Source organism: Orbicella faveolata, unplaced genomic scaffold (genome assembly GCF_042242905.1).
Source record: "Orbicella faveolata isolate gen_17 unplaced genomic scaffold, um_ofav_v1 contig_2, whole genome shotgun sequence".
Classification (NCBI taxonomy): domain Eukaryota; kingdom Metazoa; phylum Cnidaria; class Anthozoa; order Scleractinia; family Merulinidae; genus Orbicella; species Orbicella faveolata.
This window is the reverse complement of record NW_028301547.1, coordinates 3,762,280-3,832,500: the sequence shown is the minus strand read 5'-3', so window position 1 is coordinate 3,832,500 and position 70,221 is coordinate 3,762,280. Positions and strand designations below refer to the sequence as shown.

Genomic DNA, 70,221 nt, shown 5'->3' with positions numbered 1-70,221 from the left:
TTTCTGTCGTGGATAAGTCGTTTGTAAGGCGCCGGTAGTTGTTGAGATCTGTTAAGAGGCGTTTGTTCTAGGTTAGTGTACCAGCTTTCCAGAGTCAGTCGTTGAAAATAGTTTGTACTGTAGGTTAAGCACTGAGCAGAGTCCCAGTCAATGTTGTGGTTTGTCAGTTGATGATGTACAGCAATGTGATTGTTGGCGTCACCATTTCTCGTGGCTCGTTTGTGTTCAGTCAGTCTCGTGTTAAGGTTTCTGCCAGTCTCACCAATGTAGGAAGTCTGGCAGTCGGAGCATTTGATCTTGTAAACTGCTCCCTGTCTGTCGTTAGGTTCGTCTCTGTCTTTCACGTTGGTCAGTAAGTGTCGTAACGTAGTTGTAGGTTTGTGGGCTACACGAATGTTGTAGGGCTGTAGGATCCGCGAGATGGTCTCAGAAGTGCCCTTAATGTAAGGTATAGTCACTGTAGTAACAGGCGTAGGGTTCCTGTTCGTAGCGTCAGCTTCAGTAGGTCGGTAAATGTTTCGTCTAATAAAGTCAGCGTTGTAGTTGTTTTTGTGAAAAACACGTTCAAGGTATCTGTTTTCGTCACGTAAGCTGTCCGGTGTGTCACAAACTAGTTGCGCTCGTCTCGTCAAAGTCTTTATAGTCGTGGCTTTGTGTGAAGTCGGGTTGTAGGATGATTCGTCAAGTAATCTGTCGGTATGCGTCGGTTTTCTGTACACTGTCGTTCGTAGTTCGTTGTTGTCGCGGCTTACCAAACAGTCTAGAAAAGGAAGTTTTCCATTTTCTTCGATCTCTTTAGTAAACTGGATGTCGGCGTTCTGTTCGTTTAGGTGGTCGTGAAAATCGTCAATTTCGTCTTTGTGAACGGCGGTAAAGGTGTCGTCAACGTAACGTAACCAAAGCGGTATCGTTTGTCGGCAAGTTGCAAGGGCGCGTTCCTCCACGTGTTGCATCACAATTTCTGCGACAACAACAGAAACAGGCGGCCCCATTGCTGTTCCATGCAATTGTTTGTAGTGTTTACCGTTGTACTGAAAGTAAGTCGATGTAAGGCAAAGGTTCAGTAAGTCCATGATGTCTTCTGTAGGTAACGGCAGTTCAACAGTAGATTGTTGTATAGCGGTCTCGGTACACTGTAATGCCAATTGAAGTGGAATACTGGTGAACAGTGATTTCACATCAAAAGACACAAGTTTGTAGTCGTCAGGTATCTGTACTGTCTTAATAGCGTCAATAAAGTTCTCCGTAGATTGTAGTTTGCGTCTTGATTTGTCAGTAAGGGGTTGCAGTATGGTCGTCAAGTACTTAGATAGTTGATACGTAGGGGACCCACAGAATGACACTATAGGTCGCATCGGTATACCAGGTTTGTGCAGTTTCGGTAGTCCGTAAAGTTTCGGTGGTTGAGGTACTGAGCACCTCAGTCGATAGTAGCGTTGAGTGTCAATAGCGTCAGTCAGAAACCTTAACACGAGACTGACTAAACACAAACGAGCCACGAGAAATGGTGACGCCAACAATCACATTGCTGTACATCATCAACTGACAAACCACAACATTGACTGGGACTCTGCTCAGTGCTTAACCTACAGTACAAACTATTTTCAACGACTGACTCTGGAAAGCTGGTACACTAACCTAGAACAAACGCCTCTTAACAGATCTCAACAACTACCGGCGCCTTACAAACGACTTATCCACGACAGAAACGAAACCGACAAACGGACTTCTAACAGACCGACTTAACAATACACGGACCAAAACCGACCTACTTGACTAACAATAGACGGATCGAAACCCACCAATGACTGATGACAAACTTTACACGAGTCTTTCAGCCAATACCATCATGGCTATACTGACCAACCACGTTCAACGGACCAGACTTATAAGATCATCGACTGACAAACACTATTCACTTGACTCTGAAGATGACTTCCGCTCAGGTTGTCGAAACGTCAGTCACCAACAACAGTTCTTTTCAGAACTACACTGACCCGGACGATCACACTATACGAACTACTGATACTCCTGGGTTCAAACCATTTACTGTGTTACAACTATCTAGCTTATATATACCTAATATTTACATTAATGTTTTGCGCAGGACATTCTTAAAGTCTCTTAAAGTAAAACTGAAATTGAGTAAAGAGTCAGCTCCTTCCAATGAGGAGCAGCTAATAGCTAGGATATTTTTTTTTTGCGAGCCGTGTAGTTGTTCTTAGTAGCCAGGTTATATGTCTACCAAGCATCAAATTTTTTTTAGGAGGTTTTCATAGTTAGCGCTTTTTTATCTGAGAAGTTTTTACCCTTATTCGTGTAAAGAATACAATGACAAGCTTATGTTTTTCAGGTTTTTGCGAGTTTTTAGGAGTTCTTGATAGCCAGGTGATATATCTTACAAGAAGCGAAACGTTTTTTAGGTGTTTTTGATAGTTTATCGATCATGTAAAAAAGAGATATACTTCGAGATGAAAAATTAAGCGTTTAAAGTTTTAATCGATATGTGCCTATTAACGGCTGAAACATGTCTCAGTTTCCTTTCCCCTGACAGTGAAATCCTCATTTGTGTGGCGAAGTCGGCCCAACCAGCTCTCTAACGAGAACACTTCGAAAAAATCAGTGTGAAGGGAGAGGAATTACCCGTACCTCTCTCCCTTCCCCTTCTCTCTCTTACGTACGTTCGCGTGAAAATTTTTTAGTCGACAGATTTTTTAAAAAAATTTAGTGTAGTCAGACAATGAGTTACTTGTGTCAGAAATGCAAGAAATATTGGGGTCACCGACTTCGTTTCAGAGATAAGCGTGTGGAAAACTACCCTGATTTTGAAAAATTGGCGCGCGTAATTCAGCATGGTCTACTGGGGTTTACAGTTAAAAACATGAAAAGTGAATCAACGGAGGCAAACAATCTTAGTCATATTTTGTAGAAGTGGGTCTGTTGCGTAAATAATCCCAAATGTTGTCAACGTTTTCACAAAACGTAACCGTTCAAGAGGCATTTGAAACCTCCGCACAGATAAACAAAGTGCTAAAAAGAACGGAATTCGATGGTGTATTTTGCAAAAAATTCAAACTTCTGATCGATAGATTTTCTTCATTTTTTCGCTATAAAGTAGAAAATCGGTAGAGAAAATGATCCATCAAAAGGAAAATAGGGGTCACCGAACGTCCAGGATGGTTGAATCCAGGCAAAGCTATAGCAATGGCCATCTGCCCTATAGCGCGCGCTCGATGAATGACGTGGCGTGTGAATTTGTGTGCGCAGCAAGGATCCGCAGAAATACTTAGGGCGAACGTCCTTAAGACACGTTATCTTTATCCTCCAGTTTGAGTTAAGCAGATACAACTTTGTGAGTTTTCGGCTCCCGAATAAACGCAAGGTAGAGCTATAAATTTGTATTTTTTGTGCTATAAAGTGCTTGTCAAAAGACTGTCATAAAACCAAAACCAAAGAAATCACTCTAGTCAATCACAAAGGACACAGACAATAAAATAGACCAATTGATACTTGCATGAGGTAAATACGCTAAGCGCGGGAAAGCGATTGCAAGCGAATCGTCATTGGTTTTGGTTGTACTTCTAATTGGATGAAAAAGTGGGGCGAGAGTTTTTAAGCCAATCGTGTAACGTATTAATGCAAAAGCAATTACTCTTCGACACTGAAGTAAAAACCTTTCTGATAAGGTTAAGCTATAATACCACGATACATAATTCACAAGAATAGTTAATAAGCATCCTTCCTTAAACTGGGGTCTCATTAAACAAAAGATCAATAAACACCGGAGGTAGAGTCAAGTCATCTTTATTTAGGCAGGGTAGCTCCATCAGCCATAGGCTGGTATCAAAAGGGGCCTTGCGTAAAATTAAGACTACATGATAAAAAAAATTCAGTATTTCGTTGGGTATTTAAACGAGATGATATGGTCACGATTCTTTCGGTCGTGGTCTTGAAGGAAGTTGTCAAAAGTTGGTGTTGTATAAGAGCAATAATAGGATAAAGGGAAGACTTCCCACTCGGTCCATCTGTTAACTTGTGACGCATTCCTCCGCCATGTGACATCACGCATTCCTGCCTCACTTGACGTCACGCATTCCTCAGTCGCGTGACCTTAGTCGCACGGTATCCGGAGTGGAGAAAGAGGAGGATTTGAAAACCCCGAAAAATTACATTAATTAAACAAATCAGCCTATTTTTGCTCACATCATTTACTAAATAAATACATGTACTTACACCTTTACAATACAATGTTTACTATGTTGACATTTCTCAGTGAATTAGTTTCTTTTAACATAAATATAAATAGCTACTGAACATATTTTTACAATATAAGTTGCCCGGGATAAGTTGATAATAAGCGCGCTTCATAAATGTAAATTATGGCAGTCATTTAATTCTGATCCTGGTCAGAGTCGGCAAATCCACAGGCTTTGGGCGATCAAAACAAAGGAATAAATACCAATTTTCTCTTTGCTACATAACACAGTAAAAGATACCACTCAGACAGCTTGTTAAAAATGTTGTTCTTTTCTACGCTTATCAGTGCTATGTGAGGTAGTGTAGCAGAGAGATTGACGAGCAAATATAAGTTTTCTTCGTTACTCTTATCGACCCCTTTCTGCGTGTTCATGAATATAAAGTTAACAAAGTTATTTTGCCATTCATGGGTTGCCTTAGTAGTTACAATGCCCTTAAAGGACAACAAACATCACTCAGTGATGATCAGTATGAACCAAGAAGCGCGATGACGTCACGCTGCGCACGAACAGCCCGTAACCACTGGACAGCCTCCCCTTTCACCAAAGATGATCTTAATGTGTTTCTTGCACTTTGGTGGAATATTGTCACGTGATAAACAGGTCACACTTAGTCTTCGGCAGTGAATTTCAGGGAAGCGTCTTCCGAGGCAATGGTTCCACTTAATTCTTTTTCGCTGCACGCAGGCATTTGACCTGCGTTTAAGACGCAGGAGAAATGAATTTAGATTGCTGTCATTCTCAGCGGCAACGTCTTGCAATGATTCAGTAGGCAAAGCGCCGCTGTGAACTTCCTCTAAGTCATTTTCATCCGGAACGTCGGTTAAGACTTCATGAAACGTTGGTCTTCGGGGTAATTGATCGATCTGGACGAACCTTGAAAAAACCGCCGAGAAAACGTAACTCTGTACCAAGACATAAACAGCGAACTGAAAGAAAATAACAGAAGGTCAACGTCAGAATTCCCCACTGTTCTGCAAACATTTTTCAAAATAATTTCGTTTAGACGAATATTTGGTTTCAAGTGATACATCTTAAGGAATGAGCAGATTCTTCAGTGCTACTATCTGTCATGTTTATATTACAAAAAGCCCAATTAATTAATTAATTAATTAACTAATCAATTATCACAAAAATATTTCTAAAACAGGGTTTTCAGGGGTCACGAGTTCACAGCCGTCTGTAGACAAAGTACCAGTCTCAAATCACTAATTGAGTTTTTACAATTAAGTGTTGACAGGTCGTCGGCCGGTTTCTGCCAACACTGTGTGCCTTATAGGCGCGATTACCAGCCGCTGTTTCGGGAAATGGGCCCGCGCTCACCCACCGAAACAGTTACATCATCCGGCGAAATGTTCTGCGGGATTAAAAAAATATTTATCTTCATAAGAGCAGGTTACGGAATTTCCTGTCATCGTGTACTTATTTTGCCGATTAAACAAAATGCTCTGGTTTTCACTTTCAATTGCATTTAAGGTAGTCCAGCGAAACTATTTTTGAAAAAGATGAGACCCTTAACAACATAGATGGTTTGAAGTGACTAAATCAGCTCTGGGGCCCGTTTGTCGAAAGCCCCAGAAACTTTACGGGTCCGAAAAGCCATTTTTAGTTGGTCGGTATTTAAAGACAGAGAGGTGTATACGCCTGAAACTTCTTGTACCGAATGGAACCTCTGTTTATGTTTATAATATGTGAATAAAACAGCTCTGTAATCATTAGGTTTGAGATTTTGCTACGGTTTTCCGCGTGCGAAAACTTTTCGGGACCGTCGGGAAACGGGTCCCTGATCCGTATTCTCATAGTTTCCTCTCGTTTTCTGTACAAAGTTCTGTGCAAAATTCTGTACAAATTTCTGCACAAACGACAAATGCATCATTGCACATTCTCAAATAAGCCAACTTAACACTCTGATATATCTAAAACCGTGTTAAAATCACCAAAAAAGTAAAGGGACCTACCTTGAAGAAGATGTTTTCCATACTTCTGTCTTCTGAGGTCGAGAAGTTCGGGTTTTCTTCTCTTTGTCAGCTGTGATCTTCACCGTGGTCCATGGCCTTACGAACAGAAGTCAACGTTTTTATAACGGACTCAAAAGCGGGGCGATTACAACATCGATCTAATTTTAGATTTCTTGTAACTTGTTAATTCCTTTCGCTGCTAACAACGCCCATTTTGGGACTGAAACCGCAAAATGAGTCCTGGAACAGTTCAACACGCTTTTTTCTTAATTTCCTGGTAACACTCGTTTTATTTAGATTTAATTTTAATGATACTGTTGTGCCGTTGAGGAGGTGAAAATTAACTCATATCTGAAAAATCGATTATACTATCGATTCATTTGTTTACTTAAAAAAAAATTTAAGCACGCTGCAAGAACGTGACGCACTTCCGGTGTAACCCTGCAACAACAACAACAACAACAACAACAAAAATCATATTGACTGAGTAAGCACAGGGAATTTTTATCGGGAGCTAGACTTATCGAACGTAAAATTACAGGCGGAAAGAAACTAAAGTAGTTACAGGGAAACTTTTCTTTCGTTTCAATTTGCGAAAGATTCGAGTTTACCAGGGTTCGAGCTATTCGGATTTCACTCGGTTCATGTATATAGACTAACACCCTGAGAATTTTTTTTAATATCAAAGCCACTCGGCGTGACACAAACCAACTGCTAGCGAATTATTTGCTCTTAGTAGAGTGTGCGAAACCATTCCTTGGACAAATGGGGATTTTCTCGTTTTATTTCGTTCATTAATGTTTCACAGTCACGTCTAATATGTGATGCTGTGAATATAAAAATTGATTTATTACTGAAACTCCACTTGTGAATGGAAAAGGGGATTCCTCTAGTTGCGGCGCTCATTACCAATCATGTATGCATGACGTAACACGGAAAATAGTTGTGCTTTCAATTACAGGAAACCGGAAAATGGCATTATTCCAGTATTTTGTTGATTTTTTTTTACACAAAACGTAAGTGATCTCGGCAGTAGCTCTGGTTCCAGAAAATTTGTTTTCAAATCAACTCGTTTCAAAAAGAATTCTGATCTTTCCCTTCTTATCTTCGCGTTTGAGAAATGTTTACGTTCTCGTCCTGATTAACTAAGCGTTATTCCATGTTCAGTAAAGTTGATATTTTAAAACAAACTCTTGACACTGAAAACATGACATGAAGGAAAAAAGATGATAACTAAAATGCGAAATGTGAACACGAGATCCCAGCCCCTTGTAGAAATTTCGTTCAAGTGAGGCCCTTTTTCTCTCGTTATGTCTAAACCCTGGCATTTTGGTAAGGTTACGACGTTACGTTACGTTTCCGTACAATGCATCACGGCTATCAATAAACACACACGTCCTTAACTAAGCATTTCCTTTCCATCAAATTCATTTCCTGTACATTTTCTATGAATGCTTAGACGATCTTAAATCAGGTCAGAGTGTAGATCTCATATTCACATTGCCGTTTTTTATTTACGAACTCTTTCTCCTTCCTTTCCGGTGATTAATTGCCTTACTCTAGCGGCTTTTAATTCCTCCCGTTTTTTCTCTGAATGCTTAGAAAACTGAGAGATTAAAGAAAAGGAGCTCATAACTAAAATGAGGGAATGTGAACATGAGATCTTCGCTCTTCTAAGTTCACGGTAACTCTTATTTGGCGTAATTTTCTTGGCCTTGTGCCGAGACAGTTTTCTAATTCATCTAGTGCACTGCGCCTCCGGCCATGACTGCTTTGGTCGAACACTTTTCCTTGAACCCTGGGGGTTCCATTCGAATGCAGTGGGCAGTCCTAGTGATGTTGTTCCTTGGTTCACGGGCAATGAGTCCAATTCACTTCCTTTACCACCTTGATGGTGTCCCATACGCGGCTTTGACAAGTTCTCTGATCTCCCAGAGCTTTCCGCTTGAGATGATGTTTGACGAAACCAGATATTGATGGAGGACCTCAGCTTTTTTAGTCAATGACTTCGTGACTTACATCGTGTCATTTCGGCAGCTAACTATCCAGCAATTTCCAATTGTCTCATACAGGGTTCGCGCGTCTCACTGTCTTGACTAAGTTAATTTAGGATTTTGGAGAGAACAGTTTCATCCGCGAGCCTGCTTCATTCGCGTTCTTCCCATGTGATTATGGTCCAGGTTTCAGAGCTATGCTTTGATCAGTCTCCTGCGATGGAGATCCGGCCGAAGTTTCCACGCGTTTGGTTTCCCAATCCATTTCCCAGGACGTTGGCCTTGGAAGCTTCATAAGAGCTCCTTAACCCTTTGACGCCCAAGTAGCCATATACGGCGACTTACTGGTCGTGCTCTTTGTACGACTTGTGACGTCATCAATTCAAATGTCACCAGTTATTATTGATAGGCAGATGGTAGGACTAGGCTAGGCCTTTCCGTACAATGTTCGAAAAACAACGTTGTCAGTTTTGGTGCAAAAGCGGTGGTAAAACGGTCCACTATGCCTATGATTCATTAAGACTTCTAGGCTTCGCCCATAATTAACATCCAACTTTTCACGGCAGCCAGAAAGAACATGCAACGCAAAAGGTAGCCAGAGCACAAGGGCCGAGAAAGAAAAAGAAAGGAAAGGGGCAACAAACAAAATTGAGAACGGTTAAATGCAAAAAAAAAAAAAAAAAAAAAAAAAAAAAAAAAAATGGTTTATGCGCATGCCCATAATTGTATTATTGCTCAATTTTGTACGTAATCCTCGAAAAATCTCTCCTTTTGGTAACAAAAAAAAGCTTTCTTAGCAAAGCTTAGGCTTATATAACATCACGGCAGCCAAAAAACCTGACTAAACGGTTAAAAACGGTATTTCTTGGCGAAAGTTTGGTATTCAAAGGGTTAACTCAGAGTCAATACCTCAAAAATTATTATCCCAGCTTGTACTCATAGGAAGACATTCTAAAGGCAGTTTCAATAGCCTTCATTGTCCCATTAACTTGTTTGTTTGTCAGGCCAAATTTACAAATCTTTCGACCTCAAATTGAAGACTGAATTTCGAGACGTAACAAAGTTGTTCGACTTCATTAAACACACTGTAAACAGCATGGTACGAAAGGGAGATGCCAGTGAATTGAGGCCTAATCTTTCTATGCAGGCCGATTGCAGAACAACACCCCTCAGATGAGAAAAAAAACACCAAACAACTGTCTAATGACGAACAAAGCGAATTCCTTCCCTTGAAAATCCTCGCTGCAACGGAATAAGACGCTATCCAGATAATGTAGAACATGCCCACAAAATTTCTCTTTAGCCATCCATCTTTAGGCCGGAGTCCATGCTTTTAATAATCACTCCCTGTGAATGTGCGCTATATCTCTGCACATGTCTATTTAAGCCCCCAGCTAGGCCCCATTCCAAAAATTGTAAGCAAGAGAATCTATGAGCCAGAAGACAAATTTTTAAGTAACCATTTCTTTTCTTCAATACAATTTTAATTTCCAAATTCAAGCCTCTGTCATCAGCGTGTCGTAGATAGCTAAATTTTAATATTACATACTTTATCTGTATAAAGTAAATCAAAATAACGTATTTACCTTGCGTCAGAGAATATATTTCTAATTACTGGAATTGATAAACTGCAAAAAAAGTTGACAAAAATTGATACGCATCGACTTTATAAATACCTTCATATACGAACAACAAATATATAAATAACAATTTTACTTAACATAGCAATAAGTAGACTTTCCATATTAAAGAAATAAATATTTAATTATTATAATAAATTCGTGTTTGTCGTATGAGTTGCTAAAGAAAAAAAAATTGGTTCTAATTTTTCCCTTTTCCTATGTATCAAAACAGCTTCACAGGTGCAAAACTGTTCATTTGAAAATAAAATCCTACATTTATAAACAATTTTCCAGTGAAGGTTATACCGGTCATACCGGCTTACTTCAACAGAGATAAAAGAGAGTAAGAATATACCTGTTTTTCACTGACATAATGAAATGACAACTGTACACATAAATATATAAATATATTGATATAATATACTGATAGATGCTCAGCTAAGAACAAAACTTATATATTATATGAAAACATGATATATTTACCTGTAAAACCTATACTATACTGGTAAAATACTAAATATATCTTGAGTCCAATAATTTACTTCAATTTTTTTTACAATAGTTCAGGGCATCTGAAAATTACTTCACTATAAACTGAATCCTTCGAGGACTACGTGCATCACACAGTGATGAAAAGTTATAAGCTAATACATAGCGGGAAGGAGTTCCGACTGCCAAGAACAAGATGACGTCACGCAGCGCATGATCATTGGGTAGGATGACGTCACGCCGCGCAGGTGCAGCTCGTAAGTATTTGGCAGTAACCGTTCTTTCCAAGGATGGCATGGTAATTTTTCTTGCACTTTGGTGGAACATTGTTAGGTGATAAACATGCCACACTAAGTCTTCTGCAGTGAATCTCAATGAAGTGTCTTCCAAGGCAGTCGTTCCACTTTCGTATTCTTTTTACCTCGCAGGGCCTTGAATGCCTTGAGTGGCGTTTGAGGCGAAAGAGAAAAGCGTCTACACTACCATGGGTCTGAGAAGGAAGTGTAGCAGATGATGCGCTGAAGGGTTTTTCTAACTCACTGTCATCCATCTGGCCTGGTAAAGCCTGACCCTCAATTATCTGGCTTTCTGGCAACTGCTGATTCACTTTAACAGGACTGGAACATACTTCATAAAAAAGCCAGCTTTGTATCAGAAAATAGGCTGCCGTGATCTGCAAGAAAAATCAGCATGGTTTCAGTTTTACGATAGGGACGAAATGATGGTAAATTTGAAACTCGTTGAGAAAAAATGATAAGATATTAATCAAGTATTGCACAAGCGTGGAACAATCGGAAACACTTTTCGTCAAGCGACACATTTCTTTGATTCATATCCTCAGAGCGAATGATTATTAAAATAATTGTATCAACTAATCTATTACTTTTTGAGCTTATCTTTAATCTAAAGCAATTCAGGCCCCTCCCACACTACGCCGGAGAAATTCGAAAACGCAGCTTTATTTCAGTCTATGGTTAGGCCTACCGTCCACACTAATCCGTCACGAAAACGGAGTTTTTCGAAAACGCTCTTCAAACCGGAGGATTTTGAAAACGCGTCTTTCGGTTTCGGGTGAACGGAAATGATTTTGAACACGGAGCTTTTCGAAACAGGTAACATCACGATAATCATATGATTTTCCTGACCGAGTTTTACTCAAACACAAATCCAGAATTACCCGTGATTGTTGCGTTTTCACATTTCTCCGGCTTAGCGTGGACGGAAAACGTTTGATGCGTTTTCAGGGCGAAAGAGCCGTTTTCAAATTTCTTAGGCGTAGTGAGGACGGCGCCTCATTGGGCAGCGAAACTGAGCTACCCTTGTCATCTGACAACATGATTTGCTGTAAAAAGAAATCAATGTTGATGAAGACGACTTCCAAGCAACGCTTACCTTTAAGACAGTGTTAAACATAGCTTCCTCTCGTCTCGTTGTTCGTTGCTTTTAACTTCTTCGTTCTTTTCTTCTGAATTCGGGCAGTGCTTGTTGCAGTATGTGTTCTTGCAGAGAATTAAACACTCTTTCTAAGTTTAAAACACATATTTTAAAGCATTTTATGGATCAAGACCGTATCAATCATGTATGTACCGTAAATTAGGTTCAATTTTTTGCTTGTTTGTTTGTTGTTGTTGCTCTTCTTTTTAAATGCTTGTTTTTACATAATCTCCAGAATGGCTGTAATTTTTAATGTAAATGTTTAGTATTTAAAGTACAATTTTATGAACAGCTGTATTTTATATGTAAATGCTGATCGCCAGTTAATACCAGTGATCCAGTGATCACTGATTGGCCTTTCAGGTTAAATAAAGTCTTTTATTTTATTTATTTATTTATTTTAAAAGGATTTTGAATTTGACCTTGTGTCATTTTTATTGCAGCTCGCTGTTTACCTTTTCGTACAGAGTTACGTTTTCTCGGTGGTTCATTCAAGATTCGTTCAAATCCAGCAATCCGCACCACAAAGTGCTACGAGCCATGATGTTGCAACTGACTTTCTAGATGAAAACGAATTGGACGAACTCCACGAGACTTCATTGTCAAAATCTCTACAAGACGAAGCCAAAAACGGAAACAATCTAAAGTCAGTTGGCCTGCGCTTCAAACGGAGGTCGAGTCCTTGCGTGTTGGGAAAAACAATACGATGGAACGACTGCCTTGGAAGGTACTTTATTGAACTTCACTGCAGATCACAAAGTGTGGTTTGTTTATCGGCTAACAATGTTCCACCAAAGTGCAAGAAAAATTATGGTTCCGTCCTTGGACAGAAAGGTTACTGCCGGATTCTGAACAGCTGCACGTGCGCGGCGTGACTTCGTTCTACTGCAAGTTCAGGAACTTTGACTGTGTTCAATGTGTCATCCGTTAACCATCGCTTTGTGATGTTTGTTTTCCTTTAAGGACATTGTAGCTGTAACATTCTCAACGTGAATGGCAAAATGATCCTATTTGCTTTTTCTTTAAATCCTCTTAGCTGGGTATCTTTGATTATGATAACAGGAGATAATGGGCCTTTTCGGCGATGCGGCGGCCACTTTGAATTCTCTTGTCTCAAATAGGTATCATGGGACGCTCTGGGAACAAATTAGTATGTATTTGCCTCCTGAGCATCTCATAATAGCTACTTGAAATAATACTGAATCATAGTTCAAAATGGCCGCCGTATCGCCGAAAAGGTCCATTGATTTGTAAGTTATATTTTATGACTGAAGGCATGTATCATGCCGTTGTAATTTTCCAAGAGGTCTAGAGCTCTTGGTCCTCTTAATAGTGGAGTAACCAGTTTCCTTTGCCTGGATCTGATTAACGTCCGTTTATGTAAATACGTAAAGATCTTTTACGTAACATTTAGTTAAATTTTGTCGTATTTAAACATATTTAATATTTATTGTATCCTGATCAATGAATTGTTGACAAGGGTTATTCAATAAAGAAATAAATACAGAGTCAAGTGTTCAGTTTTATATTCCTAGAGACACTTTAGTAACGTAAGTTAGTCACGTAACAAAAGTATTCCGTAAAGAGCGGTAACAGTCTGTTTAATTTATTTAGAACAATTGTTGAATGCTTTACCAGCCTTGCAGATTCCTGGTGATCCTGCAGGTTGAGTCAGAATACAAATGACAAGCCAAAATACACACACTGGAAGAACTCCACTCAACTGTAAAAGTCGATCATTTTTATCCAATGTTTTAACTGTGTTTTGTGTTGCGCACGCGAGGGAGCACTAAAAGGTGTAACCTGTTAAACAGGTTTGCTGTAGCACAAATGCCGTGGGATGTTTGTACTCGTTTCGCGAATTATGAGCGTGAATTCTTCAGAGTGTAGTTGGATAATAAATCTCTGCTTATTACTTTCTAGCCGAATCCAACAGGTAGAGTGGTCTTTACTTGACCCAAAAGTAACACGATTTGATTGATTTGGTTTTGCGTTTAACATTCACACAAAATGGTCTGACCCACAAGGCAAGTACGCATTTTTTTTTTTTTTTTTACCGGCCACTGATCTGTAAAAATGTTCATTTTTAAAATAGTAGGCAGTCGTGGGACATGGTCCAGGAGTCGGCGCGAAGGTTGCGAACATTTTCTATGGTGAACGTCTAACTCAGTCCTTTGTTTAAAATAACAACCCAATGTTTGAAATAAGCAGTTATTAATTGGTATAAAATATCTTAATCTGTTACAAATACTTTTGGCCCGTAGAGGCGAGGGCCACCAAAACGCCAAAAGCATGACAATGAAAATTATGCTACCCCAATGTTTTGGATTCGCGAATTTTCCCGTGCATTGTACAGGTTACATAATGGTTGGTTCACTCTAAATTCTTGATAACTGTCCGTATGGGGAAACAGTGAGTTTTGTTTCCCCGATATCCTTAATGGTACTCGAGGCGAATCTGCTAAAACTAAGAATTGGAAACTCACTTTTTGGTACGTCACGTAATCTTTCTTTCTCATTTTCAGGGAGGAAAACGTGACAAACCCATAGAACATCTGTGAAGAAGGCCATACAGAAGTTGACTGGAAACGCAGAGAAAAGGCCTGATTTCTCCTACTCTAGTAAAAGCAAGACATTGAAAAGACTCCAGTGAAATATTAAATGAGTTTTCGAAATGTCTCTGAAAGAAAAAAAATTCAATAGATTGTATGGGGGATCTCAGATGGGCATTTCCGTGAGTCTATTGTACGACTAGCAGTTAGCGTGATTTGATAAATTTAGAAACGGAAAGTACTCGAATATTTTATTGTAATATATATATCGATTAGAAAGTTTCTAATGCCAGCGAATTAAAAGGAAAACATTGAAGTCCGTTTAGCAAGAACTCGTGAGTATCACGCGTAGGGAAAATCTTTTGTTTCGCCAAGTCGGGAAACTCTCGTAAGGTATGTATTTAAAAATAGGAAGACGTCAGTCTGTAGCTATAAAAGAGCCGTGAGCAGATGGGTTGAAGAGGAATTCAGGTATAATCTGTAAAGGGCAAAAGAGGGAACGAAATCAGTTAATTCCAAGCTGAAAAGAAAGGAAGATGTGCAATTACTTGAAGGTACTTAGAGGCAATCAAGTGTATAGCAATTCAATTGGTAAACTTAAATCATTTTCACCTATGCGGATTTATGTTAACAAGCGTGGTTTTGTTTGGGTCCGCAATTTTGAGAAGTATTCAAATTGCGTCAGTTTGCTCTGGTTCTTTATGTTGTGGCGAAAAGCTTAAATTAGCTTAAAATTTCAGTCAACTCTACGAGTCTAAAATTAAATTTCCGTTCAGTGAAGTGCTTTACTTGGAGGCCGTATTTTTTCTGCTGTGAGGGTTAGCTTGGAATCCCGCGTTTGCTACTGAAAGCGAGAATTATGCTGATACAAGAAGCCAAACGACAAACGTAACAAATTGCAGGCATCTAAAATGTCCTTTCTTAGAAGAGAGTTTTACAGTGTCTGCATTCAGGACAAGAAAACGGACAAAATTACTGATGCTGCGAAGGTGCTTGAGTCGATGACAGATTAATGCTTAAAAAATGGATTTCAGTTCTCTTCTAGACCTTCTAATATCAATCCTCGTTTCTTTGGCCTTGTCGATCAGTCGCGATCAGTCCCTACCTACAATTATACACTTGTTTTAATGTTAGATCTACGAATCTTTTGCGGTGTCAAGAATCTTCGGCATCCTTTTGCGTACATTTGTTTTATGATCGATTTTAATTTTTGCTCATTTCTCTCTTTGTCCTGTAATGGATGTTTTACAGGGGTAGTGAAGTGTTGATCGCTAAATGGTCGGTTAAAATCATATCTTTTACCATTACTATAGCTAGTAAAACGGTGTTTGTGCAACTGTCATTTTAAAATGAAACTGAAAAAAGGATTCCTCGTCCTCCAACATAGAGAAGTGCTATTGTTTAGAGAGGCTTTCAGAACATGATCTCGCGTACGATTTATCCTAACAAAGTGATTTATATCTTGTATTAAAGCTATGGGCAGCGCTTTTTCATTGAGGTTAATTGGTGAATTGGTATCGCAAAACTCGTGACTTTGATCGCTAATAGTTCCGTATGGTAACCCTGGGGGAACTCCCAAATGAAAAGGTCGGAAAAGCTTGCCGGAAAATTTGAATTAAGACCCTAAAATCCTAAACGGAGACCAACCTGGGCGCGGCTAAAAGATACCACGTAAAACGGAATTGGCTTGATTACCAGAAAAGGAGCCCGCGCTAGTAGACCGCACTCAGGAGACCTGTGGAACTCGAGCGTAAAAACGGAAATAAGAGCGTTTCTTTTATCATTAATTCTTCGAGTGCACCCTAAAAGATATTTTGACAGCTAAGAATAGTGGCGTTTCGTCATGAACATGCTAAGTGAGACCAGAATTTTTGATAAAAAAACTTAAGCGAGATGTCGAGCAACCCCATCCTTTTCATATGGGAGTTTACCCTCCCCCCCCCCCCCCCGGGGGTGGTAACATAAACTGGAGAAATATGAAAAACAAAAGAAAACAACAACAACAAAAAAAGACAACAAGAGAAAAACAACCAGCTGGAACGTGACCAAAACATGCTCTCTTTTTCTCTCATTGTAGCTAACAGCGTTTGTCTTGGTCCAAAGCTGGTTGCTCTTGGTAGTTTCTTCAAGATTCGTTGAACGCGACCACAGACAGGCATTGGTGAATGACCTGGGAAGAAACCTGTTGAACAAGAACAACACTTCACCAACTATACTGATGTCACAAATCTACAGCGACGAAGACATTGATAATCATTCAGTAGTCAAACGTTCGACACGTTCCTGCGAGTTACGAAGAATACGAAAGTGGAACCACTGCCTTGGAAGGCACTTCACTGAGGTTCACTGCAGAAGACTAAGTGTGGCCTGTTTATCATTTCATAATATCCCACCACGGTGCAAAAAGAACTATCAAATTGTCTTCCGTCAGAACGGGGCTTGTAGAGTGGTTAAGAGTTGCACATGCGCAGCGTGACGTCATCGTGCTCCACATACGGGAAAGTTTAATTAGTGTACAATTTTGTTCATCACTTTGTGATATTTGCAGTCTTTGACGCTTTCAAGTTGTAATTCAGATATTTATCTAAACTATTAAATGGAAGTATATAGGTATTTTTTCTATTTCTAACGCGTTATAAGGTCTTGGTACAGATTTCAATAAAGCGCACTACAAACAAAAACAACAAAAACAACAACAACGTATAAACAAATGTAGTAAACAAAGTCACGTTACTCCCTGCCGCAGTGCACTGAGTGCTTCTCAGGCCCCAAAGGTACAAACTAAATATGATTTCTCTCCGGTGTTAGCACTCTTGCCTCCATTTGCCGCGCAATCCTTTCGGTCAGCGCCTGATGCTTGGATCTTTAGGAACAACGGTAGTTAAGCGTGTTGGTGATGTGACCTGTACGCATGCGCAAAATGACGTCACTAAATATTTTGTTGTTACTGACTGACTGAGAAGGAGGTCCACACTCAAGAACTGATAGCATGCCTTTCGAGCGTTCAAAGGACAAGGGCGAAGCGCGCTTATAGTTTTCCCCTGTTCTTCACAAAATTATCTCTGCTAAACTCAAGAGAGCATGAACGCTAAGAGTCTCAAGAGAGTTTAAAATCCCTTAACTTAAACATCATTTCATGAATGGAAATGTGATAAAAGACCAAAAGCAAGTTGCGGAAGTACTAGTAAAGCATTTTGCTACGTTAGCAGAAGGAATAGGAGGTGCGGCAGTTGAGCGTAATTCAATGGAAGATTTCAAAGATCACCCTAGTGTTCAAAAGATCCAACGGGAGTACGGAAACTCGACGCAGACAATCGAAATCAAACCTGGTACGCAAGGGCAGGTTCTCGCTGTTCTTGAATCGCTGAACATAAACAAAGCTACTGGCAGTGACGGTATTCCATCTAAAGCCCTGAAAATAGGAGCGCAACAGTTGTCCAAACCACTCACGACCCTTTTCAACTCGTGTCTAAGTAATAGTGTGTGGCCCAGTGCTTGGAAGAAGGGGGACTGGACCCCGGTGTACAAAAAAGAGGACAAGCTTTCTAAAGAGAACTACAGGCCAATTACCATCCTCCCATGTGTAAACAAAGTTCTGGAAAAACTGGTGGGTCAACAGATAGCCGCAGATTTTGACTCCCGCATGTATGAAAACTCGACTGCATATCGTAAACATCACAGTTGTGAAACTACCTTGATTACCCTGGTTGAGGCATGGAAGAAGGCAAGGGACGAGAGTCTTGTTGTGAACATTCTTTCCACTGACATGTCAAAGGCGTTTGACTCCCTGCACCCACCATTGCTGTTGAGTAAGCTTAAAGCATACGGTTTCAAGGCCGGACTTATACAACTCCTGAAAAGCTACCTTAGTGACAGATACAATCGTGTCAAAATGGGCGACCAAGTCAGTTCGTACAGGTTTGTGAACCGAGGCTGTCCCCAGGGCTCTGCCCTGGGGCCGTTACTATGGAACATTTTTCAGAACGACCTCCCCTTGTGCATAGCAACCAGACCATCGATGTACGCTAACGATCGCCAAATCTACCACAGTCGTCATGATCTAGTGGAGGTTACTTCCAAGCTTAGTGAAAGTGCGGATCAGGCAAAAAAGTGTTACGAGTCCAACTTGCTGGCCGGAAACTTAAAGAAATATCAGACGTTGAACATCGGCTGCGGCAAGACAACTGACTCACGCACTAGTGCAGTGATCTATACTAACAATCAGAAAATTAAGACCGCAGATACTCTTAAACTTTTAGGGGTAACTATTGACTCCAAACTGAATTTTTCGGAACACGTTAGCTCAGCCTGCATAAAGACAAGTCAGAGAATCGGCGTACTAATGCGACTAAGAAATTTAATCCCGACTAAGGCCAAACTTCAGTTATACAAGTCAGCTGTACTACCTTACCTTACTTATTGTCACCTAGTGTGGCACTTCTGCAGAGCTAGCGATGCACGTAAACTTGAACGACTACAGGAAAGGGGCTTGAGGGCCGTTTACAAGGACAAGCATGCTAGCTATACTCAGCTACTGGAGAGAGCCAAGTTGCCAACTCTAGAGAACAGGCGTTTACAAGACATCTGTATTCTCATGTATAAAGTTAAACATAGACTATGTCCTAATAGCATCTGTTACTTATGGGAAGCACTCTCTGCGTTATGTAGGACCCAAATTATGGGGCAAACTGTCTATGGCCGACAGATCAGCCAAGACACTGCAGGCTTTTACAAACTATATTCGCAAAAGGGATATAACTCGCATAATGGACACCGGCTGTAAGGGCTGCATCCTATGCTGCACATAATGCCCTTCAAGTCATTTATTTTTTTTTATTGTATTAATATTAGTATTAGTATAGTTTTTCAGCAGTGTCCCCTAATTAGTATGGTGTATTATTTCCAGGCTATAAGGTTTTTGACACTTTAATAAAGTTCTGACTCACTCACTCGCTCACATCAACTAGACATTCGCTTACATCCAGCGAAAACATTATGCTTGGGGTTCCAAGCAGCAAGATACTCGCAACACTTGGAGGAAGAGCATTCTGTTATGCGGTCCCGAAGCTCTGGAACAATTTACCGAGTGGCATATCCAGTCTTGACTCTCTTTCAAGTTTTAAGAGTCCCTGTCCATGAAAATGGAAAATAACTCGGCAAGGATCGAAAATTCGATTTCGCTCATATTCTTATGGTAGATAGGCTAGGGCATGACAAAAACTACTGGATAGTTTTTTTGGCAAAATATCCTTTTATTTCAAAGAAATATGCAAATTACCAAATTCCGTTAAAATCGTCATTTGACGCACCATTTTATTAAACAAGTTTGAGAGCCTCGCATGCAAAACCACATCATTCTTCCGTCTTCAAAACACTCAAATATTTTTGTGCAATGTTTAAATGTGTACTGGGTTGATTTTAGGGAATGTTGCGTTGTCTTTTTGGGTGCACAATAATTAAATTTCGAAGACATGTATTTCATTCACTTAAAAGTACTTCGTGAATATAATTAATTTTCACCATGTGCGAAACCTTCAAATGGACCAAGCTTCTGGTGGTTGAATTGCAGAAGGATGGTCTACAGATTCCTGTAAAAATTTCTTTGGGCAAATGATTGTGAGCGACGCGAGAGCTTGTCAAAGTACGTCAAAAATGCAAATATTTGACCATCCGTCGTCAAATTTCAATTTACGGGTTAGACGTATATTTTAGCATGCGCCACATGACTTGACCTATGTTAAGCTGAAATAGAGACAGAGCTGATAATTTCGAAATGTTCTAACCTAATTTGCTGTAAAAGGCAGGTCCAAAGCCGATTTGACGTGTTTCTAGTCGATCTCTCACCATTCGTCGCACATAAAGCATATGTTGGCTTTTGTTTTCACAAGGTTAACGTCCGATGTACATCGCCTACTGTCAATCTAACATTGGTCGAATACTATGAATCCGTGACCATCTTTCTGCGCATATGAACATCACTGCATCAAAGTCTAAAACGGCTGAGACATTTGTAGATAGTTGCTCGCTTTGCGCTGCGCCAAAATATTGCGTTTGATCGATTGCTGACCATTGCTGATAAGCGTGTCGGCGCAGCCCAATCTTACAGCCGTTATTGTTCGTCACGCAGTGCTGTCACGGCATATGCTGCACATTTTGATCTATTTTGTATAGAGTACTCTCAGCATAAGTGAAACAATTTAATCATTGTTCTTCTGTTTTTTCATATATATAATAATATATGTGTATATTTATATAATCATATTCTATAGTGTACGTGGCCTCGGTCCATATCACGTTTGTTGTACGTTCTGATGTTTCAGAAAACAGCTGATAAAGCTAGTACCCGTACTCACTAGAATTTTAAGAAAATCGCCATAAAAAAGTTATAGATTAATGAAGCAAGAACTAGCTGAAATAAAAATAGGAAATCACAACGAGTCTAATTCGTGAGAAAAACAGACTAAATTTAATTAGTAATTACGTGAGTAAATAGCCCTGGCCATGCCATTTTGTTTGGCGTATCAGTTGTTTGCTTAGTGGCGAGGCATTGGTATGTAACAGAAAATAGAGGACTGTTGTCAATACAGTCCAAAATTATCGTCAGTAAAATATTGTAAATAAAACACCTATTGACCGGTTACCTCCGCGGCCATCATTTGGTCATTCCGATAAGGGTTTCATTATTGTCTTTACCCCTATTGAGCGGCCACCCAAAATTTAAGAACTTTGTTTTGGAAAGGGCGATGGCAGATAAGAGTCTGAAATTGAAGTTGCATGACGAGTGATAATTCAAACACACGTCTATCATGATTGTATTGAATTGACTCCATGTTCACCAAGAAATTTATAGCCCGATAGTGAAAAATTAAATATTCAAGGTACACCAACCTCTATTTAAGCGGATAGCCCCATTAAGCGGTCGCCACCTATTTCCCCGGGGGTAGCCCACTGTATTACAAAGACCTAGGTATGAGTTTAGCGTTACAGTATTACGCAGCGGCATGTAGGTAGCGGTGGTCGAGTAAAAGATAACAACAGGGGCAATGGTTAACTATTCATTCTTTTCATTTCTTAATTTAATCTCTTCCTACTCAACACGATTGCGTGCTCCCAGTGATTCCAAGCCTTACGGAGCGTTACGTATCAGGATAGAAATTGTCCCACCCCTACCCCCTAAAATAGGATGACAGAATTGCGTGACGAACAAGGAACCGCTGCAAGCAAGGATTCAAGCCATCAAACCATGATGATCAAACGTAATATTTTGGTGTAGTGCAAAGCAAGCAACTATCTACAAATGACTTAGCCGTTTTTGACTTAGATGCAGTGGTAATCATATGTGTCGAACGAGGGTCACAGATTCATGGTATTCGACCGTTAAATAAGTTGACAGTTGGCGATGTACATCGGACGTTATGTAAACAAAAGCAAACTTCTGCTTTATGTGCGACGAATGGTGATAGAAGCACGTCAAATCGGCTTTGGACCTGCCTTTTACAGCAAATTAGGTTAGAACATTTCGAAATTAACAGCTCTGTGTCTATTTCAACTTAACATAGGTCAAGTCATGTGGCGCATGCTAAAATATACGTCTAACCCGTAAATTGAAATTTGACGACGGATGGTCAAATATTTGTATTTTTGACGTACTTTGACAAGCTCTCGCGTCGCTCACAATCATTTGCCCAAAGAAATTTTTACAGGAATCTGTAGACCATCCTTCTGCAATTCAACCACCAGAAGCTTGGTCCATTTGAAGGTTTCGCACATGGTGAAAATTAATTATATTCACGAAGTACTTTTAAGTGAATGAAATACATGTCTTCGAAATTTAATTATTGTGCACCCAAAAAGACAACGCAACATTCCCTAAAATCAACCCAGTACACATTTAAACATTGCACAAAAATATTTGAGTGTTTTGAAGACGGAAGAATGATGTGGTTTTGCATGCGAGGCTCTCAAACTTGTTTAATAAAATGGTGCGTCAAATGACGATTTTAACGGAATTTGGTAATTTGCATATTTCTTTGAAATAAAAGGATATTTTGCCAAAAAAAACTATCCAGTAGTTTTTGTCATGCCCTAGCCTATCTACCATAAGAATATGAGCGAAATCGAATTTTCGACCCTTGCCGCGAAATTAAGAATTTGTCTGATTTTTACGGGCAGGCACTCTTAAGTGCTATGGTAATCTTAAAACATATCTTTTTAAACAGGCTTTTAATTCATATAATGTGCTATTGTTCACCTTGTAATTTTATCAGTCTTAATTACCTGTATATTTTATTTAGTTTTAATCATTTCATCTAATTGTTGAGCGCATTTGATCATGTACGTCATGGAAAATTGCACTATATAAGTTTTAATTATTATTATTATTGTTATTATTATTAATTAATTATTACCTGTTGGTACGGGTAATCAAATGGTGACCAGTGAAATTAGGCAAATAATTTCACTTGTGTTTTGTCAAAATTCAAATAATTTCCTTTGCCTTAAAGTTCGGAAAATAATTTTGACAACACACCAGTGAAATTATTTCCTAATTTCACGAGTATATCGTTTAGTTACCTTTTAATATCATGGGTGACATTTCTCGCTAAACGATGCCGTGGCAATTTTTTTTTTTAATTCACATGCATATGAAATATTTTTAAAATTAACGTTGAAATTTCGCGCCGAAATTGAGTATTAATTTGTCACCCATGATATTATCGAGGTTATTCCTTTTTCTCCCCAAAATCTTTTTGCAATGTTTCTTGACAGCTGGCTAACAACCCATGATTTCGTAGGTGGGTTGATCGCGCCACACCAGGATTTCATGTGACGAGCAAGAAAAGACTTGTTTCAGAAGTTATTAGACTCTTATTAGCTATAGACACGTATCAATTAAACCTTGAAACATTTAATTTTCATCAGAAAATATAGCTCTTTATTAACGATAAACTATCAAAAACTCCTTAAAAAAGTTTTGCTGTTTTTAGGTATAACCTGGCTACAAAGAACAACTTAAAACTTGCAAAAACCTGAAAAATATACCTTAGCATTTCATTTCTTCCTCTTAAAAGGAGCTGACTCACTGGAAGATTTTACATGGAAAAGGTAGGAATTTCTCAGACCGAAATATGACTCTTGATTACATGATTAACTATCAAAAACTCCTTAAAAACGTTTTGCTGCGTTTTTGATATACAAATTGGCTACTACGAACCACTACTAACGCGCGCGCGCAAAAAAAAATATATCGATCCTAGCTATTCACAGCTCCTTATTGGAAGGAGCTGACTCTTTAAAAGTTTCTACATGAGATAGAACAAGAATTTCCCAGACCACATGCAAATCACCCTATTTTCGTAGTCCGTCGAGCGTGAGGCGAAACAGTGAAGTCACTCATTTCTAATACACTCAAAGTGAGTTGAGCCGTCTCCCCGTGTGAATTGCGTACGGCATTCTTTTCAATGGCGATTTAGTTCGCTGTCTTACCCAAGACAGTCAAAGAAAAAAAGAGCGGCCGCTTGTGGTCCGTAAATTCCTTCATTAAAATTAATTCACAATCCGCTTTTCAGTATGTTATTATTCGCATTTACAACCTGTGACCAATACTGTAGGTTTTCCGTTATTAATACAGATTGTCCTTATTTCCGCGCATCCGGGGACATCACCACTACCACATGCGGGGCTTGTTCTTCGACAGGAAACTTTAAGTATTGGTTTTCCGCTACATAAAACAACAGCAGTCGAGTTGATGCATGGGTGAGAGTTCCGGGCCACTCGCGCACGCGCAGGCAACAAACTCAGGAAGGAGCTTAAGGTGCCGTTTCTCTGGTCGCTCGAGCTGGCGTTACGCTGTAACGCATTCTCCTCCATGATCACGCCACTATTAGCATTGTCACGGTATAAGACGTCCTGTTTCTGTTCCCCCTCATTGACGAACGGATATGACGCCATGATACTGATTTGGCACGAAAGTAGGATGCTCGCCAATATCTATTTGTAAAAAGACAGAAATAAAACAAAATATTCACTTAAAGACGCAGAAATAAGTTAGCCGGACTTACGCAGTTAAAACAAAAACATCGTAGACAGGTTAAGTATGTTTGTCGTGTTATGCCTCAGGTTTGGCACGTGAAACGTCACGTTCAAAGTCAAAGAAACGTCTGAATCAAAGTCACTTCAGAGTCGAAATTCTCGCTTGGTGAGGGGAACAGCCAAGCCATTCTAAATTGAACTGGCGTTTTTTAATTGAATCAGATTAGGTTTGATCAGGAGCCATAATCGGGGACGGAGACCGTAAGCGAGCCATTTCTAGTATTGGGGTTGTCCCCATGATATGGGACAATAATTCTATTTTTGGAACAAATTGCGCCATCGCCTGCGGGACACGTGCGTAGATGCTGCGAGGATTTTTGCGGATGTCGCGCGGGGAAATGGCGTCCGAAATTCCCGAAATGTTTCATGTTTTTGGCCCACAACTCATCGCGTTTACGTCTGTTGGAATTTTGCTTAAGTATTTTCGTCGTAAGCTGCTCCAGTTTGAGTGAAGTAAGACAGTGTCGAATTTAGGTGTGTTCCGCTGTAAGCTCATATTTATCGCTGACCAAGTTGTGTTCCGACGGATGCATGTACATTACTCCACTTTAAATTTCACATATGTTGAAGATTAACAGCTTTTCCATTACACAGCAAAAAACTAGCTGGATATATTTAAGTATAGCAGAGCTTCAGGACTTCATAGTTTCTTAGCTTCTCTTGCCACGCGCTTGCGAGGAATTTGTCAGTCTATCGCGACCGAAAAGTAAAACAAAATAATTGCTAGTTTGAGTTTCGGTTGAATTGTAAGCAACGCTTGATGTTTCATCAAGGCCCAATAACTTTACGTCCGTAGATACTGCTCAGTTTTATTCGTGTAAAAATCCAGTAAATTTTCTGTTGTCGATGAATGAGAGCGCCCACCGATGCGTGTTTTTGTACAGTCAGTAAACATGACAAATTGTACTTCCGCCGCACTTTCGTGTGAAAGCTTACATCGAACTGAAACAATAACTCTATAGTTTTTAAATATCTTTAAGATTGATAAATGTTTGAGAACATATTAAAAGCTAAGCTGAAAATATGTGAATAAAGCAGAAATAATCAGCAAAGTTACGATGACGCTTTTTTTAATCAACTTGGAATAACGATTTCGATTTTGTTGATCGAGCTATCAAAACTCCTTGTCTATTTTCATTTTCGCAGTGTAAAACTTCACTATGCTTATGTTGAAGAAACACACATGATGTTAGTAGCCTTTTTGCGTTCGTTAAATTTGTTACAGCATCTCAGCACAAAAGATAATGAAAGAAATCTTTGTCAAGATTTGTTGACAATCGAAAACACCGACTCGGACTTGAAAATGCACGAGCTGCACTATGCAAATGAGCTAATTGTACGCGTCAGACTTTCCTTTCAAAAACTTTTGCAAACTCACCAAACAAGCAGAAACAATAAGAAACCGTCAAAACAGGTTTTGGTTATGATTAAGCATTGTCTGAGAAACTCACAAATTTACTCGATACCAGAGTAGAGAGTTTTCTTGCTATATTCTTAAGTCAGAACAAACGCAAAAACATACGCGCAAGCTTACAACTAGCGTGAGCAGATCTTATTATTCATTCCCAGCGCGAGATTGAAGTCTTGTTTTCGACCCTAAAAAACTCACCTTTTCCGTTAGCTCAGAGCATAAAACTACATATAAGCGCCCTGGTTCGTATTCCCTGCCTTATTCCCGGCCATCGCTGTGAAAAATACGCAAGAGAATCTCTCAACTCTCACCATTTGATCACGCAACGTGACAACATCCACGCGAGAGCCCCCGACATGTGCGTGAATCCGCGCGGATATATGACGTCAGGATGGCGCAATTTGTTCTGAAAATAGAAAAATTGTCCCATATCATAGGTGCGCGCGAATCCCGAGACTTACGGTCTCCGTCCCCGATTATGGCTCCTGGTTTGATCCATGACAAGTTCGGCATGTATCAAAACCGGGGTGTATATAGATGAGCTTGGTACAGTCTATAAGACCTGTGTTCATTTGTATAACTTAGGATAAATTCCACATTTCATCGTTCAAAATTGAAATACATGCAAGAAACGGTCCTCCGGCGAGAACTATACTTAAAGCAACCCTTATTGGGATATTTGAGAATCGGCGAGAAACGGCGCATCCGCAGTGAAAATCATTAAAGATTTGTGTTCGTGAAGATTCGATAATTTACTGAACTGTACAGACCAGTTTGAAAAACACACCACCACAACAAACGGCAAAGAAACATATATAATTGAAGAAAAATAACCATCAACCGACAATTTACGACTTCAACTGAGATTCTGGTTCGTCTACTATTAACAAGAAATGAATGTCTTACCTTAATATGAAAAGACATGGTCAACAATTTAGCTTCACGGGTTCTTCTTAAAACTTCTAGCTTGGTAGTTCTTTTGGTTCTTGACCAAAGTTGTTTGCCAATGTACCAAGCGTTGGAAACATTTTCTTTTTATATACTCTCTGAACACCAGAGCCAAATTCCGCTGAGTCCCAAAAATGCGGCAAGAATTATTTTTAACACAAGGGAAGTTTTACGGTCCAGTGACAGCGCCCAGCCTGACATTTGCTCCTCAAAATGAATATCCTTGTCTTGCCAGTATTCATATTTCATTTGTCGTTATAACTTCCCTATTGATGCATTTTCCGTTTTTATTTTTATTTTTTGTCTGTTTTCATTTGTGAAAGACATTACCTGTGTAACTGTCGTATAGTATCTCTAAAACTAAATACTTGGAGCCTTGTTTTTGTCCAGAAAAAAGCACTTGCAATAGTTTGCCGAGAGCGTACAGATTCATTTTACTTTTTCGCCCAAATTAAGTAGTCTACGTTACTACTCTACTTCATGTGTCTACACGCACGCTCAATTGCCGAGCCCAAAGAATACGTCTAGCGACAAGTGATTTGTAAAGAATTATCCCGTGAGAAATAAGCTAAGTGACTCAAAACTTGAGTTATCAGCTTCCTTAAAGAAGAGAAATTCGTAAGTAGACTGTACTTCAGAATTTTGATATCCGTGAACAAAACATCATAAGTCTCATCAACTTCACTGACTGAAAACGGATTCTTTGCCCTCACTTAATGAATACTTCGGTAGCGTGCTAAGCTGTGTTCAGTTCCCATACTGTAATACTTAGTTATTTGGACGAGATAATCTTATGCTGATCGACAAAATCGGCCTGATGTTGTGGCGCTGCATGTGGATACCTTCGACCGTCTAGGGGAAAATTCAATCTTCAATAAGTAGAGCTGTAAAACAAATTATTGCGAAGCGATTTACGTTAGTTCAAATTTTGTAACTTCAGCTTCTATGTAATGAGCGTGTTGATCCTGATGTTACAGATTGCGGTTTTAAACTGACGTGACGACATAATCCTCTCCACGCTTCATATGATTTTCATTCTGACAACACGCGAGCACCGCATTAATTTTGTTTAAGTAATGTACAAACTTGAACTGAATAAACTCAACATTTTTACTGCTTAGAATCTTTTTTAAACTGAGGTTAACTTTTGAGTCGTGTTCTCGAAAGAGCTGGTAGTGTTTGTAAATTTACCGTGTTTGAAGACAACTGATGCATTTATTGTTTATTAACAAAGTTTTATTCAGTTGCTGCTTTTCTTGCGCCACTTATCTGACCTTACTTCGTCAAAGCCTATTAAGATATCATATAATTAGTCCATAGAAAAAACAAAAGTAGGTGGTCTTTATTGAGATATAAACTGATCGTATATATTTATATAAACGGCATGAACGTGACTGCCAAGAAAAGTAGTCTTTTCAACGCTGGTTGACGTATATTTTTAACTCGTATGTTATTGAAAATGTTGTGTTTAATACAACAAGATTGCATCTTTCGTTCTGAAAGCGCGGCCTTAGCACTTCAATCGGACAGCCTTAATTGAACATGAAAACGTGCCTAACAGCGGATGTCCTCCACTGTTGGCCTCCCACGCATACCTCCCTCTGCCTGGTACGATGAAGCCCAAAAACTTCCTTCGTACAGGGCTACGACAGTTCCAAGTTTTCCTTTTTTTAAGCCTGAAAACTAACGTTTGTGTTACATGTTATTTTTGGCAAAAATACCTGGATATGCGCTCTCACGTATCTCATATATTTATTAATTCTAACTGCCTCTTACGGATAAGGGTTAGCCACTTTATTGTTATCGATATTTAACGATGCCAATTTTTATGGTTGAACATGTCAGCTTTCGTAGAACATAGTGTTCGTGTTAAGGAAGTTGTCGTTGCTGGACGATTTCCTTCCGAACAGGAATGAGATTCTTAACCTCTGCTCTCTAACAAATGACGTGATGATCGATACAAGTGGTTTAAGTGGCCGATCGTGTTAGGGAACTTCCTCTGAGGTTAACAGCGTTAGATTGCGCATCAGACCAGACTTATGACACGGGCAAATTGAAAAGTGCAGTTTTCTTGCCAAAAATAATATATAAAACGAACGTTAGTTTTCAGGCTGATAAAAGAAGATCTTGGAACTGTTATGGCCTTCTGCACAGGTACTGTTTCGGCTTGCGTAAGAGGCCGACAGTCGAGGACATCCGGTGTTAGACAAGTTTTCGTGTTTAATTAAGGGTGTCCAATTAGCCTGCGAACAGGCTCCCGCCGAGGATGGAAAAAAAAAATTCGGCGAGCGCGAAACAGAAGAATGAGCGAAGCGATCGGGGTGGGACAGGGTTCACCAGGAGCCCGTTCGCAGGCTACTGTCCAGTTAAAGCTATTAAATTGAGAACAGAACGAAAAATGCAATCTTGTTGTTAAGACAACATTTTCAATAACATACGAGTCAAACATATACGACAACCTGCATTTAAAAGACTGCTTTTCTTCACAGTCACAACTTTCATATAAATAAATACGACCAGCTCATATGTCAACAAAGACAACCTACTCAGTTTTGTTTTCTCTATGGACGTTATAATATGACCTCTCAAAAGGCCGTGACGAGATAAGTGGTGCAAAGAAAACAGCACCTTGATAAAACAGTGTTCATTAACAATTAAAACATATTTTGTCTTCAAACTCTGTTTATTTACAATGGTTACGAGCTCCTTTAAGAAGACGACTCAAAAGCTAGCTTCAGTTTGAAAAATATTCCAAAGATGTCGAGTTTATTTTCCAGTTTGTACATTACAAACAGAAAATTAATTCGGTGCTCGCGTGTTTTTTGAATGAAAATCATATGAAGCGTGAAGAGAATTACGTCATCAGGACAGTTTAGAACTAGAAATCCGATGTAACAAACCATGAACTGATGGCAGTCGTTTCGCAATACCTTCGCAATATTCATTAAAGATTGAATTTTATCCTTGACGGTCGAAAGCATCCACATGCAACGCTACAATATCAAGCCGGTTTTATCGATCAGCATTGATTCTCTCGTACAAATAGCTAAGTATTACGGTATGGGAACTGAACACAGCTTAGGCACGCTACCGAGGTATTCAATAAGTGAGGGCATAGAAGCCGTTTTTTCAGTAAAGTTGACGAGAGTGATGATGTTTTGTTCACCATACTGGAGAACAGTCTACTTAGGAATTTCTCTTCTTTAATAAAGCTGATGACTCTAATTTGAGTCACTGAAATGATTTTTAATGGGCTAACTTTGCAAGTTTAATTTGGGTAAATATACCCATGTGAAACAATAATGAAGCAAAAGGTCCCAAACTCTCGGCAAACTATTGCAAGTGCTTTTTTTCTGAATAAAAACAAGGTTCCAAGTATTAAGTTTTTAGAAACTATCGAACAGTTAGAGTTTCTTTCACAAACGGAAACAGACAAAAAAATAAATAAAAATAAACTGCGGAAAAATGCGTCTCTTGGGAAGTTACTTTGTAATGAACACCGACAAGATGTAAGACAAGGATATTCATTTTGAGAGCAAAGATCAGGCTGGGCGCTGTCACTGGCCCGTAAAACTTCCCTTGTGTTAAAAATAATTTTTACCGCATTTTTGGGACTTGGCGAGTATTAAGTTTTTAGAAACTATCGGACAGTTAGAGTTTCTTTCACAAACGGAAACAGACAAAAAAATAAATAAAATAAACTGCGGAAAAATGCGTCTCTTGGGAAGTTACTTTGTAATGAACACCGACAAGACGTAAGACAAGGATATTCATTTTGAGAGCAAAGATCAGGCTGGGCGCTGTCACTGGCCCGTAAAACTTCCCTTGTGTTAAAAATAATTTTTACCGCATTTTTGGGACTTGGCGAGTATTAAGTTTTTAGAAACTATCGGACAGTTAGAGTTTCTTTCACAAACGGAAACAGACAAAAAAATAAATAAAAATAAACTGCGGAAAAATGCGTCTCTTGGGAAGTTACTTTGTAATGAACACCGACAAGACGTAAGACAAGGATATTCATTTTGAGAGCAAAGATCAGGCTGGGCGCTGTCACTGGCCCGTAAAACTTCCCTTGTGTTAAAAATAATTTTTACCGCATTTTTGGGACTTGGCGAAATTTGAAAGGCTGGTGTTCAGAGAGTATGTAAAAAGGGGATGTTTCCAACGCGTGGTACATTGGCAAACAACTTTGCTCAAAAACCAAAAGCTGACTACCAAGAAGTTTTTACGAAGGACCCGTGTAGTTAACTTGTTGACTATGTCTTGTCATATTAAGGTAAGAGAACTCATTTCTTGTAAACAGTAGATGAATCAGAATTTCAGTCGAAGTCGTAAAAGATCAATTGATGGTTATTTTTCTTCAACTTTCACTGCCCGTTGTTGTGGTGTGTTCTCTAAAAGTCTCTACAGTTCACAGAATTATCGTATCTTCACGGAACGGAACACAACCTTTTCGGATGATCTCCGATCACTAGGCTATGAATTCACTTGAGGGTTACTTTCTAGGGTCTATTAAGTATAGTTCTCTTCAGAGGAGCGTTTCTTGCATGTATTTAGTCAATTCTGAACGATCAAATGTGGAAGTGCTCCTAAGTCAGTTATACAGCTGGACACAAGTCTTATAAAATGTAACAGGCTCATCCATGTAGACCCCGGTTTTGATGCATGCCGCACTTGTCATGAATCAACCTAATCTGATTCAATTAAAAGAAGTCTATTTTGATTTAGAGCGGCTCGGCCGTTCCCCTCACCAAGCGGTAATTCTGATTCTGAAGTGACTTTGAATCATGCAGACTAAGGACGTGTCATCTGCCAAGCCTAATGCATCATTTAATAAAACAAACATACTTAACTTTTTTTGCGATGTTTTTGTTTTAACTGCGTAAGTCCGGCTAATTTATTTCTTCTTCTGAATTAACAAGTACGGGAGAACGTTTTTTTGTTCGGATTGTCCACAACTGGAGTTAGAAACGTTTGTCTTCTAGCGTGAAGTTCAGCTTTTTCCCAAGAGCTCAGACTGAATCGAGTTTCTATCAAAGTTTACGGACACATTGCCCTATCGTTTGATGAACTTTTTTATTTCTTTTTTTTTTGTTTACTTATCGTCTCAATATTGTCATCCGGTCAAAGGAGAATAAGGTCAAATGCAGTCGAGGAAAAACAGTATAGGCACGTGCTGTTTGTTCGGACAATTTTTCGACTTCGAATTTTTACTTTCATGTCAAAGGGAATCGGCCACAGAAAAAAAGAAAAGAAAACGACAAAAAAATAATTAAGGCGATGAGAGGAAGTTTTACAAGGATATACGTTGCGCCAGCCTGTAACTCTCCCACCAAAACCAAAAGGAGACGCCCAACCTCTCCGTCACGATGTGTTTTATTTTAACCTTTAGGTACATTTTTTTCTATTTTTTTTTTCTTTTCTTTTTTTACCGACAGATAGTGACGAGCATCCTACTTTTGTGCCAAATCAGTATCATGACGTCACATCCGGCTGTCAACGAGGATGAACAGAAACAGAACGTCTTCTACCGCTACAATGACTTAAAGCAAGCTAATAGTAGCGTGATCATGGAAGAGAATGCGTTACAGCGTAACGCCGGTTCGAGCGACCGGAGGAACGGCACCTTAAACACCTTCCTGAGTTTGTTGTCTGCGCATGCCCGTATGGTTCGCAGTCCCCGTGATTGCATCAAATCCCATGGTGTCTTTTCATGTATGATAGCGAAATAAATCGCTAATGAAAATAATGGCCGGAGAAAATTCACACGGGGAGACGACTCAACCCACTTAGAGGTGACTTTTCTGTTTCCCCTCGCGCTCGAAGTACTACGAAAACAAGGTGGGCTGCCTCTGATCTGGGAAATTCTTGTTCTGTCTCATGTAGAAATAATAATAATAATAATAATAATAATAATAATAATAATAATAATAATAATAATAATAATAATAATAATAATAATAATCTTTATACAGGAGGCTCCACTCACTAATGTGGTTTTCAGGCAGGTCCTGAAATAAAATGATGGGAATCAAAAAAATTAAATTAAACTAAAATCATTACAGCGTTGATTAAAACCTCTAAAAGCTAAAAAAATATAACTAAAGATACATAAAGTTGAAACATTGAAACTCGTAGTAAAATATAAAAATGCAATTAGTATTTACGGGTAATACAACTATCTAGCTTCATATACCTAATATTTACATTAATGTTTTGCGCAGGACATTCTTAAAGTCTCTTGAAGTAAAACTGAAACTAAGTACAGAGTCAGCTCCTTCCAATAAGGAGCAGCTAATAGCTAGGATATTTTTTTTTGCGAGCCGTGTAGTTGTTCTTAGTAGCCAGGTTGTATGTCTACCAAGCAGCAAATTTTTTTAGGAGGTTTTCATAGTTAGCGCCTTTTTTTATCTGAGAAGTTTTTACTTGTGTCAGCCGAATGCAAAAAATATTGGGGGTCACTGACTTCGTTTCAGAGATAAGCGTGTGGAAAACTACCCTGATTTTGAAAAATTGGCGCGCGTAATTCAGCATGGTCTACTGGGGTTTACAGTTAAAAACATGAAAGGTGAGTCAATGGAGGCAAACAATCTTAGTCATATTTTGTAGAAGTGTGTCTGTTGCGTAAATAATCCCAAATGTTGCCAACGTTTTCACAAAACTTAACCATTCAAGAGGCATTTGAAACCTCCGCACAGGTAAACAAAGTGCTAAAAAGAACGGAATTCGATGGTGTATTTTGCAAAAAATTCAAACTTCTGATCGATAGATTTTCTGCATTTTTTCGCTAAAAGTAGAAAATCGGTAGAGAAAATGATCCATCAAAAGGAAAATAGGGGTCACCGAACGTCCAAGATGGTTGAATCCAGGCAAAGCTATAGCAATGGCCATCTGCCCTATAGCGCGCGCTCGATGAATGACGTGGCGTGTGAATTTGTGTGCGCAGCAAGGATCTGCAGAAATACTTAGCGCGAACGTCCTTAAGACACTTTATCTTTATCCTCCAGTTTGAGTTAAGCTGATACAACTTTGTGAGTTTTCGGCTTCGGCACTTGTCAAAAGACTGTCATAAAACCAAAACCAAAGAAATCACTCTAGTCAATCACAAAGGACACAGACAATAAAATAGACCAATTGACACTTGCATGAGGTAAATACGCTGAGCGCGGGAAAACGAGTACAAGCGAATCGTCATTGGTTTTGGTTGTACTTCTAATTGGATGAAAGGGTGGGGCGAGAGTTTTTAAGCCAATCGTGTAACGTATTAATGCAAAAGCAATTACTCTTCGACACTGAAGTAAAAACCTTTCTGATAAGGTTAAAGGGACACAGTCAGCTGGCGCACATGCGCAATAGATACCATTTCAGAGACGCAATCCATACTGTTTTTACCCAAATATGATAAAAATAATATCATAGGATGAGCAAAAGCACACTCAAAAACAGGTTTTTCAGTAAACGATTGAAATCGAGCAAAACACTGCGAAGATTGAAGCGGATTTCTAGATGTACTTTGATTTCAGGTTGACGTGAACTTTTTTCAAAGTGAGAAAACTAGTGTCCAGGTCAGCGCGTTCCTAAAGCTGACTGTGTCCCTTTAAGCTATAATCCCACGATACATAATTCACAAGAATAGTTAATAAGCATCCTTTCTTAAACTGGGGTCTCATTAAACAAAAGATCAATAAGCACCGGGGGCAGAGTCAAGTCATCTTTATTTAGGCAGGGTAGCTCCATCAGCCATAGGCTGGTATCAAAAGGGGCCCTGCGTAAAATTAAGACTACATGATAAAAAAAAATCAGTATTTCGCTGGGTATTTAAACGAGATGATATGGTCACGATTCTTTCGGTCGTGATCTTGAAGGAAGTTGTCAAAACTTGGTGTTGTATAAGAGCAATAATAGGATAAAGGGAAGACTTCCCACTCGGTCCATCTGTTAGCTTGTGACGCATTCCTCCGCCATGTGACATCACGCATTCCTGCCTCACTTGACGTCACGCATTCCTCAGTCGCGTGACCTTAGTCGCACGGTATCCGGAGTGGAGAAAGAGGAGGATTTGAAAACCCCGATAAATTACATTAATTAAACAAAGCAGCCTAGTTTTGCTCACATCATTTACTAAATAAATACATGTACTTACACCTTTACAATATAATGTTTACTATGTTGACATTTCTCAGTGAATTAGTTTCTTTTAACATAAATATAAATAGCTACTGAACATATTTTTACAATATAAGTTGCCCGGGATAAGTTGATAATAAGCGGGCTTCATAAATGTAAACTATGGCAGTCATTTAATTCTGATCCTGGTCAGAGTCGGCAAATCCACAAGCTTTTGGCGATCAAAACAGAGGAATAAATACCAATTTTCTCTTTGCTCCATAACACAGTCAAAGATACCACTCAGACAGCTTGTTAAAAATGTTGTTCTTTTCTACGCTTATCAGTGCTCTGTGAGGTAGTGTAGCAGAGAGATTGGCGAGCAAATGTAAGTTTTCTTCGTTACTCTTATCGACCCCTTTCTGCGTGTTCATGAATATAAAGTTAACAAAGTTATTTTGCCATTCATGGGTTGCCTTAGTAGTTACAATGCCCTTAAAGGACAACAAACATCACTCAGTGATGATCAGTATGAACCAAGAAGCGCGATGACGTCACGCTGCGCATGAACAGCCCGTAACCACTGGACAGCCTCCCCTTTCACCAAAGATGATCTTAATGTGTTTCTTGCACTTTGGTGGAATATTGTCACGTGATAAACAGGTCACACTTAGTCTTCGGCAGTGAATTTCAGCGAAGCGTCTTCCGAGGCAATGGTTCCACTTAATTCTTTTTCGCTGCACGCAGGCATTTGACCTGCGTTTAAAGTGCCACTGAAACGAAATTTTCGTATGTGAGATTTTTGCTTAGTAATAAAGTTTCAACCTTACTTGGAAACACTGCAGACTTTTTTTTCGCATACGGTAAGCGAAAACTGCTTTTTCAGCCGTTCGAAGTTGGCTGGTTAAGCCCAAAATTGGCGGCCATCTTGGCGCGGCCAAAACTGCCTAGTGACGTCACTGGTTGTATTACTCTCATGCCGCGCTGAAAATTTAGAGTGATTATGGGAGAAGAGAATACTGTTCGAAGCCCCCCCAAAAAACATCTTAATGACATCTCAGAGCTGTAAAGCAGATAATAACAGTAGCCTTAGACATGAAGAGGTCAAGAGTCGATCCTGGGGCTTTTCAGTCCATTTAATTGGATATTTGCAGGATATTTTATGTAAGCAAGCAAACGAGTGGGAGTTGTTAGATCGCAAAATGATCGGGACTCTTGGCGAAATGGCCAGCACTCAATTAAACAATATCTACACTCATAAAGTAAAAAAGACATGAAAACAAGAGAAAGCGGCTTTTGAAAATATTATCCGGAGTTCTGCTGCACGAATCGCAGCAACAACGCTTCGAGTTTTCGAGTCGCTTCGCTTCGAGGAAACCGGACGCTTTGTGAGTTTCACCGCGGACGAGATTGTGTCACAGTGACCTTTAGTCCAGTTGTATCTGCTACATCCTACAAGTTATCACAACAACAACAATTTAGGAAACCCTGTTCTTTTATATGAGGGAGCGAATTTAAACTATAAAGGTAAACTAAGCTGCCATAACCCTACAGGTTTGTTTTTAGGAAACGAGAGAAAGCGTGACAATGTCGGCCCCGAAAGGTCATATATGCAAATTGGTTCAAATTCTGGTTAATAAACCTTCGAAAGGAGTGTAAACTAGTGACGTTTTAACGAATTGCTTTGAACTTGGATACTATTAAATGAAGATCATAGACATAAGTATGTCCTAGAGAACTCAAAGTAATTCATCGGCCGTGAAATATTGCAATTGGGAGATACGTGCCAAAGAGAAGCGAAATTCCCGCTTTGTTTACACTGATACGTATGCGGCGATATGGCAAACCCCGCTGCGGATCACAATTTTCAAAGATACATTTTGTCTACCACAAGAACTCTCACTTATTAGTATCATAAAAAGATGCCCTCTGTGTGCAAAGAAGCACTCGACTCAAAGCTTGTGGACCGTTAATAACTTCGTGATTGTGCGGATGGCTGATGCGCTTGCGGCTTGTAATGCAGTAAAGTTGCCGAGGATATATTCGAACCTTGTTAATAGACCTTAGATCAACGTGAGAATCCAAATTTCAGAACCAGGCTGGAAACAGACGACGAAATATCGTGTTTAGGCTTCAGGACGTGATATAAAAGTTGCCACACTCGTCTTCGAAATATCCAATCGAGTACTCAAGATGTTCGAAAAGTATACTGAGCTGTTCTAATCTGTAGCATTTATTTTGGTGAATCTACACTCTTTGGCACCCTCCAACGTTTATGATGTGTATTTCCTGTCAAGGCTGGACAGAAATTACAAGGTAGAAAACTAGCAGGTATGACAATATGAAGAATAAACTTGCATAAATCAAGTGAAAACAAGAGAGAATCTATAGCGCTTCTCGCGTGAATACAACCAGTGACGTCACAAGGTCCTTAAACTCGGTTCCAGAGCCCGGACACAGTTTTGCTCCAAAAAGTCGATTTCAGTAGCTAAAAAAAACACTTTCCGTTAGGATTTGACAGAAATAAAGTTCACCATTATTTTAAGCACGTTTGAAACTATAAACTGGGCAAATAAAAGAGAGTACGAAAATTTCGTTTCAGTGGCACTTTAAGACGCAGGAGAAATGAATTTAGATTGCTGTCATTCTCAGTGGCAACGTCTTGCAATGATTCAGTAGGCAAAGCGCCGCTGTGAACTTCCTCTAAGTCATTTTCATCCGGGACGTCGGTTAAGACTTCATGAAACGTTGGTCTTCGGGGTAATTGATCGATCTGGACGAACCTTGAAAAAACCGCCGAGAAAACGTAACTCTGTACCAAGACATAAACAGCGAACTGAAAGAAAATAACAGAAGGTCAACGTCAGAATTCCCGACTGTTCTGCAAACATTTTTCAAAATAATTTCGTTTAGACGTATATTTGGTTTTAAGTGATACATCTTAAGGAATGAGCAGATTCTTCAGTGCTACTATCTGTCATGTTTATATTACAAAAAGCCCCAATTAATTAATTAATTAACTAATCAATTATCACAAAAATATTTCTAAAACAGGGTTTTCAGGGGTCACGAGTTCACAGCCGTCTGTAGACAAAGTACCAGTCTCAAATCACTAATTGAGTTTTTACAATTAAGTGTTGACAGGTCGTCGGCCGGTTTCTGCCAACACTGTGTGCCTTATAGGCGCGATTACCAGCCGCTGTTTCGGGAAATGGGCCCGCGCTCACCCACCGAAATAGTTACATCATCCGGCGAAATGTTCTGCGGGATTAAAAAAATATTTATCTTCATAAGAGCAGGTTACGGAATTTCCTGTCATCGTGTACTTATTTTGCCGATTAAACAAAATGCTCTGGTTTTCACTTTCAATTGCATTTAAGGTAGTCCAGCGAAACTATTTTTGAAAAAGATGAGACCCTTAACAACATAGATGGTTTGAAGTGACTAAATCAGCTCTGGGGCCCGTTTGTCGAAAGCCCCAGAAACTTTACGGGTCCGAAAAGCCATTTTTAGTTGGTCGGTATTTAAAGACAGAGAGGTGTATACGCCTGAAACTTCTTGTACCGAATGGAACCTCTGTTTATGTTTATAATATGTGAATAAAACAGCTCTGTAATCATAAGGTTTGAGATTTTTTTACGGCTTTCCGCGTGCGAAAACTTTTCGGGACCGTCGGGAAACGGGTCCCTGATCCGTATTCTCATAGTTTCCTCTCGTTTTCTGTACAAAGTTCTGTGCAAAATTCTGTACAAATTTCTGCACAAACGACAAATGCATCATTGCACATTCTCAAATAAGCCAACTTAACACTCTGATATATCTAAAACCGTGTTAAAATCACCAAAAAAGTAAAGGGACCTACCTTGAAGAAGATGTTTTCCATACTTCTGTCTTCTGAGGTCGAGAAGTTCGGGTTTTCTTCTCTTTGTCAGCTGTGATCTTCACCGTAGTCCATGGCCTTACGAACAGAAGTCAGCGTTTTTATAACGGACTCAAAAGCAGGGCAATTACAACATCGATCTAATTTTAGATTTCTTGTAACTTGTTAATTCCTTTCGCTGCTAACAACGTCCATTTTGGGACTGAAACCGCAAAATGAGTCCTGGAACAGTTCAACACGCTTTTTTCTTAATTTCCTGGTAACACTCGTTTTATTTAGATTTAATTTTAATGATACTGTTGTGCCGTTGAGGAGGTGAAAATTAACTCATATCTGAAAAATCTTGCGATTATACTATCGATTCATTTGTTTACTTAAAAAAAAATTTAAGCACGCTGCACGAACGTGACGCACTTCCGGTGTAACGCTGCAACAACAACAACAACAACAAAAATCATATTGACTGAGTAAGCACAGGGAATTTTTATCGGGAGTTAGACTTATCGAACGTAAAATTACAGGCGGAAAGAAACTAAAGTAGTTGCAGGGAAACTTTTCTTTCGTTTCAATTTGCGAAAGATTCGAGTTTACCAGGGTTCGAGCTATTCGGATTTCACTCGGTTCATGTATATAGACTAACACCCTGAGAATTTTTTTTAATATCAAAGCCACTCGGCGTGACACAAACCAACTGCTAGCGAATTATTTGCTCTTAGTAGAGTGTGCGAAACCATTCCTTAGACTAATGGGGATTTTCTCGTTTTATTTCGTTCATTAATGTTTCACAGTCACGTCTAATATGTGATGCTGTGAATATAAAAATTGATTTATTACTGAAACTCCACTTGTGAATGGAAAAGGGGATTCCTCTAGTTGCGGCGCTCATTACCAATCATGTATGCATGACGTAACACGGAAAATAGTTGTGCTTTCAATTACAGGAAACCGGAAAATGGCATTATTCCAGTATTTTGTTGATTTTTTTTTTACACAAAACGTAAGTGATCTCGGCAGTAGCTCTGGTTCCAGAAAATTTGTTTTCAAATCAACTCGTTTCAAAAAGAATTCTGATCTTTCCCTTCTTATCTTCGCGTTTGAGAAATGTTTACGTTCTCGTCCTGATTAACTAAGCGTTATTCCATGTTCAGTAAAGTTGATATTTTAAAACAAACTCTTGACACTGAAAACATGAGATGAAGGAAAAAAGATGATAACTAAAATGCGAAATGTGAACACGAGATCCCAGCCCCTTGTAGAAATTTCGTTCAAGTGAGGCCCTTTTTCTCTCGTTATGTCTAAACCCTGGCATTTTGGTAAGGTTACGACGTTACGTTACGTTTCCGTACAATGCATCACGGCTATCAATAAACACACACGTCCTTAATTGAGCATTTCCTTTCCATCAAATTCATTTCCTGTACATTTTCTATGAATGCTTAGACGATCTTAAATCAGGTCAGAGTGTAGATCTCATATTCACATTGCCGTTTTTTATTTACGAACTCTTTCTCCTTCCTTTCCGGTGATTAATTGCCTTACTCTAGCGGCTTTTAATTCCTCCCGTTTTTTCTCTGAATGCTTAGAAAACTGAGAGATTAAAGAAAAGGAGCTCATAACTAAAATGAGGGAATGTGAACATGAGATCTTCGCTCTTCTAAGTTCACGGTAACTCTTATTTGGCGTAATTTTCTTGGCCTTGTGCCGAGACAGTTTTCTAATTCATCTAGTGCACTGCGCCTCCGGCCATGACTGCTTTGGTCGAACACTTTTCCTTGAACCCTGGGGGTTCCATTCGAATGCAGTGGGCAGTCCTAGTGATGTTGTTCCTTGGTTCACGGGGAATGAGTCCAATTCACTTCCTTTACCACCTTGATGGTGTCCCATACGCGGCTTTGACAAGTTCTCTGATCTCCCAGAGCTTTCCGCTTGAGATGATGTTTGACGAAACCAGATATTGATGGAGGACCTCAGCTTTTTTAGTCAATGACTTCGTGACTTACATCGTGTCATTTGGGCAGCTAACTATCCAGCAATTTCCAATTGTCTCATACAGGGTTCGCGCGTCTCACTGTCTTGACTAAGTTAATTTAGGATTTTGGAGAGAACAGTTTCATCCGCGAGCCTGCTTCATTCGCGTTCTTCCCATGTGATTATGGTCCAGGTTTCAGAGCTATGCTTTGATCAGTCTCCTGCGATGGAGATCCGGCCGAAGTTTCCACGCGTTTGGTTTCCCAATCCATTTCCCAGGACGTTGGCCTTGGAAGCTTCATAAGAGCTCCTTAACCCTTTGACGCCCAAGTAGCCATATACAGCGACTTACTGGTCGTGCTCTTTGTACGACTTGTGACGTCATCAATTCAAATGTCACCAGATATTATTGATAGGCAGATGGTAGGACTAGGCTAGGCCTTTCCGTACAATGTTCGAAAAACAACGTTGTCAGTTTTGGTGCAAAAGCGGTGGTAAAATGGTCCACTACGCCTATGATTCATTAAGGCTTCTAGGCTTCGCCCATAATTAACATCCAACTTTTCACGGCAGCCAGAAAGAACATGCAACGCAAAAGGTAGCCAGAGCACAAGGGCCGAGAAAGAAAAAGAAAGGAAAGGGGCAACAAACAAAATTGAGAACGGTTAAATGCAAAAAAAAAAAAAAAAAAAAAAAAAAAAATGGTTTATGCGCATGTCCATAATTGTATTATTGCTCAATTTTGTACGTAATCCTCGAAAAATCTCTCCTTTTGGTAACAAAAAAAAGCTTTCTTAGCAAAGCTTAGGCTTATATAACATCACGGCAGCCAAAAAACCTGACTAAACGGTGAAAAACGGTATTTCTTGGCGAAAGTTTGGTATTCAAAGGGTTAACTCAGAGTCAATACCTCAAAAATTATTATCCCAGCTTGTACTCATAGGAAGACATTCTAAAGGCAGTTTCAATAGCCTTCATTGTCCCATTAACTTGTTTGTTTGTCAGGCCAAATTTACAAATCTTTCGACCTCAAATTGAAGACTGAATTTCGAGACGTAATAAAGTTGTTCGACTTCATTAAACACACTGTAAACAGCATGGTACGAAAGGGAGATGCCAGTGAATTGAGGCCTAATCTTTCTATGCAGGCCGATTGCAGAACAATACCCCTCAGATGAGAAAAAAAACACCAAACAACTGTGTAATGACGAACAAAGCGAATTCCTTCCCTTGAAAATCCTCGCTGCAACGGAATAAGACGCTATCCAGATAATGTAGAACATGCCCACAAAATTTCTCTTTAGCCATCCATCTTTAGGCCGGAGTCCATGCTTTTAATAATCACTCCCTGTGAATGTGCGCTATATCTCTGCACATGTCTATTTAAGCCCCCAGCTAGGCCCCATTCCAAAAATTGTAAGCAAGAGAATCTATGAGCCAGAAGACAAATTTTTAAGTAACCATTTCTTTTCTTCAATACAATTTTAATTTCCAAATTCAAGCCTCTGTCATCAGCGTGTCGTAGATAGCTAAATTTTAATATTACATACTTTATCTGTATAAAGTAAATCAAAATAACGTATTTACCTTGCGTCAGAGAATATATTTCTAATTACTGGAATTGATAAACTGCAAAAAATGTTGACAAAAATTGATACGCATCGACTTTATAAATACCTTCATATACGAACAACAAATATATAAATAACAATTTTACTTAACATAGCAATAAGTAGACTTTCCATATTAAAGAAATAAATATTTAATTATTATAATAAATTCGTGTTTGTCGTATGAGTTGCTAAAGAAAAAAAAATTGGTTCTAATTTTTCCCTTTTCCTATGTATCAAAACAGCTTCACAGGTGCAAAACTGTTCATTTGAAAATAAAATCCTACATTTATAAACAATTTTCCAGTGAAGGTTATACCGGTCATACCGGCTTACTTCAACAGAGATAAAAGAGAGTAAGAATATACCTGTTTTTCACTGACATAATGAAATGACAACTGTACACATAAATATATAAATATATTGATATAATATACTGATAGATGCTCAGCTAAGAACAAAACTTATATATTATATGAAAACATGATATATTTACCTGTAAAACCTATACTATACTGGTAAAATACTAAATATATCTTGAGTCCAATAATTTACTTCAATTTTTTTTACAATAGTTCAGGGCATCTGAAAATTACTTCACTATAAACTGAATCCTTCGAGGACTACGTGCATCACACAGTGATGAAAAGTTATAAGCTAATACATAGCGGGAAGGAGTTCCGACTGCCAAGAACAAGATGACGTCACGCAGCGCATGATCATTGGGTAGGATGACGTCACGCCGCGCAGGTGCAGCTCGTAAGTATTTGGCAGTAACCGTTCTTTCCAAGGATGGCATGGTAAGTTTTCTTGCACTTTGGTGGAACATTGTTAGGTGATAAACATGCCACACTAAGTCTTCTGCAGTGAATCTCAGTGAAGTGTCTTCCAAGGCAGTCGTTCCACTTTCGTATTCTTTTTACCTCGCAGGGCCTTGAATGCCTTGAGTGGCGTTTGAGGCGAAAGAGAAAAGCGTCTACACTACCATGGGTCTGAGAAGGAAGTGTAGCAGATGATGCGCTGAAGGGTTTTTCTAACTCACTGTCATCCATCTGGCCTGGTAAAGCCTGACCCTCAATTATCTGGCTTTCTGGCAACTGCTGATTCACTTTAACAGGACTGGAACATACTTCATAAAAAAGCCAGCTTTGTATCAGAAAATAGGCTGCCGTGATCTGCAAGAAAAATCAGCATGGTTTCAGTTTTACGATAGGGACGAAATGATGGTAAATTTGAAACTCGTTGAGAAAAAATGATAAGATATTAATCAAGTATTGCACAAGCGTGGAACAATCGGAAACACTTTTCGTCAAGCGACACATTTCTTTGATTCATATCCTCAGAGCGAATGATTATTAAAATAATTGTATCAACTAATCTATTACTTTTTGAGCTTATCTTTAATCTAAAGCAATTCAGGCCCCTCCCACACTACGCCGGAGAAATTCGAAAACGCAGCTTTATTTCAGTCTATGGTTAGGCCTACCGTCCACACTAATCCGTCACGAAAACGGAGTTTTTCGAAAACGCTCTTCAAACCGGAGGATTTTGAAAACGCGTCTTTCGGTTTCGGGTGAACGGAAATTATTTTGAACACGGAGCTTTTCGAAACAGGTAACATCACGATAATCATATGATTTTCCTGACCGAGTTTTACTCAAACACAAATCCAGAATTACCCGTGATTGTTGCGTTTTCACATTTCTCCGGCTTAGCGTGGACGGAAAACGTTTGATGCGTTTTCAGGGCGAAAGAGCCGTTTTCAAATTTCTTAGGCGTAGTGAGGACGGCACCTCATTGGGCAGCGAAACTGAGCTACCCTTGTCATCTGACAACATGATTTGCTGTAAAAAGAAATCAATGTTGATGAAGACGACTTCCAAGCAACGCTTACCTTTAAGACAGTGTTAAACATAGCTTCCTCTCGTCTCGTTGTTCGTTGCTTTTAACTTCTTCGTTCTTTTCTTCTGAATTCGGGCAGTGCTTGTTGCAGTATGTGTTCTTGCAGAGAATTAAACACTCTTTCTAAGTTTAAAACACATATTTTTAAGCATTTTATGGATCAAGACCGTATCAATCATGTATGTACCGTAAATTAGGTTCAATTTTTTGCTTGTTTGTTTGTTGTTGTTGCTCTTCTTTTTAAATGCTTGTTTTTACATAATCTCCAGAATGGCTGTAATTTTTAATGTAAATGTTTAGTATTTAAAGTACAATTTTATGAACAGCTGTATTTTATATGTAAATGCTGATCGCCAGTTAATACCAGTGATCCAGTGATCACTGATTGGCCTTTCAGGTTAAATAAAGTCTTTTATTTTATTTATTTATTTTAAAAGGATTTTGAATTTGACCTTGTGTCATTTTTATTGCAGCTCGCTGTTTACCTTTTCGTACAGAGTTACGTTTTCTCGGTGGTTCATTCAAGATTCGTTCAAATCCAGCAATCCGCACCACAAACTGCTACGAGCCATGATGTTGCAACTGACTTTCTAGATGAAAACGAATTGGACGAACTCCACGAGACTTCATTGTCAACATCTCTACAAGACGAAGCCAAAAACGGAAACAATCTAAAGTCAGTTGGCCTGCGCTTCAAACGGAGGTCGAGTCCTTGCGTGTTGGGAAAAACAATACGATGGAACGACTGCCTTGGAAGGTACTTTATTGAACTTCACTGCAGATCACAAAGTGTGGTTTGTTTATCGGCTAACAATGTTCCACCAAAGTGCAAGAAAAATTATGGTTCCGTCCTTGGACAGAAAGGTTACTGCCGGATTCTGAACAGCTGCACGTGCGCGGCGTGACTTCGTTCTACTGCACGTTCAGGAACTTTGACTGTGTTCAATGTGTCATCCGTTAACCATCGCTTTGTGATGTTTGTTTTCCTTTAAGGACATTGTAGCTGTAACATTCTCAACGTGAATGGCAAAATGATCTTATTTGCTTTTTCTTTAAATCCTCTTAGCTGGGTATCTTTGATTATGATAACAGGAGATAATGGGCCTTTTCGGCGATGCGGCGGCCACTTTGAATTCTCTTGTCTCAAATAGGTATCATGGGACGCTCTGGGAACAAATTAGTATGTATTTGCCTCCTGAGCATCTCATAATAGCTACTTGAAACAATACTGAATCATAGTTCAAAATGGCCGCCGTATCGCCGAAAAGGTCCATTGATTTGTAAGTTATATTTTATGACTGAAGGCATGTATCATGCCGTTGTAATTTTCCAAGAGGTCTAGAGCTCTTGGTCCTCTTAATAGTGGAGTAACCAGTTTCCTTTGCCTGGATCTGATTAACGTCCGTTTATGTAAATACGTAAAGATCTTTTACGTAACATTTAGTTAAATTTTGTCGTATTTAAACATATTTAATATTTATTGTATCCTGATCAATGAATTGTTGGCAAGGGTTATTCAATAAAGAAATAAATACAGAGTCAAGTGTTCAGTTTTATATTCCTAGAGACACTTTAGTAACGTAAGTTAGTCACGTAACAAAAGTATTCCGTAAAGAGCGGCAACAGTCTGTTTAATTTATTTAGAACAATTGTTGAATGCTTTTACCAGCCTTGCAGATTCCTGGTGATCCTGCAGGTTGAGTCAGAATACAAATGACAAGCCAAAATACACACACTGGAAGAACTCCACTCAACTGTAAAAGTCGATCATTTTTATCCAATGTTTTAACTGTGTTTTGTGTTGCGCACGCGAGGGAGCACTAAAAGTTCTAACCTGTTAAACAGGTTTGCTGTAGCACAAATGCCGTGGGATGTTTGTACTCGTTTCGCGAATTATGAGCGTGAATTCTTCAGAGTGTAGTTGGATAATAAATCTCTGCTTATTACTTTCTAGCCGAATCCAACAGGTAGAGTGGTCTTTACTTGACCCAAAAGTAACACGATTTGATTGATGTGGTTTTGCGTTTAACACTCACACAAAATGGTCTGACCCACAAGGCAAGTACGCAGTTTTTTTTTTTTCTTTTACCGGCCACTGATCTGTAAAAATGTTCATTTTTAAAATAGTAGGCAGTCGTGGGACATGGTCCAGGAGTCGGCGCGAAGGTTGCGAACATTTTCTATGGTGAACGTCTAACTCAGTCCTTTGTTTAAAATAACAACCCAATGTTTGAAATAAGCAGTTATTAATTGGTATAAAATATCTTAATCTGTTACAAATACTTTTGGCCCGTAGAGGCGAGGGCCACCAAAACGCCAAAAGCATGATAATGAAAATTATGCTACCCCAATGTTTTGGATTCGCGAATTTTCCCGTGCATTGTACAGGTTACATAATGGTTGGTTCACTCTAAATTCTTGATAACTGTCCGTATGGGGAAACAGTGAGTTTTGTTTCCCCGATATCCTTAATGGTACTCGAGGCGAATCTGCTAAAACTAAGAATTGGAAACTCACTTTTTGGTACGTCACGTAATCTTTCTTTCTCATTTTCAGGGAGGAAAACGTGACAAACCCATAGAACATCTGTGAAGAAGGCCATACAGAAGTTGACTGGAAACGTAGAGAAAAGGCCTGATTTCTCCTACTCTAGTAAAAGCAAGACATTGAAAAGACTCCAGTGAAATATTAAATGAGTTTTCGAAATGTCTCTGAAAGAAAAAAAATTCAATAGATTGTATGGGGGATCTCAGATGGGCATTTCCGTGAGTCTATTGTACGACTAGCAGTTAGCGTGATTTGATAAATTTAGAAACGGAAAGTACTCGAATATTTTATTGTAATATATATATCGATTAGAAAGTTTCTAATGCCAGCGAATTAAAAGGAAAACATTGAAGTCCGTTTAGCAAGAACTCGTGAGTATCACGCGTAAGGAAAATCTTTTGTTTCGCCAAGTCGGGAAACTCTCGTAAGGTATGTATTTAAAAATAGGAAGACGTCAGTCTGTAGCTATAAGAGCCGTGAGCAGATGGGTTGAAGAGGAATTCAGGTATAATCTGTAAAGGGCAAAAGAGGGAACGAAATCAGTTAATTCCAAGCTGAAAAGAAAGGAAGATGTGCAATCACTTGAAGGTACTTAGAGGCAATCAAGTGTATAGCAATTCAATTGGTAAAGTTAAATCATTTTCACCTATGCGGATTTATGTTAACAAGCGTGGTTTTGTTTGGGTCCGCAATTTTGAGAAGTATTCAAATTGCCTCAGTTTGCTCTGGTTCTTTATGTTGTGGCGAAAAGCTTAAATTAGCTTAAAATTTCAGTCAACTCTACGAGTCTAAAATTAAATTTCCGTTCAGTGAAGTGCTTTACTTGGAGGCCGTATTTTTTCTGCTGTGAGGGTTAGCTTGGAATCCCGCGTTTGCTACTGAAAGCGAGAATTATGCTGACACAAGAAGCCAAACGACAAACGTAATATATTGCAGGCATCTAAAATGTCCTTTCTTAGAAGAGAGTTTTACAGTGTCTGTATTCAGGACAAGAAAACGGACAAAATTACTGATGCTGCGAAGGTGCTTGTGTCGATGACAGATTAATGCTTAAACAAGGGATTTCAGTTCTCTTCTAGACCTTCTAATATCAATCCTCGTTTCTTTGGCCTTGTCGATCAGTCGCGATCAGTCCCTACCTACAATTATACACTTGTTTTAATGTTAGATCTACGAATCTTTTGCGGTGTCAAGAATCTTCGGCATCCTTTTGCGTACATTTGTTTTATGATCGATTTTAATTTTTGCTCATTTCTCTCTTTGTCCTGTAATGGATGTTTTACAGGGGTAGTGAAGTGTTGATCGCTAAATGGTCGGTTAAAATCATATCTTTTACCATTACTATAGCTAGTAAAACGGTGTTTGTGCAGCTGTCATTTTAAAATGAAACTGAAAAAAGGATTCCTCGTCCTCCAACATAGAGAAGTGCTATTGTTTAGAGAGGCTTTCAGAACGTGATCTCGCGTACGATTTATCCTAACAAAGTGATTTATATCTTGTATTAAAGCTATGGGCAGCGCTTTTTCATTGAGGTTAATTGGTGAATTGGTATCGCAAAACTCGTGACTTTGATCGCTAATAGTTCCGTATGGTAACCCTGGGGGAACTCCCAAATGAAAAGGTCGGAAAAGCTTGCCGGAAAATTTGAATTAAGACCCTAAAATCCTAAAGGGAGACCAACCTGGGCGCGGCTAAAAGATACCACGTAAAACGGAATTGGCTTGATTACCAGCCGCTGTTCAGAAAAGGAGCCCGCGCTAGTAGACCGCACTCAGGAGACCTGTGGAACTCGAGCGTAAAAACGGAAATAAGAGCGTTTCTTTTATCATTAATTCTTCGAGTGCACCCTAAAAGATATTTTGACAGCTAAGAATAGTGGCGTTTCGTCATGAACATGCTAAGTGAGACCAGAATTTTTGATAAAAAAACTTAAGCGAGATGTCGAGCAACCCCATCCTTTTCATATGGGAGTTTACCCTCCCTCCCCCCCCCCCCCCGGGGTGGTAACATAAACTGCAGAAATATGAAAAACAAAAGAAAACGACAACAACAAAAAAAGACAACAAGAGAAAAACAACCAACTGGAACGTGACCAAAACATGCTCTCTTTTTCTCTCATTGTAGCTAACAGCGTTTGTCTTGGTCCAAAGCTGGTTGCTCTTGGTAGTTTCTTCAAGATTCGTTGAACGCGACTACAGACAGGCATTGGTGAATGACCTGGGAATAAACCTGTTGAACAAGAACAACACTTCACCAACTATACTGATCCCTGCCGCAGTGCACTGAGTGCTTCTCAGGCCCCAAAGGTACAAACTAAATATGATTTCTCTCCGGTGTTAGCACTCTTGCCTCCATTTGCCGCGCAATCCTTTCGGTCAGCGCCTGATGCTTGGATCTTTAGGAACAACGGTAGTTAAGCGTGTTGGTGATGTGACCTGTACGCATGCGCAAAATGACATCACTAAATATTTTGTTGTTACTGACTGACTGAGAAGGAGGTCCACACTCAAGAGCTGATAGCATGCCTTTCGAGCGTTCAAAGGACAAGGGCGAAGCGCGCTCATAGTTTTCCCCTCTCCTTCACAAAATTATCTCTGCCAAATTCAAGAGAGTATGAACGGTAAGAGTCTCAAGAGAGTTTAAAATCTCTTAACTTAAACATCATTTCATAAATGGAAATGTGATAAAAGACCAAAAGCAAGTTGCGGAAGTACTAGTAGAGCATTTTGCTACGTTAGCAGAAGGAATAGGAGGTGCGGCAGTTGAGCGTAATTCAATGGAAGATTTCAAAGATCACCCTAGTGTTCAAAAGATCCAACGGGAGTACGGAAACTCGACGCAGACAATCGAAATCAAACCTGGTACGCAAGGGCAGGTTCTCGCTGTTCTTGAATCGCTGAACATAAACAAAGCTACTGGCAGTGACGGTATTCCATCTAAAGCCCTGAAAATAGGAGCGCAACAGTTGTCCAAACCACTCACGACCCTTTTCAACTCGTGTCTAAGTAATAGTGTGTGGCCCAGTGCTTGGAAGAAGGGGGACTGGACCCCGGTGTACAAAAAAGAAGACAAGCTTTCTAAAGAGAACTACAGGCCAATTACCATCCTCCCATGTGTAAACAAAGTTCTGGAAAAACTGGTGGGTCAACAGATAGCCGCAGATTTTGACTCCCGCATGTATGAAAACTCGACTGCATATCGTAAACATCACAGTTGTGAAACTACCTTGATTACCCTGGTTGAGGCATGGAAGAAGGCAAGGGACGAGAGTCTTGTTGTGAACATTCTTTCCACTGACATGTCAAAGGCGTTTGACTCCCTGCACCCACCATTGCTGTTGAGTAAGCTTAAAGCATACGGTTTCAAGGCCGGACTTATACAACTCCTGAAAAGCTACCTTAGTGACAGATACAATCGTGTCAAAATGGGCAACCAAGTCAGTTCGTACAGGTTTGTGAACCGAGGCTGTCCCCAGGGCTCTGCCCTGGGGCCGTTACTATGGAACATTTTTCAGAACGACCTCCTCTTGTGCATAGCAACCAGACCATCGATGTACGCTGACGATCACCAAATCTACCACAGTCGTCATGATCTAGTGGAGGTTACTTCCAAGCTTAGTGAAAGTGCGGATCAGGCAAAAATGTGTTACGAGTCCAACTTGCTGGCCGGAAACTTAAAGAAATATCAGACGTTGAACATCGGCTGCGGCAAGACAACTGACTCACGCACTAGTGCAGTGATCTATACTAACAATCAGAAAATTAAGACCGCAGATACTCTTAAACTTTTAGGGGTAACTATTGACTCCAAACTGAATTTTTCGGAACACGTTAGCTCAGCCTGCATAAAGACAAGTCAGAGAATCGGCGTACTAATGCGACTAAGAAATTTAATCCCGACTAAGGCCAAACTTCAGTTATACAAGTCAGCTGTACTACCTTACCTTACTTATTGTCACCTAGTGTGGCACTTCTGCAGAGCTAGCGATGCACGTAAACTTGAACGACTACAGGAAAGGGGCTTGAGGGCCGTTTACAAGGACAAGCATGCTAGCTATACTCAGCTACTGGAGAGAGCCAAGTTGCCAACTCTAGAGAACAGGCGTTTACAAGACATCTGTATTCTCATGTATAAAGTTAAACATAGACTATGTCCTAATAGCATCTGTTACTTATGGGAAGCACTCTCTGCGTTATGTAGGACCCAAATTATGGGGCAAACTGTCTATGGCCGACAGATCAGCCAAGACACTACAGGCTTTTACAAACTATATTCGCAAAAGGGATATAACTCGCATAATGGACACCGGCTGTAAGGGCTGCATCCTATGCTGCACATAATGCCCTTCAAGTCATTTATTTTTTTTTATTGTATTAATATTAGTATTAGTATAGTTTTTCAGCAGTGTCCCCTAATTAGTATGGTGTATTATTTCCAGGCTATAAGGTTTTTGACACTTTAATAAAGTTCTGACTCACTCACTCGCTCACATCAACTAGACATTCGCTTACATCCAGCGAAAACATTATGCTTGGGGTTCCAAGCAGCAAGATACTCGCAACACTTGGAGGAAGAGCATTCTGTTATGCGGTCCCGAAGCTCTGGAACAATTTACCGAGTGGCATATCCAGTCTTGACTCTCTTTCAAGTTTTAAGTGCTATGGTAATCTTAAAACATATCTTTTTAAACAGGCTTTTAATTCATATAATGTGCTATTGTTCACCTTGTAATTTTATCAGTCTTAATTACCTGTATATTTTATTTATTTTTAATCATTTCATCTAATTGTTGAGCGCATTTGATCATGTACGTCATGGAAAATTGCGCTATATAAGTTTTAATTATTATTATTATTGTTATTATTATTAATTAATTATTACCTGTTGGTACGGGTAATCAAATGGTGACCAGTGAAATTAGGCAAATAATAATTTCCTTTGCGTTAAAGCTCGGAAAATAATTTTGACAACACACCAGTGAAATTATTTCCTAATTTCAGGAGTATTTCGTTTAGTTACCTTTTAATATCATGGGTGACATTTCTCGCTAAACGATGCCGTGGCAATTTTTTTTTTTAATTCACATGCATATGAAATATTTTTAAAATTAACGTTGAAATTTCGCGCCAAAATTGAGTATTAATTTGTCACCCATGATATTATCGAGGTTATTCCTTTTTCTCCCCAAAATCTTTTTGCAATGTTTCTTGACAGCTGGCTGACAACCCATGATTTCGTAGGTGGGTTGATCGCGCCACACCAGGATTTCATGTGACGAGCAAGAAAAGACTTGTTTCAGAAGTTATTAGACTCTTATTAGCTATAGACACGTATCAATTAAACCTTGAAACATTTAATTTTCATCAGAAAATATAGCTCTTTATTAACGATAAACTATCAAAAACTCCTTAAAAAAGTTTTGCTGTTTTTAGGTATAACCTGGCTACAAAGAACAACTTAAAACTTGCAAAAACCTGAAAAATATACCTTAGCATTTCATTTCTTCCTCTTAAAAGGAGCTGACTCACTGGAAGATTTTACATGGAAAAGGTAGGAATTTCTCAGACCGAAATATGACTCTTGATTACATGATTAACTATCAAAAACTCCTTAAAAACGTTTTGCTGCGTTTTTGATATACAAATTGGCTACTACGAACCACTACTAACGCGCGCGCGCGCAAAAAAAAATATCGATCCTAGCTATTCACAGCTCCTTATTGGAAGGAGCTGACTCTTTAAAAGTTCCTACATGAGATAGAACAAGAATTTCCCAGACCACATGCAAATCACCCTATTTTCGTAGTCCGTCGAGCGTGAGGCGAAACAGTGAAGTCACTCATTTCTAATACACTCAAAGTGAGTTGAGCCGTCTCCCCGTGTGAATTGCGTACGGCATTTTTTTCAATGGCGATTTAGTTCGCTGTCATACCCAAGACAGTCAAAGAAAAAAAGAGCGGCCGCTTGTGGTCCGTAAATTCCTTCATTAAAATTAATTCACAATCCGCTTTTCAGTATGTTATTATTCGCATTCACAACCTGTGACCAATACTGTAGTTTTTCCGTTATCAATACAGATTGTCCTTATTTCCGCGCATCCGGGGACATCACCACTACCACATGCGAGGCTTGTTCTTTGACAGGAAACTGTAACTATTTGTTCTCCGCCACAATTAAAAACAACATAGGGTGCATTCGAGTCGACGCATGGGTGAGATTTCCGGGCCACTCGCGCACGCGCGGGCAACAAACTCAGGAAGGAGTTTAAGATGCCCTTTCTCTGGTCACTCGAGCTGGCGTTACACTGTAACGCATTCTCCTCCATGATCACGCCACTATTAGCATTGTCACGGTATAAGACGTCCTGTTTCTGTTCCCCCTCGTTGACGAACGGATATGACGCCATGATACTGATTTGGCACAAAAGTAGGATGCTCGCCAATATCTATTTGTAAAAAGACAGAAATAAAACAAAATATTCAGTTAAAGACGCAGAAATAAGTTAGCCGGACTTACGCAGTTAAAACAAAAACATCTTAGACAGGTTAAGTATGTTTGTCATGTTATGCCTCAGGTTTGGCACGTGAAACGTCACGTTCAAAGTCAAAGAAACGTCTGAATCAAAGTCACTTCAGAGTCGAAATTCTCGCTTGGTGAGGGGAACAGCCAAGCCATTCTAAATTGAAATGGCGTTTTTTAATTGAATCAGATTAGGTTTGACCCATGACAAGTTCGGCATGTATCAAAACCGGGGTCTATATAGATGAGCTTGGTACAGTTTATAAGACCTGTGTTCATTTGTATAACTTAGGATGAATTCCACATTTCATCGTTCAAAATTGAAACACATGCAACAAGCGGTCCTCCGGCGAGAACTATACTTAAAGCAACCCTTATTGGCACATTTGAGAATCGGCGAGAAACGGCGCATGCCCAGTGAAAATCATTAAAGAGTTGTGTTCGTGAAGATTCGATAATTTACTGAACTGTACAGACCAGTTTGAAAAACACACCACCACAACGAAACGGCAAAGAAACATATATAATTGAAGAAAAATAACCATCAAGCGACAATTTACGACTTCGACTGAGATCCAGATTCGTCTACGGTTAACAAGAAATGAATGTCTTACCTTAATATGAAAAGACATGGTCAACAATTTAGCTTCGGGTTCTTCTTAAATCTTCTAGCTTGGTAGTTCTTTTGGTTCTTGAGCAAAGTTGTTTGCCAATGTACCAAGCGTTGGAAACATTTTCTTTTTATATACTCTCTGAACACCAGAGCCAAATTCCGCTGAGTCCCAAAAATGCGGCAAAAATTATTTTTAACACAAGGGAAGTTTTACGGTCCAGTGACAGCGCGCAGCCTGACATTTGCTCCTCAAAATGAATATCCTTGTCTTGCCAGTATTCATATTTCATTTGTCGTTATAACGTAACTTCCCTATTGATGCATTTTCCGTTTTTATTTTTATTTTTTGTCTGTTTTCATTTGTGAAAGACATTACCTGTGTAACTGTCGTATAGTATCTCTAAAACTAAATACTTAGAGCCTTGGTTTTGTCCAGAAAAAAGCACTTGCAATAGTTTGCCGAGAGCGTACAGATTCATTTTACTTTTTCGCCCAAATTAAGTAGTCTACGTTACTACTCTACTTCATGTGTCTACACGCACGCTTAATTGCCGAGCGCAAAGAATACGTCTAGCGACAAGTGATTTGTAAAGAATTATCCCGTGAAAAATAAGCTAAGTGACTCAAAACTTGAGTTATCAGCTTCCTTAAAGAAGAGAAATTCGTAAGTAGACTGTACTTCAGAATTTTGATATCCGTGAACAAAACATCATAAGTCTCATCAACTTCACTGACTGAAAACGGATTCTTTGCCCTCACTTAATGAATACTTCGGTAGCGTGCTAAGCTGTGTTCAGTTCCCATACTGTAATACTTAGTTATTTGGACGAAAGAATCTTATGCTGATCGATAAAACCGGCCTGATGTTGTGGCGCTGCATGTGGATACCTTCGACCGTCTAGGGGAAAATTCAATCTTCAATAAGTAGAGCTGTAAAACAAATTATTGCGAAGCGATATACGTTAGTTCAAATTTTGTAACTTCAGCTTCTATGTAATGAGCGTGTTGATCCTGATGTTACAGATTGCGGTTTTAAACTGACCTGACGACATAATCCTCTCCACGCTTCATATGATTTTCATTCAGACAACACGCGAGCACCGCATTAATTTTGTTTAAGTAATGTACAAGCTTGAACTGAATAAACTCAACATTTCTACTGCTTAGAATCTTTTCTAAACTGAGGTTAACTTTTGAGTCGTGTTCTCGAAAGAACTGGTAGTGTTTGTAAATTTACCGTGTTTGAAGACAACTGATGCATTTATTGTTTATTAACAAAGTTTTATTCAGTTGCTGCTTTTCTTGCGCCACTTATCTGACCTTACTTCGTCAAAGCCTATTAAGATATCATATAATTAGTCCATAGAAAAAACAAAAGTAGGTGGTCTTTATTGAGATATAAACTGATCGTATATATTTATATAAACGGCATGAACGTGACTGCCAAGAAAAGTAGTCTTTTCAACGCTGGTTGACGTATATTTTTAACTCGTATGTTATTGAAAATGTTGTGTTTAATACAACAAGATTGCATCTTTCGTTCTAAAAGCGCGGCCTTAGTACTTCAATCGGACAGCCTTAATTGAACATGAAAACGTGCCTAACAGCGGATGTCCTCCACTGTTGGCCTCCCACGCATACCTCCCTCTGCCTGGTACGATGAAGCCCAAAAACTTCCTTCGTACAGGGCTACGACAGTTCCAAGTTTTCCTTTTTTTAAGCCTGAAAACTAACGTTTGTGTTACATGTTATTTTTGGCAAAAATACCTGGATATGCGCTCTCACGTATCTCATTTATTTATTAATTCTAACTGCCTCTTACGGATAAGGGTTAGGTTTGTATTTTAAATTTCATGAATTTCCCTTTTTTTAAATTTCTGGAGAGGGGGCGGCATATGAAAGAATGTAAGCTTAATGAGTGGTTGCGTCATTGAGGGTATACGGCATTGTACACCCTGAAAATATTACTCCATTTAAAATTTGTAGGTAGTTTGTTTTCAAAACCCGAGACGGAAAACGTCACCATCCTCTGCGTTTTCGTACTTCTCGAATGATAACACAAAGAAAATAGGCCCAATTCATGTTTATCGCGAACCGGAAAATTAAAATTTCTAGTCTTTGGAAGGCTAAAGAACCTGGCCGAAAAAGACGGTAATGAAAACTTCTAATCCAATTAGTCCAACCTTGTTCATTAGAGATTTTGTTTTTTAAGTGGAATTCGTTTGCTAAATGGTTGCATTCAGCGGAAATCGGCATGCACTTGAACGATGTCAAGTCCCATCTTAAGATGAGTAAGATGTAAACTGCATTATCCTGTCTGGTAGGCTCGATTTCTGCTACAGTGGCTGGTAATCAAGCCTATCTGTCTGAACACGACTCTAATCACTAAGTTCTTGTAGAGGCCAGGCTTACTTTCACCTCGTTATTACGGCCACTTTCCACTTTGACCGTATCATAAATCTCACTCAGAGAGTATGGCCTGAAACATAATTCTATTAACCTGAGAGGAAGTTCGGATCGGCCACTACCACTTACGTCAATCATTACGTCATTTGTTAGAAATCAGATTTGCTCGTCGATAGGGATTGAACAAGCTAAATTCTCGCTCGCTTATATAACTAAGAAAGCCACTTTATTGTTATCGATATTTAACGATGCCAATTTTTATGGTTGAACATGTCAGCTTTCGTAGAACATAGTGTTCGTGTTAAGGAAGTTGTCGTTGCTGGACGATTTCCTTCCGAACAGGAATGAGATTCTTAACCTCTGCTCTCTAACAAATGACGTGATGATTGATACAAGTCGTTTAAGTGGCCGATCGTGTTAGGGAACTTCCTCTGAGGTTAACAGCGTTAGATTGCGCATCAGACCAGACTTATGACACGGGCAAATTGAAAAGTGCAGTTTTCTTGCCAAAAATAATATATAAAACGAACGTTAGTTTTCAGGCTGATAAAAGAAGATCTTGGAACTGTTATGGCCTTCTGCACAGGTACTGTTTCGGCTTGCGTAAGAGGCCAACAGTCGAGGACATCCGGTGTTAGACAAGTTTTCGTGTTTAATTAAGGGTGTCCAATTAGCCTGCGAACGAGCTCCCGCCGAGGATGGAAAAAAATTCGGCGAGCGCGAAACAGAAGAATGAGCGAAGCGATCGGGGTGGGACAGGGTTCACCAGGAGCCCGTTCGCAGGCTAGTGTCCAGTTGAAGCTATTAAATTGAGAACAGAACGAAAAATGCAATCTTGTTGTTAAGACAACATTTTCAATAACATACGAGTCAAACATATACGACAACCTGCATTTAAAAGACTGCTTTTCTTCACAGTCACAACTTTCATATAAATAAATACGACCAGCTCATATGTCAACAAAGACAACCTACTCAGTTTTGTTTTCTCTATGGACGTTATAATATGACCTCTCAAAAGGCCGTGACGAGATAAGTGGTGCAAAGAAAACAGCACCTTGATAAAACAGTGTTCATTAACAATTAAAACATATTTTGTCTTCAAACTCTGTTTATTTACAATGGTTACGAGCTCCTTTAAGAAGACGACTCAAAAGCTAGCTTCAGTTTGAAAAATATTCCAAAGATGTTGAGTTTATTTTCCAGTTTGTACATTACAAACAGAAAATTAATTCGGTGCTCGCGTGTTTTTTGAATGAAAATCATATGAAGCGTGAAGAGAATTACGTCATCAGGACAGTTTAGAACTAGAAATCCGATGTAACAAACCATGAACTGATGGCAGTCGTTTCGCAATACCTTCGCAATATTCATTAAAGATTGAATTTTATCCTTGACGGTCGAAAGCATCCACACGCAACGCTACAATATCAAGCCGGTTTTATCGATAAGCAGTGATTCTCTCGTACAAATAGCTAAGTATTACGGTATGGGAACTGAACACAGCTTAGGCACGCTACCGAGGTATTCAACAAGTGAGGGCATAGAAGCCGTTTTTTCAGTAAAGTTGACGAGAGTGATGATGTTTTGTTCACCATACTGGAGAACAGTCTACTTAGGAATTTCTCTTCTTTAATAAAGCTGATGACTCTAATTTGAGTCACTGAAATGATTTTTAATGGGCTAACTTTGCAAGTTTAATTTGGGTAAATATACCCATGTGAAACAATAATGAAGCAAAAGGTCCCAAACTCTCGGCAAACTATTGCAAGTGCTTTTTTTCTGAATAAAAACAAGGTTCCAAGTATTAAGTTTTTAGAAACTATCGGACAGTTAGAGTTTCTTTCACAAACGGAAACAGACAAAAAAATAAATGAAAATAAACTGCGGAAAAATGCGTCTCTTGGGAAGTTACTTTGTAATGAACACCGACAAGACGTAAGACAAGGATATTCATTTTGAGAGCAAAGATCAGGCTGGGCGCTGTCACTGGCCCGTAAAACTTCCCTTGTGTTAAAAATAATTTTTACCGCATTTTTGGGACTTGGCGAAATTTGAAAGGCTGGTGTTCAGAGAGTATATAAAAAGAGGATGTTTCCAACGCGTGGTACATTGGCAAACAACTTTGCTCAGGAACCAAAAGCTGACTACCAAGAAGTTTTTACGAAGGACCCGTGTAGTTAACTTGTTGACTATGTCTTGTCATATTAAGGTAAGAGAACTCATTTCTTGTAAACAGTAGATCAATCTGAATTTCAGTCGAAGTCGTAAAAGATCAATTGATGGTTATATTTCTTCAACTTTCACTGCCCGTTGTTGTGGTGTGTTCTCTAAAAGTCTCTACAGTTCACAGAATTATCGTATCTTCACGGAACGGAACACAACCTTTTCGGATGATCTCCGATCACTAGGCTATGAATTCACTTGAGGGTTACTTTCTAGGGTCTATTAAGTATAGTTCTCTTCAGAGGAGCGTTTCTTGCATGTATTTAGTCAATTCTGAACGATCAAATGTGGAAGTGCTCCTAAGTCAGTTATACAGCTGGACACAAGTCTTATAAAATGTAACAGGCTCATCCATGTAGACCCCGGTTTTGATGCATGCCGCACTTGTCATGAATCAACCTAATCTGATTCAATTAAAAGAAGTCTATTTTGATTTAGAGCGGCTCGGCCGTTCCCCTCACCAAGCGGTAATTCTGATTCTGAAGTGACTTTGAATCATGCAGACTAAGGACGTGTCATCTGCCAAGCCTAATGCATCATTTAATAAAACAAACATACTTAACTTTTTTTGCGATGTTTTTGTTTTAACTGCGTAAGTCCGGCTAATTTATTTCTTCTTCTGAATTAACAAGTACGGGAGAACGTTTTTTTGTTCGGATTGTCCACAACTGGAGTTAGAAACGTTTGTCTTCTAGCGTGAAGTTCAGCTTTTTCCCAAGAGCTCAGACTGAATCGAGTTTCTATCAAAGTTTACGGACACATTGCCCTATCGTTTGATGAACTCTTTTATTTCTTTTTTTTTTTTTGTTTACTTATCATCTCAATATTGTCTTCCGGTCAAAGGAGAATAAGGTCAAATGCAGTCGAGGAAAAACAGTATAGGCACGTGCTGTTTGTTCGGACAATTTTTCGACTTCGAATTTTTACTTTCATGTCAAAGGGAATCGGCCACAGAAAAAAAAGAAAAGAAAACGACAAAAACAGAATTAAGGCGATGAGAGGAAGTTTTACAAGGATATACGTTGCGCCAGCCTGTAACTCTCCCACCAAAACCAAAAGGAGACGCCCAACCTCTCCGTCACGATGTGTTTTATTTTAACCTTTAGGTACATTTTTATCTATTTTTTTTTTCTTTTCTTTTTTCACCGATAGATAGTGGCGAGCATCCTACTTTTGTGCCAAATCAGTATCATGACGTCACATCCGGCTGTCAACGAGGATGAACAGAAACAGAACGTCTTGTACCGTTACAATGACTTAAAGCAAGCTAATAGTAGCGTGATCATGGAAGAGAATGCGTTACAGCGTAACGCCGGTTCGAGCGACCGGAGGAACGGCACCTTAAACACCTTCCTGAGTTTGTTGTCTGCGCATGCCCGTATGGTTCGCAGTCCCCGTGATTGCATCAAATCCCATGGTGTCTTTTCATGTATGATAGCGAAGTAAATCGCTAATGAAAATAATGGCCGGAGAAAATTCACACGGGGAGACGACTCAACCCACTTGGAGGTGACTTTTCTGTTTCCCCTCGCGCTCGAAGTACTACGAAAACAAGGTGGGCTGCCTGTGATCTGGGAAATTATTGTTCTGTCTCATGTAGAAATAATAATAATAATCATCATCATCATCATCATCATCATCATCATCTTTATACAGGAGGCTCCACTCACTAATGTGGTTTTCAGGCAGGTCCTGAAATAAAATGATGGGAATCAAAAAAATTAAATTAAACCAAAATTATTACAGCGTTGATTAAAACCTCTAAAAGCTAAAAAAATATAAGTAAAGATACATAAAGTTGAAACATTGAAACTCGTAGTAAAATATAAAAATGCAATTAGTATTTACGGTTAATACAACTATCTAGCTTCATATACCTAATATTTACATTAATGTTTTGCGCAGGACATTCTTAAAGTCTCTTGAAGTAAAACTGAAACTAAGTACAGAGTCAGCTCCTTCCAATAAGGAGCAGCTAATAGCTAGGATATTTTTTTTGCGAGCCGTGTAGTTGTTCTTAGTAGCCAGGTTGTATGTCTACCAAGCAGCAAATTTTTTTTAGGAGGTTTTCATAGTTAGCGCCTTTTTTTAGCTGAGAAGTTTTTACTTGTGTCAGCCGAATGCAAAAAATATTGGGGGTCACCGACTTCGTTTCAGAGATAAGCGTGTGGAAAACTACCCTGATTTTGAAAAATTGGCGCGCGTAATTCAGCATGGTCTACTGGGGTTTACAGTTAAAAACATGAAAGGTGAGTCAATGGAGGCAAACAATCTTAGTCATATTTTGTAGAAGTGTGTCTGTTGCGTAAATAATCCCAAATGTTGCCAACGTTTTCACAAAACTTAACCATTCAAGAGGCATTTGAAACCTCCGCACAGGTAAACAAAGTGCTAAAAAGAACGGAATTCGATGGTGTATTTTGCAAAAAATTCAAACTTCTGATCGATAGATTTTCTTCATTTTTTTCGCTAAAAGTAGAAAATCGGTAGAGAAAATGATCCATCAAAAGGAAAATAGGGGTCACCGAACGTCCAAGATGGTTGAATCCAGGCAAAGCTATAGCAATGGCCATCTGCCCTATAGCGCGCGCTCGATGAATGACGTGGCGTGTGAATTTGTGTGCGCAGCAAGGATCCGCAGAAATACTTAGCGCGAACGTCCTTAAGACACTTTATCTTTATCCTCCAGTTTGAGTTAAGCTGATACAACTTTGTGAGTTTTCGGCTTCGGCACTTGTCAAAAGACTGTCATAAAACCAAAACCAAAGAAATCCCTCTAGTCAATCACAAAGGACACAGACAATAAAATAGACCAATTGACACTTGCATGAGGTAAATACGCTGAGCGCGGGAAAGCGAGTACAAGCGAATCGTCATTGGTTTTGGTTGTACTTCTAATTGGATGAAAAAGTGGGGCGAGAGTTTTTAAGCCAATCGTGTAACGTATTAATGCAAAAGCAATTACTCTTCGACACTGAAGTAAAAACCTTTCTGATAAGGTTAAAGGGACACAGTCAGCTGGCGCACATGCGCAATAGATACCATTTCAGAGACGCAATCCATACTGTTTTTACCCAAATATGATAAAAATAATATCATAGGATGAGCAAAAGCACACTCAAAAACAGGTTTTTCAGTAAACGATTGAAATCGAGCAAAACACTGCGAAGATTGAAGCGGATTTCTAGATGTACTTTGATTTCAGGTTGACGTGAACTTTTTTCAAAGTGAGAAAGCTAGTGTCCAGGTCAGCCCGTTCCTAAAGCTGACTGTGTCCCTTTAATTTAAGCTTTAATCCCACGATACATAATTCACAAGAATAGTTAATAAGCATCCTTTCTTAAACTGGGGTCTCATTAAACAAAAGATCAATAAGCACCGGGGGCAGAGTCAAGTCATCTTTATTTAGGCAGGGTAGCTCCATCAGCCATAGGCTGGTATCAAAAGGGGCCCTGCGTAAAATTAAGACTACATGATAAAAAAAAAATCAGTATTTCGTTGGGTATTTAAACGAGATGATATGGTCACGATTCTTTCGGTCGTGATCTTGAAGGAAGTTGTCAAAACTTGGTGTTGTATAAGAGCAATAATAGGATAAAGGGAAGACTTCCCACTCGGTCCATCTGTTAGCTTGTGACGCATTCCTCCGCCATGTGACATCACGCATTCCTGCCTCACTTGACGTCACGCATTCCTCAGTCGCGTGACTTTAGTCGCACGGTATCCGGAGTGGAGAAAGAGGAGGTTTGAAAACCCCGATAAATTACATTAATTAAACAAAGCAGCCTAGTTTTGCTCACATCATTTACTAAATAAATACATGTACTTACACCTTTACAATATAATGTTTACTATGTTGACATTTCTCAGTGAATTAGTTTCTTTTAACATAAATATAAATAGCTACTGAACATATTTTTACAATATAAGTTGCCCGGGATAAGTTGATAATAAGCGGGCTTCATAAATGTAAACTATGGCAGTCATTTAATTCTGATCCTGGTCAGAGTCGGCAAATCCACAAGCTTTTGGCGATCAAAACAAAGGAATAAATACCAATTTTCTCTTTGCTCCATAACACAGTCAAAGATACCACTCAGACAGCTTGTTAAAAATGTTGTTCTTTTCTACGCTTATCAGTGCTCTGTGAGGTAGTGTAGCAGAGAGATTGGCGAGCAAATGTAAGTTTTCTTCGTTACTCTTATCGACCCCTTTCTGCGTGTTCATGAATATAAAGTTAACAAAGTTATTTTGCCATTCATGGGTTGCCTTAGTAGTTACAATGTCCTTAAAGGACAACAAACATCACTCAGTGATGATCAGTATGAACCAAGAAGCGTGATGACGTCACGCTGCGCATGAACAGCCCGTAACCACTGGACAGCCTCCCCTTTCACCAAAGATGATCTTAATGTGTTTCTTGCACTTTGGTGGAATATTGTCACGTGATAAACAGGTCACACTTAGTCTTCGGCAGTGAATTTCAGCGAAGCGTCTTCCGAGGCAATGGTTCCACTTAATTCTTTTTCGCTGCACGCAGGCATTTGACCTGCGTTTAAGACGCAGGAGATATGAATTTAGATTGCTGTCATTCTCAGCGGCAACGTCTTGCAATGATTCAGTAGGCAAAGCGCCGCTGTGAACTTCCTCTAAGTCATTTTCATCCGGGACGTCGGTTAAGACTTCATGAAACGTTGGTCTTCGGGGTAATTGATCGATCTGGACGAACCTTGAAAAAACCGCCGAGAAAACGTAACTCTGTACCAAGACATAAACAGCGAACTGAAAGAAAATAACAGAAGGTCAACGTCAGAATTCCCGACTGTTCTGCAAACATTTTTCAAAATAATTTCGTTTAGACGAATATTTGGTTTTAAGTGATACATCTTAAGGAATGAGCAGATTCTTCAGTGCTACTATCTGTCATGTTTATATTACAAAAAAGCCCAATTAATTAATTAATTAATTAACTAATCAATTATCACAAAAATATTTCTAAAACAGGGTTTTCAGGGGTCACGAGTTCACAGCCGTCTGTAGACAAAGTACCAGTCTCAAATCACTAATTGAGTTTTTACAATTAAGTGTTGACAGGTCGTCGGCCGGTTTCTGCCAACACTGTGTGCCTTATAGGCGCGATTACCAGCCGCTGTTTCGGGAAATGGGCCCGCGCTCACCCACCGAAACAGTTACATCATCCGGCGAAATGTTCTGCGGGATTAAAAAAATATTTATCTTCATAAGAGCAGGTTACGGAATTTCCTGTCATCGTGTACTTATTTTGCCGATTAAACAAAATGCTCTGGTTTTCACTTTCAATTGCATTTAAGGTAGTCCAGCGAAACTATTTTTGAAAAAGATGAGACCCTTAACAACATAGATGGTTTGAAGTGACTAAATCAGCTCTGGGGCCCGTTTGTCGAAAGCCCCAGAAACTTTACGGGTCCGAAAAGCCATTTTTAGTTGGTCGGTATTTGAAGACAGAGAGGTGTATACGCCTGAAACTTCTTGTACCGAATGGAACCTCTGTTTATGTTTACAATATGTGAATAAAACAACTCTGTAATCATAAGGTTTGAGATTTTGTTACGGCTTTCCGCGTGCGAAAACTTTTCGGGACCGTCGGGAAACGGGCCCCTGATCCGTATTCTCATAGTTTCCTCTCGTTTTCTGTACAAAGTTCTGTGCAAAATTCTGTACAAATTTCTGGACCAACGACAAATGCATCATTGCACATTCTCAAATAAGCCAACTTAACACTCTGATATATCTAAAACCGTGTTAAAATCACCAAAAAAGTAAAGGGACCTACCTTGAAGAAGATGTTTTCCATACTTCTGTCTTCTGAGGTCGAGAAGTTCGGGTTTTCTTCTCTTTGTCAGCTGTGATCTTCACCGTGGTCCATGGCCTTACGAACAGAAGTCAGCGTTTTTATAACGGACTCAAAAGCAGGGCAATTACAACATCGATCTAATTTTAGATTTCTTGTAACTTGTTAATTCCTTTCGCTGCTAACAACGCCCATTTTGGGACTGAAACCGCAAAATGAGTCCTGGAACAGTTCAACACGCTTTTTTCTTAATTTCCTGGTAACACTCGTTTTATTTAGATTTAATTTTAATGATACTGTTGTGCCGTTGAGGAGGTGAAAATTAACTCATATCTGAAAAATCTTGCGATTATACTATCGATTCATTTGTTTACTTAAAAATATGAATATAAGCATATGTTTATTTGAAATGTGAGTGGTTTTCTTTTTAATAAGGGTCTAGAAACCTTTCCATTACTTATGCTAAATACTGTAACTGCTGACTGTTTTCTCTTTTCTTCTTTTTGTTTTGTTCCTTTTTTTTTCAGATTTTCCCTCGGCTTGTTTGTTTTGGCACGCTGCAAGAACGTGACGCACTTCCGGTGTAACGCTGCAACAACAACAACAACAACAACAAAAATCATATTGCCTGAGTAAACACAGGGAATTTTTATCGGGAGCTAGACTTATCGAACGTAAAATTACAGGCGGAAAGAAACTAAAGTAGTTACAGCGAAACTTTTCTTTCGTTTCAATTTGCGAAAGATTCGAGTTTACCAGGGTTCGAGCTATTTGGATTTCACTCGGTTCATGTATATAGACTAACACCCTGAGAATTTTTTTTAATATCAAAGCCACTCGGCGTGACACAAACCAACTGCGAGCGAATTATTTGCTCTTAGTAGAGTGTGCGAAACCATTCCTTAGACAAATGGGGATTTTCTCGTTTTATTTCGTTCATTAATGTTTCACAGTCACGTCTAATATGTGACGCTGTGAATATAAAATTGATTTATTACTGAAACTCCACTTGTGAATGGAAAAGGGGATTCCTCTAGTTGCGGCGCTCATTACCAATCATGTATGCATGACGTAACACGGAAAATAGTTGTGCTTTCAATTACAGGAAACCGGAAAATGGCATTATTCCAGTATTTTGTTGATTTTTTTTACACAAAACGTAAGTGATCTCGGCAGTAGCTCTGGTTCCAGAAAATTTGTTTTCAAATCAACCCGTTTCAAAAAGAATTCTGATCTTTCCCTTCTTATCTTCGCGTTTGAGAAATGTTTACGTTCTCGTCCTGATTAACTAAGCGTTATTCCATGTTCAGTAAAGTTGATATTTTAAAACTCTTGACACTGAAAACATGAGATGAAGGAAAAAAAGATGATAACTAAAATGCGAAATGTGAACACGAGATCCCAGCCCTTTGTAGAAGTTTCGTTCAAGCGAGGCCCTTTTTCTCTCGTTATGTCTAAACCCTGGCATTTTGGTAAGGTTACGACGTTACGTTACGTTTCCGTACAATGCATCACGGCTATCAATAAACACACACGTCCTTAATTGAGCATTTCCTTTCCATCAAATTCATTTCCTGTACATTTTCTATGAATGCTTATGTTGTGTTTACATTTGAGCTTTTACCAAGGTAAACAGTTACTAAGGTCAAGTTACTTAACCTTGGTACATTCGTCCAGTGTTTATACCGGCTCAAATAACTCAAGTTGATCTTTCAACAGTCGCGCGCGCTGCATTATCAACGTCACGAAATTCGAACTTGGACGGGGATCCCACCGCAGTGGAACAGGAGCAAATTGAGGTGCCATCATTTTCATAGGCGAGGACCTCATTCCATAATATTGCGGCGAAAATTCAGCTGCCTTATCATACCCAGAGTATGCATGGTTATATGCGTAGAAACGTGGATACGTTGTATATACAGCATCCTCCCTAGTGGCAAAATATATCGATAATAATTACACAACAAAGGACCGAACTTTGTCTAGAGAAAGTTGTAAATAATACTGAGAATGAAAAATACAATGCTTTCTTTTACGTGACGGATTGTTCGCCGTAAGAAGATCGATCCAATCTTTCCACGTTATCTGCCATGATAACCTAGTCAAAACTGGAAAAGAAACGCTTTGCTTTGTCGGCAATTGCACAATCTGCTCACCGCGGGAAGTGATATATTACGCCGCCACAAGCGGATATATCTGTCATCTTGACCTTGGTTACCAACTGTAACCATGCCTGATCACAGGGTAATTACAACTTTTACCTTGGTTAAATTTCTTTTGTCTTTTGCGGCATTTACCAAAGTATCAGTTGGCGTTTACACACGGAAAATGTTTACCTAGGTAAGTAAACTCTGGTACCTCGGTAAACTGTTCAAGTCTAAACACGGCATTAGACGATCTTAAATCAGGTCAGAGTGTAGATCTCATATTCACATTGCCGTTTTTTATTTACGAACTCTTTCTCCTTCCTTTCCGGTGATTAATTGCCTTACTCTAGCGGCTTTTAATTCCTCCCGTTTTTTCTCTGAATGCTTAGAAAACTGAGAGATTAAAGAAAAGGAGCTCATAACTAAAATGAGCGAATGTGAACATGAGATCTTCGCTCTTCTAAGTTCACGGTAACTCTTATTTGGCGTAATTTTCTTGGCCTTGTGCCGAGACAGTTTTCTAATTCATCTAGTGCACTGCGCCTCCGGCCATGACTGCTTTGGTCGAACACTTTTCCTTGAACCCTGGGGGTTCCATTCTAATGCAGTGGGCAGTCCTAGTGATGTTGTTCCTTGGTTCACGGAGAATGAGTCCAATCCACTTCCTTTACCACCTTGATGGTGTCCCATACGCGGCTTTGACAAGTTCTCCCAGAGCTTTCCGCTCGAGATGATGTTTGATGAAACCAGATATTGATGGAGGACCTCAGCTTTTTTAGTCAATGACTTCGTGACTTACATCGTGTCATTTGGGCAGCTAACTATCCAGCAATTTCCAATTGTCTCATACAGGGTTCGCGCGTCTCACTGTCTTGACTAAGTTAATTTAGGATTTGGAGAGAACAGTTTCATCCGCGAGCCTGCTTCATTTGCGTTCTTCCCCTGTGGTTATGGTCCAGGTTTCAGAGCTATGCTTTGATCAGTCTCCTGCGATGGAGATCCGGCCGAAGTTTCCACACGTTTGGTTTCCCAATCCATTTCCCAGGGCGTTGGCCTTGGAAGCTTCATAAGAGCTCTTTAACCCTTTGACGCCCAAGTAGCCATATACGGCGAGTTACTGGTCGTGCTCTTTGTACTAGTTGTGACGTCATCAATTCAAATGTCACCAGATATTATTGATAAGCAGATGGTAGGACTAGGCTAGGCCTTTGCGTACAATGGTCGGGTTTAGATATTGACGACATTCCGACGTCGCAAATCGAAAAACAACGTTATCAGTTTTGGTGCAAAAGCGGTGGTAAAATGGTCCATTATGCCTATGATTGATCAAGGTTTCTAGGCTTCGCCCATAATTAACATCCAACTTTTCACGGCAGCCAGAAAGAACATGCAACGCAAAAGGTAGCCAGAGCAAAAGGGCCGAGAAAGAAAAAGAAAGGAAAGGGGGAACAAACAAAATTGAGAACGGTTAAATGCAAAAAAAAAAAAAAAAAAAAAAAAAAAAAATGGTTTATGCGCATGCCCATAATTGTATTATTGCTCAATTTTGTACGTAATCCTCGAAAACTCTCTCCTTTTGGTAACAAAAAAAAAAGCTTTCTTAGCAAAGCTTAGTGTTATATAGCGTCATGGCAGCCAAAATACCTGACTAAACGGTTAAAAACGGTATTTTTTGGCGAAAGTTTGGTATTCAAAGGGTTAACTCAGAGTCAATACCTCAAAATTATTACCCCAGCTTGTACTTATAGGAAGACATTCTAAAGGCAGTTTCAATAGCCTTCATTGTCCCATTAACTTGTTTGTTTGTCAGGCCAAATTTACAAATCTTTCGACCTCAAATTGAAGACTGAATTTCGAGACGTAATAAAGTCGTTCGACGTCATTAGACACACTGTAAACAGCATAGTACAAAAGGGAGATGTCAGTGAACTGAGGCCTAATCTTTCTATGCAGGCCGATTGCAGAACAATACCCCTCAGATAAGAAAAAAAAAGAAAACAAAGAAAACAAACAACTGGATAATGACGAACAAACCAAATTCCCTCCCTTGAAAATCCTCGCTGCAACGGAATAAGACGCTATCCAGATAATGTAGAACATGCCCTCAAAATTCCTCTTTAGCCACCCATCTTTAGGCCGGAGTGCCTGCTTTTAATAATCACTCCCTGTGAATGTGCGCTACATCTCTGCACATGTCTATTTAGGCCCCCAGCTAGGCCCCATTCCAAAAATTGTAAGCAAGAGAATCTATGAGCCAGAAGACAAATTTTTAAGTAACCATTTCTTTTCTTCAATACAATTTTAATTTCCAAATTCAAGCCTCTGTCATCAGCGTGTCTTAGATAGCTACATTTTAATATTACATACTTTATCTGTATAAAGTAAATTATCGTCAAAATAACGTATTTACCTTGCGTCAGAGAATATATTTCTAATTACTGGAATTGATAAGCTGCATCGACTTTATAAATACCTTCATATACGAACAACAAATATATAAATAACAATTTTACTTAACATAGCAATAAGTAGACTTTCCATATTAAATAAATAAATATTTAATTATTATAATAAATTCGTGTTTGTCGTATGAGTTGCTAAAGAAAAAAAAATTGGTTCTCATTTTTCCCTTTTCCTATGTATCAAAACAGCTTCACAGGTGCAAAACTGTTCATTTGAAAATAAAATCCTACATTTTATAATATACTGATAGATGCTCAGCTAAGAACAAAACCTATATTATATGAAGACATGATATATTTACCTGTAAAACCTATACTATACTGGTAAAATACTAAATATATCTTGAGTCCAATAATTTACTTCAGTTTTTTTTACAATAGTTCAGGGCATCTGAAAATTACTTCATTATAAACTGAATCCTTCGAGGACTACGTGCATCACACAGTGATGAAAAGTTATAAGCTAATACATAGCGGGAAGGAGTTCCAACTGCCAAGAACAAGATGACGTCACGCAGCGCATGATCATTGGGTAGGATGACGTCACGCCGCGCAGGTGCAGCTCGTAAGTATTTGGCAGTAGCCGTTCTTTCCAAGGATGGCATGGTAATTTTTCTTGCACTTTGGTGGAACATTGTTAGGTGATAAACATGCCACACTAAGTCTTCTGCAGTGAATCTCAGTGAAGTGTCTTCCAAGGCAGTCGTTCCACTTTCGTATTCTTTTTACCTCGCAGGGCCTTGAATGCCTTGAGTGGCGTTTGAGGCGAAAGAGAAAAGCGTCTACACTACCATGGGTCTGAGAAGGAAGTGTAGCAGATGATGCGCTGAAGGGTTTTTCTAACTCACTGTCATCCATCTGGCCTGGTAAAGCCTGACCCTCAATTATCTGGCTTTCTGGCAACTGCTGATTCACTTTAACAGGACTGGAACATACTTCATAAAAAAGCCAGCTTTGTATCAGAAAATAGGCTGCCGTGATCTGCAAGAAAAATCAGCATGGTTTCAGTTTTACGATAGGGACGAAATGATGGTAAATTTGAAACTCGTTGAAAAAAAAAATGATAAGATATTAATCAAGTATTGCACAAGCGTGGAACAATCGGAAACACTTTTCGTCAAGCGACACATTTCTTTGATTCATATCCTCAGAGCGAATGATTATTAAAATAATTGTATCAACTAATCTATTACTTTTTGAGCTTATCTTTAATCTAAAGCAATTCAGGCCCCTCCCACACTACGCCGGAGA

At 39.3% G+C, this 70,221-nt stretch overlaps 7 protein-coding genes and 1 long non-coding RNA gene across 8 annotated transcripts in view; all 8 read right to left on the bottom strand.

The window, feature by feature from the left end:
- Positions 1-4,192: 4,192 nt before the first annotated feature.
- Positions 4,193-6,305, bottom strand: LOC149111647 (uncharacterized). The gene is made up of 2 exons (XM_089289883.1): positions 6,215-6,305; positions 4,193-5,185 (listed from the first exon to the last, which is right to left on the bottom strand). The coding sequence occupies exons 1-2, from the start codon at positions 6,233-6,235 to the stop codon at positions 4,751-4,753; spliced, it is 456 nt and encodes a 151-aa protein (XP_089146009.1). The 5' UTR covers positions 6,236-6,305; the 3' UTR covers positions 4,193-4,750.
- A 4,229-nt stretch (positions 6,306-10,534) lies between these two features.
- On the bottom strand, positions 10,535-11,862 carry LOC149111646 (uncharacterized). The gene is made up of 2 exons (XM_089289808.1): positions 11,712-11,862; positions 10,535-10,992 (listed from the first exon to the last, which is right to left on the bottom strand). Exons 1-2 carry the CDS (start codon positions 11,730-11,732, stop codon positions 10,555-10,557), a joined length of 459 nt encoding a protein of 152 aa, XP_089145934.1. The 5' UTR covers positions 11,733-11,862; the 3' UTR covers positions 10,535-10,554.
- An 11,349-nt stretch (positions 11,863-23,211) lies between these two features.
- On the bottom strand, positions 23,212-26,848 carry LOC149111645 (uncharacterized). Its single transcript, XM_089290161.1, has 2 exons — positions 26,714-26,848; positions 23,212-24,294 (listed from the first exon to the last, which is right to left on the bottom strand). Exons 1-2 carry the CDS (start codon positions 26,729-26,731, stop codon positions 23,881-23,883), a joined length of 432 nt encoding a protein of 143 aa, XP_089146287.1. The 5' UTR covers positions 26,732-26,848; the 3' UTR covers positions 23,212-23,880.
- Positions 26,849-35,729: 8,881 nt separating this feature from the next.
- LOC149111644 (uncharacterized) lies at positions 35,730-38,860 on the bottom strand. The gene is made up of 2 exons (XR_016207415.1): positions 38,724-38,860; positions 35,730-37,697 (listed from the first exon to the last, which is right to left on the bottom strand). It is a non-coding gene; the product is annotated as an uncharacterized LOC149111644 (long non-coding RNA).
- Positions 38,861-43,056: 4,196 nt separating this feature from the next.
- On the bottom strand, positions 43,057-44,295 carry LOC149111643 (uncharacterized). Its single transcript, XM_089288845.1, has 2 exons — positions 44,214-44,295; positions 43,057-43,494 (listed from the first exon to the last, which is right to left on the bottom strand). Exons 1-2 carry the CDS (start codon positions 44,232-44,234, stop codon positions 43,057-43,059), a joined length of 459 nt encoding a protein of 152 aa, XP_089144971.1. The 5' UTR covers positions 44,235-44,295.
- A 7,825-nt stretch (positions 44,296-52,120) lies between these two features.
- On the bottom strand, positions 52,121-53,985 carry LOC149111642 (uncharacterized). The gene is made up of 2 exons (XM_089290622.1): positions 53,901-53,985; positions 52,121-53,212 (listed from the first exon to the last, which is right to left on the bottom strand). Exons 1-2 carry the CDS (start codon positions 53,916-53,918, stop codon positions 52,790-52,792), a joined length of 441 nt encoding a protein of 146 aa, XP_089146748.1. The 5' UTR covers positions 53,919-53,985; the 3' UTR covers positions 52,121-52,789.
- An 8,336-nt stretch (positions 53,986-62,321) lies between these two features.
- On the bottom strand, positions 62,322-64,450 carry LOC149111641 (uncharacterized). The gene is made up of 2 exons (XM_089289664.1): positions 64,344-64,450; positions 62,322-63,313 (listed from the first exon to the last, which is right to left on the bottom strand). Exons 1-2 carry the CDS (start codon positions 64,362-64,364, stop codon positions 62,879-62,881), a joined length of 456 nt encoding a protein of 151 aa, XP_089145790.1. The 5' UTR covers positions 64,365-64,450; the 3' UTR covers positions 62,322-62,878.
- A 4,360-nt stretch (positions 64,451-68,810) lies between these two features.
- Positions 68,811-70,221, bottom strand: part of LOC149111640 (uncharacterized) — a 2,020-nt gene continuing 609 nt past the window's right edge. The window contains exon 2 of the mRNA XM_089290373.1: positions 68,811-69,951. Coding sequence (XP_089146499.1) covers positions 69,514-69,951 — 438 coding nt within the window. The 3' untranslated portion in view covers positions 68,811-69,513. The remainder of the gene's footprint in view (positions 69,952-70,221) is intronic.

Bases quoted from the DNA above. Each gene is read 5' to 3' on its own strand.
- LOC149111647 (XM_089289883.1), bottom strand. From the start codon at position 6,235: ATGGAAAACATCTTCTTCAAG. The intron at 5,186-6,214 runs GTAGGTCCCTTT...ATTTTCTTTCAG, and splicing joins TGGAAAACATCTTCTTCAAG to TTCGCTGTTTATGTCTTGGT.
- LOC149111646 (XM_089289808.1), bottom strand. From the start codon at position 11,732: ATGTTTAACACTGTCTTAAAG. The intron at 10,993-11,711 runs GTAAGCGTTGCT...TTTTTCTTGCAG, and splicing joins TGTTTAACACTGTCTTAAAG to ATCACGGCAGCCTATTTTCT.
- LOC149111643 (XM_089288845.1), bottom strand. From the start codon at position 44,234: ATGTTTAACACTGTCTTAAAG. The intron at 43,495-44,213 runs GTAAGCGTTGCT...TTTTTCTTGCAG, and splicing joins TGTTTAACACTGTCTTAAAG to ATCACGGCAGCCTATTTTCT.
- LOC149111641 (XM_089289664.1), bottom strand. From the start codon at position 64,364: ATGGAAAACATCTTCTTCAAG. The intron at 63,314-64,343 runs GTAGGTCCCTTT...ATTTTCTTTCAG, and splicing joins TGGAAAACATCTTCTTCAAG to TTCGCTGTTTATGTCTTGGT.